This window comes from Cupressus sempervirens, chromosome 5, assembly GCF_028749045.1.
Source record: "Cupressus sempervirens isolate cs-2001-9-10 chromosome 5, ASM2874904v1, whole genome shotgun sequence".
Classification (NCBI taxonomy): domain Eukaryota; kingdom Viridiplantae; phylum Streptophyta; class Pinopsida; order Cupressales; family Cupressaceae; genus Cupressus; species Cupressus sempervirens.
The window spans coordinates 613,185,147-613,257,235 of record NC_143122.1 but is presented as its reverse complement, the minus strand read 5'-3'; positions in this window follow the sequence as shown (position 1 = coordinate 613,257,235).

Here is a 72,089-nt window from a genome sequence, read left to right as displayed (position 1 = left end):
TAAAGTGGCACATCTAGGCATAAAGTCATAGACTACACAAAAATTCAATTGTGCTAGTCCCAAAGTTTAAACCTCAATAGATTAATTTTTCCATCCAAAGCAAGAAATTAATGATTGTGGACTTAGAAAAATCCTACCAGTTTTGAACCTTAATACCTAAAGATGCATAGGTGCGCAAGCTCCCAAGGTGTGCAGGTACAAAGATTCCTGAACACTTGCATTGACTTCATTAGTTTAGTGGCAGTTCAGTTTTTAGGTGTTTTCATCCACCAAAAGAGTGCATTCATCCACCAAAAAAATACTTGAAGTATTATTGGTTGAAACAAGAAGATTTAATCACTGGAAATAAAATAAACTAGCAGTTGCATGTTTTTGTACATGCAACGAGTGCACCAATAAGAGATGAGATTTAAGAGAAAAATGTAGAATGAACATTAAATAATGTAAATATAAGTTTTAAAAAAATAAAAATTAAAAAAATGAAAAAGTTAGAGATTAAAAATAGATATAAAATTTACAATATTTAGGAAATTTGAATATTATTTAACAAACGTGTTCAATAATTTCAATATTTTACAATTTAATTCAATTTTATCAAATATGAAAAAAATTATTAAGAAAAATTAATAAGAGAAATACCAAAAAAAATAAAAAATGAAAAATGGCGAGATCTCTAACAAATATTGCATTGACAAAATAAATTATAGAAACTGAAAGAACAATATTTAAAGAAAAAATTAAACTAATATAAAATATAATTTAAAGTTTTTTAAAAACTAAAATCTAAATCAATTTAAAAAATCAAAAGTTTAACAAATAGAGATCACAACATAATCTAATGTGGAGATCAGAAGTAATTATTTTTTTAATAAATAAGAAAAGAAAAACAAAAGTGAAAAGTGAATATTTAAATTATAATCTTATGTGAACAAATTGGATTATTAATAATTTTAATTTAAATAACATAATATTTACTAAAATATTTTAAATAGATTAATAAATACAAAATACCTCAAACTCATTTGATAAAAAATCTCCTCCTTTGTCAGATCTCAAACATTTTAGGCATTTAACTGTGTCTTTCTCAACTCTTGCTAAGTACCACTTAAAAATTTAGAAAGCATCATATTTCTGTTTCAGAAACATAACAATCATCATTCTAGAATAATCATCTACAAGCAGCATAACATACTTATATCATTTGTAGCTTTGCACTTCAATTGGTCCACACAAATCATTATGAATAATATCTAATATTCTTTTATAGATATGAGTCTTACTCTTAAAACTTGACTTTGTCATTTTGCGTAACTGACATTGTTTGCAAATTATATTGTCAGGCTTCTTCAACTTAGGAAAACCTCTTACTCTTTTCATATTACTGATACTTAATAAATATTATTTATTTAAATTAAATTTATCAAATATAGAAAAAATAATCTTTTAAAAAAATCATCAAAAATTCTATTATGAAAAATTAATCAGAGAAAAAAAAAGTTCTAATAAATATTTTATTGATTAAATAAATTATAGAAACTAAAAAAAAACATTTAAGAAAAAAAACTAATATAAAAATAAATTAAAATAATATAAAAACTAAAATCTAAATCAATTTTAAAAATCAAAAGTTAACTGAATAGATCACAACATGAGCTAATTTGGAGATCACAACTAATAAATAGAAAAAGTAAATCAATAGTTAAAAGTAGAGATAACAACTATAAATATCAAAACAAGAGTTAAAATTGGAGGGAGATAAAAATTGGTTGATAAATAATTAACGGCAAAAATTTTCAATTTTTTGGCCAAACTCTTGCAAATTTTCCGTTAAAAATTTAATTTTCAAGAACAAAGTTCCCACAAATAGCCTATCGGCTAAATAAATAAAAAATAGAATATTGCAACAAAAAAATAAAATACTTATTATTGTAAGCTAATAACTATTATTTTATTTTATCAAATTAATTTCTTTTTATAAATGAAAAATAACTTTAAACAATTCAAAATAATTTTTAACAAATGTAAGCCAATAACTATTATTTTTATTTGATCAAATTATTTTTAAAAAAAAATAGCTTTTTACAATTTTAGATTTTTTAAATCTTTTTCTAATTGTCAAAAAAAAGCTTTATTGATTTTGTTAGAAGTATTATTATTTATTTTTCCTAATTGTCAAAAAAAGTTTATCGCAGGCTATTTTTTTCAAGTATCTTTTTTATTTTTATTTTTTCTAATACAAGCTATCGGTATCACCTACTTAAACTTGGTCTTTGTTGGGATTTCATATGTAAGAGCAAACCAACAATATGGTGAGAGAAATTGATGAGAAGAATTATCCAACTATTAAAGAGGGATGAGAAAAGAACAATACCAGTCATATGTGTTGCCTTCCTCTTTCAAGATTGTTCTCGTCAATTTCCCATAAAAAAGGTTGCTCCCCACAAAGAGATTGTTTTGATTTGAACAATGACATGATTGAGGAGATTTTGGGAAGGCTTCCATTGCCATCATTGTTGAGAGCCAAGACCATTTGCAAAGCCTAGAATACCACAATATCATCCCCCAATTTCAATGCTCATGTGGATCCCGGTATAAATAATCACTATTTTGTGGCCCAGGTGGATGCTAGAAACGTAGCCTTGTTCAGCATCGCCCTCAACCACTATTTTCAAATGCCTCTTTTCACGACTACAGATGATTTTGATCTTCACATGTGTGCAGCAGAAGTAGCAGGGCTTTACCTCTTTGTTGTATGTTAGAATTATAATTATAGCATGATCATAGTTAACATTGTGACTTTCTCTGGTACTCATCTTGCTTGGTATGACATTAAATCCCAAGAGTTTCAATTGAGGTAGATTGTGGGATGCTTTCCAAAGAGGTATTTTCATTGTTATGCCATGCCTTCGATAGTTTTGTGTGGTGGAAAGCTTCTTTTGGTGGCGCCTATAAAGCAAGAGGATGTGGGAATATGGGAGCTGAATTCAGATGATAATACAACATGGTCTGATGTCACGAATCAAATTTTGACATTTTTTTATTCGGACTTATTATGTTGATTGATCTTTTGACTAGGACTATGTATGACTCAACTTGACTGGAATACCTTTATATATATATATATATATATATATATTTTAAAGACTTTAATATTTGATGATATTAGATGGATAAATTTTATTTGTTGTAAAAAAAATGATTTTGTTACATGATTGATCATACGATATTTTGATATGATGGATAAATTATCATTGTTTTTATCCGTTTATATTTGATGATGTATGAATAATGTTAAAAATTTGTATTTAAGAAGTTATTTATTTGCCATGACGATGACGTTACTGACTCAATGGATGATTTCAAGTTTGTGAGTGTGCAAGTACTAAAGGCGGAAGGGTGGTTGAGGTAGAGGAGTTTAGCTCCTTGGCAGGGTTGGTTCAGAATTTGTATGGTATAGTCACGCGTGTGCACACACACACACACAGTTGTTTTTATTTGAATTTAAATCATTTTCTTTGAATTTTAATTGATCTAGATGGATTAAATGTTTTGTTTATGATAAGGTAGCGTAAATGAAAATAAAAATTAAAAAAATGAATGATTAAATATTATTTTCCTTAGAAATATTATAAGTTAGATTATTATTTCTGGATAAAAGGGGTAAAAACTTTATTAAAGAACAGAAAGAACCATTACAGAGAAAGCACGGACCTAGGGTCCCAAGAAAGCCAAAGCACCTCCCCACACATAACTAGAACAACCCTCACCATTATCTATCACCATTCTCAATGCCATCCACGTCCAGAATATTCATTAGGTCCAAACAGTACTCCTGAGGGATTAACTCCCACTCCTCAATTCTCCATCCCTCAGCATACTCAGAAGCCCACTTTGCTAAACAATCACCAACCCTATTCCATTCCCTTGGGATATGGACAAAAGTCACCATTTCCATCAGAGAACAAATCCTTAAAATTTGTTGGACAATCCTAGCCAATTGCCAGTTAACATCAGCCACTTCCTACTCAATAAGCAGATTGATCAACACTTGAGAATCAGACTCACAAACTATCCTTTTCCACCCCAAAGCATGAGCTCTCTCAAGAGCAACAAAAATAGCCAGGCTTTCAGCCCAGTTGATGGTCTGAACCCCTTCATAGATCAAAAAGATAAAGATCACAGTGCCCTAAGAGTCTCTACCAATCCCGCCAATATCGGCTGGACCAGGATTACCCCTTGAAGAACCATCAATATTGATCTTCAACACACCAAGGGGAGGGGCCTACCACTTTCCAACTCTGTCAACTTTTTGCCTCTCACGATGCCATCTCTTATCCCTGGCCAAGGCTAAGAGGATCCCAGAAACCCCAATCTTTCAACCAGCTTCGCATCACTCTTCTTCAAAGGGAATTCCACATCACACTTAGCTGCAATTGTCTCTTGAACCATGCCTAGAACCCTTAGCCAAAATTGCTGCACTAATCTCTGCTCCCCACAAAATATCCTCTGATTACACTCCAGCCAAATCTACCACAACAAGAATATAGGCCCCACAAGCCACACCTCCTGCAGAAAGGGGGCCATAGAAGGGGGTTGAACCATTCCTTGCCAAAACTCAATCAAGGAAGAAGCATGAACACATGGAGTATTCCAAACACCCCACCAAAGGTGCCAAAGATGCATGGCAAAAGGGAAAAAAAAGAATAGGTGGGTTGAATCCTCCTCATTAGCCCCACACATAACACAAATAGATGGGCCAAGAAATCCTCTCTTTCGAATATTATCCCAGGTCAAACACTTATTCCAAGCCAACATCTAAACAAAACAGCTACATTTTGGCCACGAAAGCTTATTCCAAACCTTTTTCCACCATTGCATTTCAGGCCCAACCAACTTATGAGACATCAACCTACTATAACCATAAGCAACAGTATAGATCCCCTTAGGATTGGGAGACCAAGCAAGTACGTCATCTTCCTGGAGAGAGTAGCATCTTTGACTAGATATAATATTATGTAGCACATCACACCCCTCCTATAACCCATTAACTGGCCATTCCTCTGAGGGCTTCCATCTTGCCATCTCTAACTAATCACAGAGATAAAAGGATTTGAAATCCCTCACCCAAATCCAGCCAGCCTCTTGAAACTACTGACAAATAAGCCCCAAATTGGGGAACTGAGAACTGATGGGAGGATACCCATCCCAATAATCTGACCACAACTGGGCTGCCTCCCCTCCCTTGCAGATCCAAAACAATCTGTCCTTGATAAGCTTTGCACCTTTCTTAAGGGTTTCCCAAATCGAAGATCCCTTTCCCATAAGGGGGTATCTAGAGATGTCAAGAGGGAAAATTCTTGGAAGGTACTTATGAGAAATAATTCTGGCCCAGCTCTTATCCTGCTCATTACACCACCACCAATACAATTTAGCCACCAAAGCTTCCCCAGTCAAAGCCGATTGCCTGAGGCCCAATCCACCATACTGTTTTGGGCTACATACCACTTCCCATCTAACCAAACTCCATTTAGAGGACTGCAAGCAACCAACCCATAAAAATTGGTGCACCACAGAATCAAGATCCTTCAGAAAGCCCATAGGAGCAACTTGGAGCATAGATCTATAAATGGGTAGAGCTTGCACTATAGACTTAATCAACTGGACCTGACTAGCAAAAGATAGCTAGCTATGAGTCCAATGATTAACCCTCACCCAAAATTTATCCAAAATAATCTGCCAGGACTCTCTAGGGAGTTTACTCACTGAGATGGGAATACCGAGATACATCAATGGAAGACTCTCAATCTGGAATCTTAATGTTTGGGCAATCCTTTGCTGAATAGGGCCCAGAGTATTGAAGAAGAAGATAGAAGACTTTCCTTCATTAATTTGCTGACCAAAGGCAATCATATACACATCCAAGATCCTTCAAAGATTAGAGGCCTCTCTCATAGTGTCCAACCCCATCATAGCAGTGTCATCCACAAATTGCAGGTGAGTTTGTGGAGGTAATGCACCCCCCCACTTCCAACCCTGGATAAGGCCCAATTCCACATTTTGTTTAATCCATCTCCCCAAACCTTCAGCCAAAAGAATGAACAAATAAGGAGAGAGAAAATCCCCCTGACGAAGACCCCTCGAGGCTCTAAAAAGATAAAAATGACTACCATTGATAAGCATTGAAAAGGATACTGAGGTAACATAGCTTCTGACCCATTGAATCCAATCTTCTGCAAATCCAAACATGCTAAGAACCCGCCAAAGGAAGGACCATCTGACTCTATCATATTCCTTAGCCATGTCCAGTTTAATAAACATTGCCTTTTCCTTTGACCTGGCCATAGGGTGGATAACCTCAGTTGCAATGAAAATTCCATCAAAAATTTGCTTACCGACAATAAAACCACTTTGCTCTTCAGAGATCAAATCAACAATCCCCTTCTTCAATCTGTCAGCTATAAGTTTAGAAATAATTTTATAGATAACATTGCATAATGAAATGGACCTGAATTGGCTCAACCTATCCACCTCCTCCATTTTGGTGATAAGAGCAAGAAAAGTAGCATTGAGAGCCCTTGACATCTACTTGTTCTGTTGAGATTCATGAACCACCGCGAGGAGGTCAAATTTGACGATTTCCCAGAATTCCTGGAAAAACTCAATCGAGAAACCATCCAGACCAGGAGCTTTCCCCTTCTTCATATTAAACACAGTCCCTTCAAGCTCTTCTAATGAAATCTCCCTCATGAGTTGCTGATTCATATTTTCAGAAACAAGAGAAGGGATACAAGAAAAAATTTGCTCCTCCTCAGGAGAACCCCCTTGCAGGTCCTCACGAAATAGAGACTCAAAATACTCCACTGCCTCACTAGAGATATCCAGGGAGGAAGACGATCACCCCTGTCATTAACCAATCCAGTAATATAATTACCTTGTCGTCTAGCTTTCACAGAGTTGAAGAAGAAAGCAGTATTTTTATCCCCTTCCTATAGCCACTCAATCTGAGCCTTTTGTTTCTAGTACAATTCCTCCCACAACTTCCATTCTTCTAGAAATTTCACAGCCCGAGCCTCATCTTGAAGTAGATCAACTGTAAGCCCCTTCTCCCTAATTCTCCTTGTAATATCATCATGATCTACTTGGGCCAACACCTTAGCTTGGAAGACATTCCCAAAATATAGACGATTCCACCGTTTAAGCTCAAATTTAACATATTGAAGGAGTTTAGCAAAGACATACATTGATGTGCCAAAAGCTGGTCTCCCCCTCCTCCACCATTTAGAAACCAAATCATTCAGTGAAGGAAAATTAATTGATTGCTAATAATTTTAAAATTTATGATCATGATGGAAATCGCATTAGAAGATGGAAGTGATCTTGAGTTGGTTTAAAATTTTGTTTAATAGAAGTGTAAATTTATTTATATTCTAAAGCCAAGTGTAATTTTTTTAAAATTATGAATCATCTTGTTTGTTGCTGGGTGCAATAATGAGGGGAAGAATGATTTTTTTTAAAAAAGAACTGCACAAAAAAATTTGATAACTACGAGTATCATCAGGAAGAAGAAAATGATTTTATGGGGGGAAAGCGATGTTAAAAAGGGAGGCTGAATTGAAGAGGGGCACATTTTTCTTTTTAAAAGAAAGAGGGAAGACATTTTTGTAGGGAGAGGGGGAGAAAACGTGTGGGAAAAGAGGAAAAGGATTAATCCTTCCCAAATTCTACAAGGTGAATTGGACATATGAAAAGGGAGGACAAATTTGCTGATAAAAAAAGGAAGAGAGTTAGTGGGGAAAAGATGAGAGGAGGACACAACAAGAACAAATATAATTTGATTTTGAGAAGCTTTAAGGGTCCCATGCTTTCCTCAAATAGTTCAGGTTCCCTTTTACTTTTTCTTTCCATTATTATGCTGTCAGTATGTGGTTAAATTATCTATTATTAGCAATGAAATTGTAAAGGAAGAAAGTTTTAGTTGCTGTTTGACATGGTAAATTATTCATAGATAGCAAAGATGTAGTCGGCTTTCAAATCTATTCTGATATAAACCAGCAATATGCCCAATTTTAATTTTTTTTATAGATGTACACTTGTACAATTCTAATAGGGTGAAGGAACAAAACTTAAACAATGAAATACAATTTTTTTTTCTATCATTTAAAACATCTTGCAAGTTATGTAAAACTTTTAGATTGGAAAGAAGTATTATAATATTTGAGCCTAAAATCGATGCCACTCCATCAATCTTTAGAGAGCTATGTGCAAAACGAATTTTCTTGCATAAATCGATACACATCAATAGATTGTGGGTTTATGACTGCTATTGTTGATCATCTAACAACTCACATTCTCACCACACAACAGCTAGTAAAGGCACCCAACTTCATAATTCCTTTATAAATTTTGTTTTATTTTTCGATTCCTAACCCTTTACATAATATAGAAGAAAATCTTACACTTATAATTCCTCCTTGTTCACATCATATTTTTCCCTAGTCTGGGTACAATTTCTCCACACTTGTGGCTTTGTATATATATGTTTTAATTTATTTCTGTTATCTTGGTTATTAAACATAGGGACTGGGTAAACTAAATTGTTTCCTAAACTATAAATGTAATGAGATCTAAAATGAGTTTTTAAAAAGTTCTATATATAAAAGATTTTAAAATTTCCTTTGGAATTGGATAGACATTTAAGATGTAAACTTCCATGACAATTAGAAGGAAGTGTAAGAAGCTGGTCAAAAGTTAGATCTTTTATATTTAATTATTATTTCTTGCTTTGTAGATATGATAAGTATGGAGATTTTTATTTTATTGTTTTTAATATGATATGATTAAGTTATTCATTTGACTTATCTCTGCTTCTTGAGGAAGAAATTTTAGTATGGAAGGGTGTTGAATGTGGGCAAAAACGGGAGGGTAGATTTCTGAAAGTCTTATTATCCTTTCATTACTACCTGCCAATACTTTTACATTACATAGGTTATTTGCTTGGCCAAGCTTTAAAATAGTTATGCATATGATTGAGATGCATTGGTTATTTATATTTATTTTCCCTCTTCCACATCCTTGTGTATGTTTCTATTAGACATATGTGTAAGTAGATTAGGCACAAAGGCTACACCAGATCTTTTCGATCCAATTATGCTAAGTTGCTAGCTTTCTTGTGCTATGGTCGGGTAGTTCTCCTTAACCGGAGAACCTCAGGGAGCTAACCACTCCATGGTTGGGAGGTAAAAGAGCCTGGACCACTCCTCTATCTCACGATAGCAGATGGACATAGTTCTAATGGCTCGAAGACTAGATCACATGCAGATGGACACTAAGGTTCGATGGCATGTTATTTTTATATGATTATGTTATATATGTTTTATATCATATGATGTGCTGATGTTATAATCATAGTCAACCATGTAGGATTTACATAGTCTTGACAAAGGACGTCATGTTCACCTGATTCATTTCCAACATTTATACTTTTCTTTGTATATGGTATCGATATGTAGTCAACCTTGTATTATCAAGTGTATTTAGAGAAATTGGTGATATGTAATAATGATTGTGGTTTCAGTTATTCTCGACAATTTGTCGATATGTATAGATTTCCATCTGGAAATGGACATTGATTTATATAGTTTTGTGAATTAAATTGAGTTTTGAATTTTCAAATTCTATTTATTTCCCATATATTTTTGCATCTTGAGGTTGTTTGCATATGTGGAAAATGTTGTGGATTTTGGTTCTTACATGTGGTATCAGAGCTATGTTAAACACTAGGACCTAAGGTCTTACTGATGCTAATGTTGCGTAGTTTACTCTTGGTACAGGGGTGACCTATCATCATGTATTCTTGCAGAGGCAATAGGGCTGGAAGCAACAATGGTCCTCAGGATGAGCCTTGAAACCAAAGGCTTGACTAGATTTTGGCACTCCTCACTCAGCAAGGACAACACATGGATGACATGGAAAATGCCATAAGAGGATGACAGGCTGAGGAGGAAGAGTGTAGAGAAGCTTTGTGTCAGTAGGAAGAAGCATAGAAGAAAAGAGAGGAGGACCAATTGATTGAGGTTTAGAGGAAGCAGGAGGAAGATCAAAGGGTTGAAGACCAACAGAAGGAAGAAGCTTACCATAGGATGGTTGGGCTAGTTCATGATAGGGTCCAAATTGCAGAAGATCTCAGCAAAGACCTAAAAAAGGTTACACCTCCTACCTTTAATGGTAAGACTATAGGTGAAGAAGCAAAAGCTTGGATAGCCACCATGGAAAAGTACTTTCATGTTTGTAATTTCACTAGGAAGTCCAGAGTAGTATGGGCTACCTTTTAGTTGGTTGATGAAGCAGCAACATGGTGGGAAAATGTAATGGCTGCGAAGAAATTGCAGCATGGTGAGATATCATGGGATGAATTATTGCAACAATTCCATAAGCGATGGTTACCTCAACTATTTTATGACAAGAAGGCATCAAAGTTCTATAAGCTGATTCAAAGAGTCATGTCAATCACACAGTATCATGAATAATTTTGCCATCTAGTTCATACTTACCTCAGTACCAGAATGATGACTTGTTTAAGACTCACAAGTTTGTCATGGGGTTGCGCCCAGAAATCTATAATGAGGCAGAGATGCACAAGCCAGAGTCTATGGACTATGCACTGAGAAAGGCACTAAAACATGAACAATGGTTGAAAGATATAGCTCCAATAAAAGCCTACAATAACCAATATTTCAAGAGAAAATTATAGGCTAATAACAAGCAATAGGGTGGTTGACAGTAGATGAATAAAATGAAAAGCAAGGGACAAGAAGAATCACAAAAGGGTAATAACAGGAATTTCTAAGATCAGAACAAGGGTAGACGAGGTAACAACAACAAGAATAACAATGCTGGCAATAACAGGAACAAGAATAGGAATGATAAATCAACAACTCAAATAGGACCTCATGATGGTTGCTTTGTATGTGGAGGTAATTACTATGTGGCTAGATGCCCTCAGAGGAGTGCACCTAGCAATGGACTGAAGGTTCAACACCAGATCCATGCAGCTATGGACCATAGGCAAGCAGAGTTTCAAGTAGCTCCTTTACAGTTGACTGGTAAGCTCTATAGTTGTGAAGTCTCTATTTTGATTGATACTGGTGCTACAGAGTCTTTTGTAGATCCTAGTGTAGTAGCTAAACTTCCAATTAGAGCTGGTTACATAGAAAACCCCTAGTTACTTGAGTATGGAAATTAGACAGAGCGTCAAGTAGAGCAATGTCTATCCTATAGTGAGTTAGAACTTCCAACTTTTCACATGCAAGTAAATTTATATGTAGCTCCACTTGGGTCATATGATGTCATACTTGGCATAAATTGGTTTACTAAGCATAAGGCTATAGTAAATTGTGAGGATAAGCTAGTTGAATGCTTGGATGACTTTGGAAATCTAGTAGTAGTGAATGGGATTAAGAGGCCGATAGTGCTTAGACATATTTCAGCTATGTAGTTTAAGAAGGCTAAGAGGAAGGGTTGTCAGCTTTTTTTTTCACATATTAATGATCTTGAAGATCCTATATCTTCCATAGAGGATTATCCAATATTTTAGGAGTTTTAGGATGTCTTTCCTGAAGATTTACCCGAGTTACCACCTAAGAGAGAGTTATGAGATGGTTAAAATTGCATTGTACACTAATCCATCTGATCGCCATTTTGATAGATACAATTTTGACATAGAGGGTCTTCTAAGATATCAGGGTTGTATGTATATTCCCACTTGTGCAGGGTTGAGGAAAATTGTAATGGAGGAAATACATAGTACTCCTTATTCAGGTCACCCTGGAGTGACTAAGATGGTTGCAGATATGAGGCCACTTTATTTTTGGCCAGGGTTAAAGGATGATGTGACTGCTTTTGTTGCCCAGTGTTTAGAATACTAGTGAGTTAAGGCTGAGCATATTCATCCAGCTAGATTTTTGTACCCTCATGACATACTAGAGTACAAATGGCAAGTGATTTCTATAAATTTTATATAGGGTCTACCTATGACTAGGTGGGGGCATGATGTTATATTAGTTGTGGTTGATAAGTTGACCAAGGTAGCACATTTTATACCAAGGAGTTTGAAGGATGGATCATTAGCGTTGGCTAAGAAGTTTGTGTAAGAGGTATTCAGGCTACATGGTGTACCTGAGACTATCATCTCTGATAGGGACATGAGAATGACATCAAGGTTCTGGATGACCTTGAATGCTTCACTAGGGACTTAGTTAAATTACTTATCATCCATAGGTTGATGGCCAGATAGAAAGGGTGAATTAGGTTTTAGAAGATTTACTTCGTATATATTGCATGGATCATTAGTATAAGTGGGAAGAATACCTACCTTTGGTTGAGTTTTTATATAATAATTCTTACCATGTATCTCTAGGAATAGCTCCTTTTGAGGCACTTTATGGGCATAAATGTCGCATGCCTATCAGTTAGGATAGGATGGAGGATCGAATTGTGATTGGTCCTAAGATGCTCAGGGAGATGGAAGAACAGATGGTTATGATTCGTGCTCGTCTAAAGGAAGCTGTAGATAGGAAAAAGAGTTATGCAAATAGGAAGCATACTTTTAGACAGTTTCAGGTTGGGGACAAGGTTTTCCTGCGTGTGCATCCACATAAGAGTTCAATCTCTTTTGGCAAGTCTTCTAAGCTTATGTTGAGATATGTTGGAACTTTTGATGTTTTGGAGGTCATAATTCCTATGGCTTATCAACTTTCTCTACCACCAGCTTTGGCCCATATCCATAATGTTTTTCATGTTTCATTGTTGAAGCCATATCATCCTGATGTGTCTCATATTCTTGATTGACGTGCCTTGCAGGTTTAGGATCAGGGGGTGGTGCAGGTGTTACCTACTTGCCTCATGGATGAGCACACTATTTGAGTGCATGACTAAGACATCTTGTAGTATAAGGTCCAATGGGACCAGTTCTCTGTTGATAGTGCTACATGACAGGATGTTGATGATATGCATCAGTGTTTTCCACATCTTTTTACTTAGATCAATAGTTTTTATTGCTATTTTAGTTACTTTATGTTATGTTGAACAATGGATGTTGATGGACATTGGGTTGATGTCTCTTCCTAGTGGGGAGGGATGTCACGACTCAAATTTTGACATACTTTTTATTCAGACTTATTATATTGATTGACGTTTTGACTAAGACTATGTATGATTCAACTTGAGTCGAATACCTTTATATATATATTTTAATGACTTTACTATTTGATGATATTAGATGGATACATTTCATTTGTTGTAGAAAAAGTGATTTTGTTACATGATTGATCATACGAGATTTTGATATGATAGATAAATTATCATTGTTTTTATACATTTATATTTGATGATGTATGAATAATGTTTTAAAATTTGTATTTAAGATGTTATTTATTTTCCATGAAAATGACATTACTGAATCAATGGATGATGTCGATTTTGTGAGTGTGTAGGTACTGAAGGCAGAAGTGTGGTTGAGGTAGAGGAGTTTAGCTTCTTGGTAGGGTTGGTCTAGAATTTGTATGGTGTAGTCGCACACACACACTTAGTTTTTTTTAATTTGAATTTAAATCGTTTGGTTTGAATTTTAATTAATCTAGATGGATTAAATGTTTTGTTTATGATAAGGTGGCGTAAATGAAAATAATTTTTAAAAAAATGAATGATTAAATATTATTTTCTTTAGAAATATTATAAGTTTGATTATAAAATAAATATTAAACTCTCAATTTATTTTTCCTTAGTAATTACAAGCATGAATTTGAAATGGTAGTAGTTAGTCAAAAAAATTAAATGGTAATTAATAGTTTTTCTATTTTGAAAATGGTGGATTTGAATTAGATGTGGAATCTTTAATAGAACTTAAAGTTTATTTAAAGTTCTTGAGCCAAGTGGTGGCCGTAGATCCAAACAAGAAAAATTAATTGATTGCTAAAAATTTTAAAATTTATGATCATGATGGCAATCACATAAGAAGATGGAAGTTATCTTGAGTTGGTTTAAAATTTTGTTTAATAGAAGTGTAAGTTTATTTATATTCTAAAGCCAAGTGTAATTTGTTTAAAATTATGAATCATCCTGTTTGTTGTCGGCTGCAATAATGAGGGGAAGAACAATCTGTTAAATTAAAGAACTGCACAAAAAAATTTGATAACTATGAGTATCATTAGGAAGAAGAAAAAAATTTTATGTGGGGAAGGCAGCATTAAAAAGGGAGGCCAAATTGAAGAGGGGCACATTTTTCTTTTTAAAAGAAAGAGGGAAGACATTTTTGTAGGGAGAGGGGGAGAAAACGTGTGGAAAAAGAGGAGAAGGATTAATCCTTCCCAAATTCTATAGGGTGAATTGGACGTATGCAAAGGGAGGACATATTTGCTGATAAAAAAGGAAGAGAGTCAATGGGAAAAAGAGGAGAGGAGGACAAAGGAGCAGTAGATATAATTTGATTTTGAGAAGCTTTAAGGGTCTTGCACTTTCCTCAAACAGTTCAGGTTCCCTTTTACTTTTTCTTTCCATTATTATGCTATTAGTATGTGGTTAGATTATCTATTATTGGCAATGAAATTATAAAGGAAGAAAGTTTTAGTTGCTGTTTGACATGGTAAATTATTCATAGATAGCAAAGATGTAGTCGACTTTCAAATTTATTCTGATATAAACCTACAATATGCCCAATTTTTTTTTTTTAAAGATGTACACTTGTATAGTTCTAATATAGTGAAGGAACAAAATTTAAACAATGAAATAAATTTTTTTTTTCCATCATTCAAAACATCTTGCAAGTTATGTGAAACTTTTAGATTGGAAAGAAGTATTATAAGATTTGAGCCTAAAATCGATGCCACTCCATCAAACTTTAGAGAGCCGTGTGCAAAATGATTTTTTCTGCATAAATCGATGCACAACAATAGATTGTGGGTTTATGACCATTGTTGTTGATCATCTAACAACTCACAATCTCACCACACAACAACCAGTAAAGGTGCCCAACTTCATAATTCCTTTATAAATTTTGTTTTATTTTTTGGTTCCTAACCCTTTACATAATATAGAAAAAAATCTTACACTTATAATTCCTCCTTGTTCAAATCATATTTTTCCCCAGACTGGGTACGATTTCTCAACACTTATCTTAGATATGATAAGTATGCAGATTTTTATTTTATTTATTTTAATATGATATGATTAAGTTGTTCATTTGACTTATATGTACTTCTTGGGGAAGAAATTTTAGTATGGAAGGGTGTTGAATGTGGGCATAAAGGGGAGGGTAGAAATCTGAAAGTCTTATTATTCTTTCATTACCACCTACCAGTACTTTTACATTACACTAGTTATTTGCTTGGCCAATTTTAAATATAGTTATGCATATGATTGAGATGGATTGGTTATTTATATTTGTTTTCCCTCTTCCACATTGTTGTGTATGTTTCTACTAGACATATGTGTAAGTAGATTAGGCACAAAGGCTAAACTAGATCTTTCCGATCCAATTGTGCCGAGTTGTTAGCCTTCTTGTGCTAGGGTAGGGTAGTTCTCCTTGACCAGAGAACCTTGGGGAGCTAACCACTCCATGGTTGGGCGGTAAAAGTTCCTGGACCACTCTTTCGTCTCACGATAACGGATGGACATAGTTATGATGGCTCAAAGATGAGATTACATGCAGATGGACACTAAGGTTTGATGGCATGTCATTTTTAAATGATTATGTTATATATGTTTTATATCATACAATGTGCTAATGTTATAATCATGTTCAACCATGCAGGATTTACATAGTCTTGATAAAAGACATCATGTTCACATGATTCATTTCCTGTATTTATACTTTGCTTTGTATATGGTATCGATATGTGGTCAATCTTGTATTATCAAGTGTATTTAGAGAAATTGGTGATATGTAATAATGATTGTGATTCTAGTTATTCTCGACTATTTGTTGATATGTATAGATTTCCATTTGGAAATGAACATTGATTTATATAGTTTTTTGAATTAAATCGACTTTTGAATTTTCAAATTTTATTTGTTTCAACATATATTGCTGCATCTTGAAGTTGTTTGCATATATGACAAATGTTGTGGATTTTGGTTCTTAGATCTTGTTCTCTTATTTCTCTTACTCCCCATGATTTGATACAGAGACCATTTCGTGCAATGGAATTGGCAGTTGCATCAGATAAAATTTGGCTTAGAATTAGGGGATGTAAAAATTTGATTACCTTTAATATGCGCTCCCTGAAATGGAATAATGTGTTGCTGGGCTACGAGATGAATTGGGGACTTGACAAGGCAGCTTGTGGGACATTGTCCATTCACAACAAGCATCCTTTGTTCTAGTAGAAATCACATTTTCTTTATCATACATTTATCATACATGTAACCCTGCATTTATGTATATCTTAGATTTTGGGCTAATTTATGTATGCCTGTGTGCATATGATATTTCTTTTCATTATTATCTAATGACTATTGGAATTTAATGTAGTGGTTGTCTTGCCCCTGGAACCAAATGTTCACCTACCACCTGACAGACTCCAGAACAGATAGAAATAATAACTGTAGTGGGTGAGATTTTGAAATCTGAAAAGAGGGGGAGAAAAAAAATATGACAAAAGGAATGCTTTTACATTCATTTTCATGAGGGTTCAACGATATTCAGCAGATTAGAAGTTTAGCAGAGCAAGGTAGAGCAGAGAAGGAAGAAGAAAAGAAGTTTGTGCTTGCAGTTGCATGTGTTTCTTCCTCTGTTCATTATGTAAGTTTGTTATTGTTGGATTTGTCATGTTGAAGCATTGATTGCTCCAGGCACCATTGTATGCAGCCATTAGAGCTGCAAGTTTAAAATTTTGATGTATTGAAGTTGTTCAAGTTTTAGGGTTATTTTAGGGTTTTTTGGTCGAAGTTGAATGCTCCCAGATTTTGTAATATTTTTAATCAAAGTTGAATAGAAAGCAAGAAGGCATACTTGAATCCATTGTTCTTCTTCTATTCATTGCATTTGAGAAGTTTGTTTAGAAGCTTCAAGCTTTGGCTCTCTGGTTTTAATGGTAGAAACATTCACGTTGAAATTTCTCTAAGTTATAATTTTTCCAATTTTAGCCGAGCTTACTCAGCATCCATTGTTGTCGAGCATTGCCCTTTGTGTGCCAAGATTAGTTGGATTCTTCTTGTGCCGAGCTAACTTGGCACCTACTGTCTATCACTTGGCACCTTCACGTGCCGAGAAAATTGCCACTCGACTCCTTAAGGTGCCAAGCAAACTGGCACTCGGCAATTGTTAGTGCTGAGAAAAGTTTTTCAAAGTTGTGATTTATTTCTCACATGGTATCAGAGCTTTGAGGCCCCACATCCACAGTGAGTTAGGGCAAAGTTTTTTCTGGGATTTTTGACATGGCAAGAGATGTAGGAAAGATATGGCGGCAGCCACCACCATTCAATGGACAAAACTATGATACATGGGCAAAGAAGATGAAGACCATAATGGTTGCAAATGATTTATGAGAATTTGTGATTAATGTGTTCAATGATGTGATAGACCCAACTCAGTATTCTTCTCTCACAAATGCACATAAGACTCAACTAAAAGAGTCAAGGAGAAGGGATGCTAAAGCATTAAGTTTGATTGAGGCAGCTATGAAAGAGATAGCTTTTCCAAAGATTGTAGTAGCAAATTATGCAAAGGAACCTTGGGATATCCTTGAGACGAACTTCAAGGGGACTAATAAAGTCCGTATAGTAAAGCTACAGAATATAAGGAGGGAGTTTGAGAAGCTTCAAATGAAGGAAAATGAATCAATTGCAGATTTTAGTTCAAGGACCTCCAATGTGATTAATCAACTAAAATCAAATGGAGAAGACTATCAAGAGTAGAGAATAGTGGAGAAGATATTGAAGAGTTTAAATCATAAATATGGAAATTTTGTAATGACCATAGAAGAGGCAAAAGACCTCACTATTTTGACAATGGATGAGTTGATGGGTACTCTTCAAACCCATGAGCATAGGATCAATAGATCTACATATTCTTCTTCCCAAGAGAAAGAATTCAAGGCTTAATCAAATCCAAGAGGAAGGGGGAGAGGAAGAAATGGCTTAGGCAGAAACTCTAGAGGCAGAGGCCGAGGTAATGGAGGACAAAGAAATGTTGTAGCAGAAAGCTTAGGAAGAGCAGATGGAGAAAGTAGCTCACAAAATACTTCAAGAGGAGGTAAGAAAAACTACAACTCAAATAGGAGTAATTTAGAATGCTACTACTATCATAAATATAAGCATTATGCAAGTGAATGCTGGCAGAAGCAAAATGACCAGTCATGACAAGCAAATGTGGCTGATGTGAACATGGGAAGTGGAAACAATGCCACTGCCTTCATCATGTGTAATGTTGGTGAAGAAGGAAGCCCTGAGGTTTGGTACCTTGACAGTGGATGTAGCAACGTCATGAGTGGTAATGAAACCTTGTTTTCATTCATTGACAAGAGTTTCAAATCTGAGATTAAAATGGGTAACAATGGAACCCTACCAATAGTGGGCAAAGGATCTATTATGGTCCGCACCAAGCAAGGTGAGAAGAAGGAAATAAAAAATGTGTATTTTGCCCCTAGTATGAAGCAAAATTTGATGAGCATTGGTCAGCTCATTCAAAATGGATACAAAGTGTTGATGGAGAATGACATGTGTGTCATTCATAAAAAGGATGGGAGCAAGAACTTCCTTGCAGTAGTTCAAATGACAAAGAACATAATGTTTCCCTTGAGGATAGAGACATGTTTCTCATCTCAAGTTGGTGTTGCACCTCACACACAATCAGCTCTAAGGAATGTGATTGAAGACCCTTCATGGCTATGGCACCTCAGGTATGGTCATCTTGGCTATGCTGGTTTAATTTTTTTTTCAAATAAAAAAATGGTAGAAGGTTTGCCACGAATAGGAGATTCATCTGACAAGTGTGAGGCTTGTATGTTGGGTAAGAAACATAGGCTTCCCTTTAATTTTGGAAATTCTAAGAGGGCTAGATATCCATTAGTGTTAGTGCATACTGACCTAGTCGGTCCTATGCAAGTTACTTCCATTGGGGGGAGTACTTATTTCATGACATTTATTGATGATTTCAGTCGTAGGACATGGGTTTATTTTTTGAAGTCTAAATTTGAAGCATTTGATAAGTTTCTTGAGTTTAAAGCCCAGGCTAAAAGAGAATGTGGACAATATATCAAGGTCCTAAAATTAGATAGAGGAGGGGAGTATACCTCCAATTCTTTCATAAATTTTTGTAGGAAACATGGTATAAAGAAAGAGCTCACAATGAGCTATACACCACAGTAGAATGGAGTGGCTGAAAGAAAGAACATGACCATTGTTGAAATGGCAAGGAGCATGATGAAAGAGAAAGGTCTCCCAACTAAATTTTGGGGAGAGGCTATGACAATAGTAATTTACCTAATTAATAGGTGTCCTACAAAGGCAGCCCGTGATAGAATTCCAATGGAAGCATGGTCACGAGGAAGATGGATAGTTGAAAACCTAATGGTGTTTGGATGTGTTGCATATGCACATGTGCCTAAAGAGAAAAGGCAAAAATTGGATGACAAAGATGTGAAGTGCATATTCATAAGGTATAACTCAAAATCAAAGGCATACAGATTGTATGACCCATTGAACAACAAGATGATTCTCTCAAAAGACGTAGAATTTCTTGAAAATTAGTCTTGGTACGGACAAACTAACGAGTCACCCAACACCTCAAGTAAAGTTCCAATTATGAATGAAGAGGATGCTAATGAATAGCAAGAAGAAGGAGCAAATAGAAGAAAAGCCAAGCAACCTCAGTCATTGCCGAGCTCCTCTAGCTATGACCAAGTGTCAGTCTTGAGTAATCGTGAAGACTAGGCTAGCCGACAAAGCAGGAACAGTGAAGATTCTGATCCCACACTCTCCTCCCTTTTACCAAGAAAGACTAAGAGTCTTAGGGGGATATACCAAAATGAAAGGTATGAAGATTATGATGAGAGTGTTAATTTTGCATTATTTTCTCATAGTGATCTAATTTATTTTGAAGAAGCTGTTAAGGAGAAGAAATGGTGTAAGGCCATGGATGAGGAAATAGATGCTATAGAAAGGAATGAGACATGGGAGCTAACTAATTTGCCTCCCAAGAAGCAAGTGATTGGAGTGAAATGGGTCTACAAGACCAAACTCAATTCTAAAGGCAAGATTGATAGGCATAAGGCAAGGCTTGTAGTTAAGGGCTACAAACAACAGTATGGCAAAGATTATGATGAGACATATGCCTTGGCTGCAAGAATGAAAATCGTGCATGCTATCATAGGAATTGTAGCTCAGCACAAATGGAAAGTATATCAAATGGATGTGAAGTCCGCCTTCCTAAATGGTGTATTGAAGGAAGAAGTATATGTGGAGCAGGCACTTGGTTATGAAGTAGCATGTGAAGAGAACAATGTATATAGATTGAAGAGAGCTATTTATGGGCTCAAGCAAGCTCCAAGGTCATGGTATAGTAGGATTGACTCATATTTGATGAGCAATGATTTTAACAAAAGCAATGGTGAGCATACTCTCTACATGGTGTATTGAAGGAAGAAGTAAATGTGGAGCAGCCACTTGGTTATGAAGTAGCATGTGAAGAGAAAAAAGTATATAGATTGAAGAGAGCTATTTATGGGCTCAAGCAAGCTCCAAGGGCATGGTACAGTAGGATTGACTCATATTTGATGAGCATTTATTTTAACAAAAGTAATGGTGAGCAATGATTATTGTCTTATATGTAGATGATTTGATTTTTACTAGTAATGACAAGGCTCTAATTGGTGAGTTTAAAGAGGGCATGAAAAATGAATTTGAAATGATAGACCTAGGTCTCTTGAAGTACTTTCTAGGCATATAAGTAAAACAAATGCATGATGGCATCTTCATCTCTCAAGAAAAATATGTAGGGTAGATCTTGGAGAGATTCAAAATGTAGAACAGTAAGCTAGCCCCCACACCAACAACAATAGGTCTAAAGTTGAGCAAGGAAGACTCTAGCAAGAGAGTGGATCTGACACTAGAAAAGAGTATGGTTGAAAGTTTAATGTATTTTACTACAACTTGGCCAGACTTGATGCATGCAATAAGTTTAATTTCTAGATTCATGGAAACACCAAAGGATTCCCATTGGCAAGAAGGAAAAAGGATCCTAAGTTATGTGAAAGGTACCAAGGGATTTGGGATTTTGTATACTGCAGTAAATGGATTTAAGTTGATAGGTTATAATAATAGTGATTGGGCTGGAAGTATAGATGATAGGAAGAGCACTTTTGGATATGTATTTCATATGGGATCGGGTGCAATTTCATGGGCATCCAAGAAGCAACCTATTGTTGCTCAATCTACAACAGAGGCTGAATATATAGCAGCAAATGCAGTAGCATGTCAGGCCATTTGGTTAAGGAGGATCTTGACATATTTAAATGAAAGGCAAGAGGATGGAACCACAATTTATTATGACAACATCTCATCAATTGCATTGTCCAAGAATCCATTCTTCCATGGTAGAAGCAAGCATATTGAGATCAGATATCACTTCATCACAGAGTTGGTGGAGAATGGAGATATCAAAATAGAATTTTGTAAGTCTAAGAAGCAACTAGTAGACATTTTCACAAAGCCATTAGGCATTGAAACTTTTGTACACCTAAGAGAGTGTCTTGGTGTAGTTGATGTGGATCAATAGTGATCCTTGTTTTGTTTGGCTCAGGACAAAGGGGGAGTGTTGGAATTTAATGCGGTGGTTGTCTTGCCTCTAGAGCCAAATGCCCACCTACCACCTAACAGACTCCAGAATAGATAGAAACAATAACTACAGTGGGTGAGATTTTGAAATCTAAAAAGAGGGGGAAAAAATATGACAAAATGAATGTTTCTACATTCATTTTCATGGGGGTTCAGTGATATTCAATAGATCAAAAGTTTAGCAGAGCAGGGTAGAGTAGAGAAGGAAGAAGGAAAGAAGTTTGTGCCTGTAGTTGCACGTGTTTCTTCCTCTGTTCATTTTGTAAGTTCATTATTGTTGGATTTGTCCTGTTGAAGTAGTGATTGCTCCAAGCACCATTGTATGCAGCCATTAGAGCTACAAGTTTAAAGTTTTGACATATTGAAGTTGTTCAAGTTTTAGGGTTATTTTAGGGTTTTCTGGTTGAAGCCGAATGCTCCCAGATTTTGTAATATTTTTAATCAAAGTTGAATAGAAAGCAGGCAGGCATACTTGAATCCATTTTTCTTCTTCTATTCATTGCATTTGAGAAGTTTTTTTAGAAGCTTCAAGCTTTGGCTCTTTGGTTTTAATGGTGGAAACATTCACGTTGAAATTTCTCTAAGTTATAATTTTTTGAGTTGGAGCCGAGCTCACTTGACATCCATTGTTGCCAAGCATTGCCCTTTGTGTGCCGAGCTTACTTGACTTCTTCTTGTGCCAAGCTAATCGACACCTACTGCTTGTCACTCAACACCTTCACGTGCCAAGAAAACTACCACTCGGCTCCTTAAGGTGTTGAGAAAACTGGCACTCGGCAATAGTTAGTGCCGAGCAAAGTTTTTTGAAGTTGTGATTTATTTCTCGCAATGACTATGTTCTTGGCTTTTTTTAGACTAATTTATGTATGGTGTTTGCATATGATCTTTCTTTCAGTTCAATGAATATATTTTGGATTTAAGGACTGATTTATGTATGCACGTATGAACATGATTTTATATTTTTAGATATAGTTATAAAAAAGTTATTTTAGAAATTTTCTTTCATCACAAGATATGTTTTAAATATAATTGTTGAAAAGACTTAAAAAAATTTCAAGCATATAAAATACTATGTGTAAGACCAAATTCCATTCTCTTGCAGAGAATAAATTTATTGAAAGAATAACCTTTGAACACTATTTATAGCACATGGAATTCCAAGAATAAAGAAAAATTCTACAACCATTGCGAATAACCTCTTTATTTATGTTGCCAAGAGAACTTTGAACCAATGTTTGAGCTTACCTCATGGAGTTCTAGTCACGTTATCAATAATTTATTCACATTGTCAATGAATTATTGAACATTGATATGAAATAGCAAATATATAAAATTTTACTTAAATATATCTTTTATTTTTCAATAATTTTAGGGTTGACTTATGGTCATTTGTATACACATTTTGCAAAACTCAAACAAAGACACCAATATTCTATGGTCTTTATTTGGTAGAATTGTACATCAAATTAAATTACCAAATAAATCTTAGCATATTAACAATTATAGTTGTCTGAAATATAATAAATTAATATAACAAATTAAATGTACCCACAAATAACTCTTGTCAAATTAGGCATGCCCATATTGAACATTGTACCTTTTGTAATTAAAACTTCCAAGCCCTAAAATTTTGTAAAGAATCACTTAGTTTCTTATTGTTGTTACAAAGAACTATTATGAGTTGGACAAAAGAAACTTGCATAGACCACCCTAAACTGCACAGCTTACATGTATTACTTTGTGTAGATTAAATCAGAAATTGAAAAACACAGCCTTAAGCTCAAAACAATGTACTCAAATACAAAAATGGCTACTCAATTTGAAATACAAACTCAACCCACAAGATGTCCAAATTTGATAAAGTGTTTAACCATTTGTTAAAAATTAGTGCGAAAATAAATTTAACAACAGCCATGGTCCTCACTAGCAATGGATGTCCAAACACTGTCTACAACTAGATTTAGTTTCAAGACATTTTTACTTGCAATTACATTTATTAGACTACTACAATAGCCTTAAAGATAATTAGTGTGTATTTTACTAGTGCAGGTTTATTGTGTGCACTCAGATAAGTTTTCATCGTATTTAGTGTTATATATTTAATCATACATCTGTAACACTTGAGTTATCATTTTGTAAATATGTTCTTTGGACATTCCAATTTGAATAGCTACTGCAACAACAATGACGTTGAGTGCCTATGTTAACACAAATATCATGTGTTATCAAGTGACATCTATTGAGTGAAGAAGGTTGGAACTGTCTAACAAGTTGACTGCAATGCATTCATCTTCTCATTTATGTTAACTGTTGCTTGAATGCATCTTAAATAATGCTTTCAAATGTATTGATTACTTTGATATTCACAAGAATGTGAATCTATTGATCTATTTTATCAAAGTTTTTATAGGCCCCATTATGGTGAAATTGTTTTGGACAATTATTGAATTGTCTTATTGTTACTAACAGTTTCTTTTATGAATATGTTATACAAAATTGGTAGAGATTTGCCAAGAAAGATAGATAAATTACATTGTATGTAATTGATTCTCAAAATAAATTCTTGTTGCTTGAGGCATCTTAGACAATGCTTCTGAATGCATTAGTCACTTTTTTGCTGGCTTGTATTATGAAGGCATAATACAAAGAATACAAGTCTATGCAGATATTGAAATATTTGTAAAAGCAACCTTACATTACGAATATAGTAAATGATTAACTTGTATGTTAGACTCACTATGCAATTTTCTAACCTTGTAATTCATATGTCATCAGTAAACTACACGTTTTAATAATTTCATGTAGATTAATTAATCCTTTGCACATTCTCCTACTCTTTTATATTAGACAGGGACTCATACCACACACAATCCTTACTATTCATATTCTTTTCATTTTTCTTATATTCAACCTTCAAAAGAAAACTAATAAGAAAAGAATTTTAATATACCTTTTATCACGTTAACTTTCTTTCAATCCTTGATTTTTGTCGCTGATTTTAATAATTGAATGGTATTTCTTTGCAATGGAATAAGAAGTTGAACTCTTCCCTTCCATACCAAACCAATGTCTCATTTTAATTCTCAATAATAGATAAAAGGGAAAAAGCAAAGTCAAAAGCCACACTATAGAAATATCAAATGCTAACTCCTTTTATGATTCATATCTCCCAATAATGAATAAATACGTTGAATAGTTAGTTTGATTTGTCATTTAGTGAGGTTATAGCATCTGTATAAAGTCAAATAAAGTATTGAAAAGAAACAAAAACTTTCAAGCAATTATAACAATGACTCAATATTTTGTTTTGAGAAAAGGAAGCAGTCCATATGTCGTGAAGGATTTATTCCTTCCAGACATCAAGAATCAAGATAATGAGTTTTAATTTCTGGATTAGATTGTGTATAATTTTTTACCATCAACATTTCGGATCATACTAAAATGATCCTAAACGTTGATGGTAAAAAATTATACACAATCTAATCTAGAAATTAAAACTCATTGTCATGGATTGTGGAAATCTTATAGATCTAATCAAGATAATATTAAATGCTTTATATAGGCATTAGCTTTAAAATCATACAGAGCAGTTGTCATTGCGCGTATAACTCCCAAATGTGATTATACAGGGCAACTGAGCAAGCTGCAAGTTCAAATTTACCATACGATAATACATATAAACCAACATGAAACCCATTCACCTCAAATCACCATATTCAAACCCAGGAAATTGACCAAAGACCTAGTTTAAAACCGTCATTCCGCATAAAAAAACCCATAGGAAAAGGCTTGTTATGATCCTTTCTTTGAAGAAATATGACAGAATTAATCCTAAGATTTGTGTGATATAATGCAATCTCTTCAATATCAGGTGCCTTACAATGTTGCAGAAGTTTTGTACTTTTGTCAATCTAAAAACCCCATTTGAGTTACAGTCCTGAATAATATTCTTATAACATGCGAACACACTTACATCACAACAATTTATATCCTCATGAAATACAGAATTTGTTTAATGTTATTTTGGCTAAGAACAATGAGAAATTCACGTCACTAGGCCAGAAGTCCTTTCTGGCAGTTATCTGTATTGAATTTGGTAAAAGTATTATAGAACTACCTGGTGAGTTTTTCTATTTATGAATGTGATTATTTCTTCCTTGATATATTTTTACGAAATATTATTCTCACCGTATATAAACCCCAAAACAAATGGTTGCTATTATGAACTATAAAATGGTTGGTATTATAAACTATAAAAGAAACTTATTTGTTGCATTTATGACCAGAGCAACCTATAGAAACAATTATCATGCTAAAAAAAAATTAAAAATCAATGTCAATATATGAATGCCCGTGCATGACCTGGGTCAGAACAATGTTGGTAGAATAAAATATCAGAACCAAGTTCATAAAATAAAATGTGAAAATGGATTATTGGGAATTGAATAAAATTGAACTCAGAAATACACCGTTCCTCCCAATTGTTTGCAGCAATCCATCTACCTAAAACTGTGCAGATGCATAAAATAACAAACTCTTACATATTTTCTCAACATTGAATTAAGGGTCCGTTTGGCTGCGGGCATAGGAATGGAGAATAGGCATGTAATATTGGGAATAGGAATGGCTATTCCAATAACAGCTATTTTTTGGATTGGGTATAAGCTCATTTTAGAGGCAAAATGAGAATACAAAAATTGTATTCCAAATTTTTATATTCCTATTCTATCAACCAAATGTAAAATAAAAGTCATATTCCAATTTTTCTATTCCTATTCCATCAACCAAACAGGCCAAGTAGTATGTCCAATAGATTGGAGTATTACTAGCCAAAGAAGAATTGAAGCGCTGATTCGCAGCTTTGCAATACCCATATCGAGCAATGCAGAAAATGATTGAAATGAAGTATATTTCTTACAATTAACAGATTGTAAGAAATGCTAAGGGAGAATTGAAGTTTTTTCAATAACTAAATTTGTACATTATTAGATCTGGTAGTAATTTTATGATTAAATTGTACTTTAATAGATTTTTGAAACGGCACTCCCAGTTAACTTTTTGTTTTTCACGTTATTTATAATTTTAAGTTTTTAAAATATTAATTTATGTTAGACTTACATTTAAAAAAAAATTAGCATATCTTTAAATAGCCATCTACTAATCATTTGTTTTCCTACCTTCTTTTGTTTTATTGATTTTATAATTTTAGATTTTCGTATTTGTAAAATTATTCTGAACGGCTCATCTCATAAAAAACAATTCTGATCACAAAACGGTAAGCACCTTAAATGAAATCTGACAAACCGTGCACATGCATAATGACTTTAATTTCAATTAAAAAATGGAAAAACAGTATCCTATATATAGTTCTAAATTATCAATTACATTAATGACATCTTCTCATCCAAGTTAAAAAAAGGAAAAGCAAAGCAGCACGATTTTTGACCAACTCTCTTTACATGCATAGTCAAATCTAAAAATAGAGTCATCATCTCTAATTATAAACTTAAAACGCGGTACATAAAAAGATTGAAATTTTAAAGTTTATATATAAAGTTACCTCTCCTTCAATGTTTGACAGACTGGTGAACTTCAGAATATTAGAGCTATAGTAAACCGGGAACAACACTTGTGTTTTGAGTGTAGTTCTGTTCATTGGGGTTTATACAACAAGTGTATAGTCCTTGTGTGGAATTGAATCTACAATAATATGGATCACTTTCAAAGGTTACCAGAAGACTTGGTGAGGGAAGTTGTAATCAGGGTGCCATACATATTTCACAATAAGCTGAGGTATGTATCAAAATTGTTGAAAGAGATTGTAGGATATCATGGTGAACTTTACAAGGAAAGAAACAGATTAGGAGTGTGTGAAAAACTTGTATGTTTTCTTGACCAATCTGGTGAGTGCAACAGAATAGCATTCTATGATCCACTCTACAACTCAGTGGCCAAAAGCCCATCTATGCCCACTGAATTTCACTTCACAGACTATTCTCATTGCTTGTGTGTGGGTAAAAAATTGATTGTTATTGGTCTGCAATATGAAAATAAACCTACGAGTACTATCATGGTATTTGATTTTATGTCTCACACATGGAAAAAAGGAGCAGATGTTCCTGTTCATGAATTTGGGCATCAAATTGCTTGTTGTGCATCCCCTGAAGGACTTGTTTACATTGCTGGAGAAAATCAAGAAGCGGCAGTTTATGATGTTTTTGAGGACAGATGGGAGCTTCTTCCAGAGATGCAAGAAAAGATTGGTTGGGTGAGAGGTTATTATATTGATGGGATGTTTCATGTGGTGAGTGTTTATGCAAAGTGATTTTACAGGACAGATAGATTCAATCCAGTGAGTCGGCATTGGGATGTGTTGCATGATTTTGAGCTACTGAGATGTTATTCTCCATTGTCTTTTGTAGCTGATCAATCTGGACAATATTTGTATTCATTTCAAGGGGATAAAGTGATGGTATTTGATTGCTCAAAGAAAGAGTGGAAAGAGGAGGAATGCCATGTTCCACCACATCTAGAGTGGGTTGGGAGCAGAGAATATGATGATCAAGTATTCGTGACAGGAACAAGAGAGGGTTCTCCAAAGTTTGAGCTCTGTGATGATGAGCATGATTTGAGTGTATTTAGATGGAGGTGGGTGTTCAGAGAGAGGTCGAGAATCACAGCATGGAGTTACTACAATTCTCTTGTGATCCTTGAAATTTGATATGTAATTTTGAATTTCTGTGCCTTCATTGAATTCACTCTGTTGTTCTAATTGATGTCTATAGTGAAAATCTTGGTTTTCAAAAATTTGAATGGGAATAATTTGAGCTTCTCCCTCTCAACTGGTTTTTTTTGAAATTTTTTTTTTATTAACTCAATGGAAATAATTATTTTGTAAATAAATTAAACTGATTTATGTTTTTCTCAAATTTTATTTTTTTCATATTAAACAATTTTATAAATTTCTATCAAGCCCTATGGACCCAATTGTTTCATCAAGCCCTATGGACCCAAGCTCTCCCCTAGGGTATTCAAATTTGGAATAATATGATGCACACCCATAAAATTCTGGAGATGGGTTGCCATTGGACTGTTAGGATTGGTGACACCATTGTATTTTGGAAAGATCAATGGATCCAAGATTACCCACTCAAGCACACTAAATTCCTCCCATTGCATGAGTTATGCACCAAAGCTTATGGATCCATGATCTGAAACTATATCACCTCGCATCGCGAATGGATTGGGATCCAATACTAGGATCCTGTAGGGATGGGTCTTACTCTAGAACTTCAAAACCTACTAAACAATTATAGTATCCCCCTCATTTTGGTTGAGGACTCCATAATTTGGAAGCTTACTCCCTTGTGGGACTTCATGGTGAAGTTGGCTTATCTTTATTTCCTTGAGGGTGGGGTGGCCCATGAATATTGGAGAAAGGTCTGGCACCCATGGATCCTTCCAAAGATTTTTTTTTTTTAGTGGATGACTTTACATGGGTCTATCCTTACTGTGGGCAATCATCAAAGGGGAGGATGTTAGCTTGCAAACTCCTATGTCCTTTATCTTTAGGATGCAGAATATACCACACCTTCTTATTCACTGCCCTTTTTCCATGAAAGTGTGGAGGGAGGTACTTTTCTTATGGGGAATCCAATGGTGTGTTAATGAAGGTCTACAACAATTTGTTCACTAGAATGGCCCGTCTTCCCACCCATATTTAAATAACTTATGGTTAATAACTCCTTATGTTTCATGGGAAATCTAGAAGGAACAAAATAACAAAATATTAAGGGATAAAGCTGCTACTAGTTTGGGGGTGGCTCAATAGGTTATCAGACTTCTAAATGAATGTAGTGGAATTTGGTAGCGGAATCCCCCCAGTAGACTTGATATGCAATGGGCTTCTACCTAGGGAGTGGGCCAAAAGGTGGCATAGTTTGATAACTCCAAAGCCTTGTCTAGGGTGTGGAACTTGCCTCCTAAGACATGGTTTAAGCTTAATTTTGATGGCTCGACCATGATGGAAAGTTCCACTGCAAGGGTGTTTTACACAATTCTATGGGAAAAATGGTTATAGTTTATTGTGGAAACTGTGGAGGTGGCTCAAATAATGAAGCTGAAGCGATTAAATCCTTGCCTAGGTCAGCCATTCCATAGTAATTTATTGCATGAACATCCCACAAATATGTAATCACCACATTCAAAAGTTTGACCCCACCAAGGGTTGTAATGCTTTCATCTGAATTTTTCACAGGCACAAACTGGGCAAAAACCCCATCTTGCTGGGAGGAAAGCATAAGATTTTCATGAATGCCCTTCTCCGCATCAAGTTTGGCAATGAGAAGGCGCGCCTGGCTCAAGTCCTTCAAAATGTCTCACATCATTTCCAGGTGGGTTCAAAGGCAAGAGAATCAAAGTACCATTTTGGAGATCTTTAAAGAAGCTTCTTGCTATTTCATTTTCATATTCATTTCGCTTGTTAATGGCGAACTCTATGTGGGAGGGATGGTACAGACGTTTTAAGCCCGGGTCATTTTTATGCCCAGCAAAAAAGCCCTTTTTAAGGTGGTGTAGGTAGGGTTCGTACATGTGGTATGCTTCATCTGGTAGAATGTTATTAGCGAGGCCATTAATAAAATGTCTGTAGAGTAACAATGGAGATTGCCGTGCAATTGGGCTTTCATTCCTTCTCTCCAGAGGGTTATTTCTAATATACCTCGAAGGCCTTGAAAGGTAATCACGGCGGTGCCTGCTGTGTCTGTCACGGCTCAGATGGGATTCTACGAGATTGTTTCGAATTGGGATTCGATCCCGTGACCACTTTTCATATTAAGATGATGTGGATTTGTGCCTCCTATGGTAATGGCGGTGCCATTTTCGGGGAGCAGAATGAGAATGAGAAGATCTGTACTTGCTCTGGTAAACTCTTGAAGGTCTTGAAGCGTACTTATGGTGATGGCTGTTGTCTCTTTCACAGCTTCTGCTACGGCTCAAATGGGTTTCTCTGGATCGTTGTCATAGTAGGAATCGATCTCGTGACCTCTCAGTTGAACATGATTGGGACCTGTGCCTGGAATGGTAATGGCGGCGCCATTTCCACCAGTTAGAAGCAGAAAGGGAATGAGAACGGTAATGTTGCTAAAGAGAAGGAGAAGGGGAAGGAGAATGGTAATATTGTGGAGATGAAGGAGAAAAGCCTTGTTTTCTTTGGGAAGAAGAAATGGAAGTCATGTTGCTCTTGATTATCAGCTTGAGGCGGCTTGGAACTCTTTGGTATTCACCTTTTCTGGAGTATACGAAGATTTTGAGAGACTTTTGATCTACAGGATGGTAAACGAGGGGGTTGAAGGTCTTATTTATGCACTTCAAGACATATGATCCAACAATAGAGATTAAGAGGCAAAATCAATGGTGGAGAAATTTTAAGAAAGTGTGTGAGCTATAATGCACGTGAATTGATAATTTGGATGGATGAGCTGAGTTGTAAATGTAATAAATAAATAAATAAATTTGTTTTTTTTAATCTCTACCGTATGAAAAATAGATTAATTTACTTCATTTTTTAATTTGAGAGAAAAATCTTGAATTATATGGAAGATGAATCTAAGATGGACAAGAATTGACAAGCTTCATGAATAAGATGGATATACATTTTTATTTATTAAGGATAGTAATCTAATTAATATATAATTATTTAATTAATATTAGAACCAATGGTCAAACTACTTATTTAAATATTTGAATAATTTTTAAATTATTTAATCTAGAGAGAAAAGATTTGTAACAGGAAATGATTCAAATAATCACTACGATGGTAAAGGAGATCTTTTTTATTACAACATACTTTGTAATGACAGCAAAATGGTTTCCTCTTTCACATGATAACCACATTAATCATCTAATTTTACCTTAGCCCTAAATGAAAAATAAAACAAGATACTAATTTCATTTATTTGGAATGAAAAATTTAATAAATCAATTTATTAATTTAATAAGAAAATATAAAATTTTATATTCACCTTTCATCTATCTAGACTTCTTGAATGACTTTCCACAATTCAGAAGATTTTTTACTTCCTACTATGTTATATGCATATATGTATTCCAAGACATAGACTGGATTGGGGCATGGAAGGATGATTCTGAGGAAACTTTGGATAGCAATAATGAGGAGATTATGGAGGAGGAACAACCCCAACCCCCACTTTATGTTAGTGAATTAAATCACACTGCTTGATTTTTTACCTCAAGGTTTTGGATCTTAAACTACAAGATAGGAACCCACGTAATCTTTTTTTTTGAGGCGACATAAATATTTACAATATTTTTAAGGTGTTCCCAAAAGGGACTATAAGTCTTTAATAGATGTAATTTCTTATGTATCAATTCAATCGATCATAAAGTATTTAATTTGTAATTGATCACTTGGATATTTCAATAATGGTGTGAGTAAATTGATGGTTTGGTTTACATGCTTAGATTCAATTGAAAATGTATTTTTGCATTTAAAAGTTTTCTCCAAACTCTAAATATGGTTTAGTAGGTGTTAAGATATTCCCCCACATTGTTGGTATTATTAATTAGATTAACCAATTGGCAACAAAACATATCTCAATTAATATAGGAAATGACATAATGTTATGTTAAACTTGGAATTATCAATAAAATGTTCCCATAGAGAGAAATTAATACTAAGGAACAAACACTAATCACCCAGTTCAAACAAAGCATACCTATAAACTAAATAATCATAATTCAAACCAGACAAACACAGTCATATAGCTCAAACTTCGATATTCATCAAGGAGGATCCCAACAAAGTTGATTCCAGAACTAGCATCTAAAAATGGAAAATGAACATTATCCCTGAATTAATCCAAGGTATAGTAGACATTTAAGATTACTTGAATATAAGGGGTATATATATAATAAGATGTTTCTAATGAAACTATAAATATTTTGTTGGAAATATTTTTATTTTTGGCTACAACAAATAGTTCTACATATTTTATAACTCCTCCTTGTTTGGAAGAAATGAGAAATATCGCATCAGGCATAAAACCTATAAATTTACATCAAACAAACATACATTAACGTGCCTACAATATTTTTTTTAATGTTATAGTAAGTGAAATGTAAGAAAATAATTTTAAACAAGATGCTAGATTCAATAATCCAAAATATATTTTTTAGAAATTAAAACTCTCAAAATACAATTAACCCTTAATTGGTCATTGGCCTATGCAACCCATTGTACAAAATAAAGACACTAATAGGAAAATACTGATAGATAAGGATTTTAATATTGACGAAAAAAATTTGGAGTGTGGTCTACAAACAATACCACCATTACAGAGGATATTGTCCCTTATGTGGGGGGCCTACCTCTGTCAAACATACCCCAAGCATTTATTGCATGCATCTATCCTCATCATATATGGCATCAAAAAAAGGGCATATTTCTTGATCATTTTCTCGAACAATAGGGACATAAGTCCTAAAACTAGCATTCATCATTCTAGCCCAAAACCTTCAAGAAAGCTCTTGCTAATGGATACAAACTGTCACAAGTAGCCAAGTTCATCAAGAACAATGGAGATTCAACAAAAATCTCAATAGATTACAGATATAGAGGCTTGACTGCCTCTAACCATGCTATTGTTGTTAAAATGAACTTCAAGATGGCTATAGAAATAGAGGCTTAAAATAATAGATTGAGAGACTCAATTATATTTTTGGTATAACTTACATCTAAAAGATGTGCAATGAATAAATTATTGGCCATGACTTTAACCAAAAGACATAAAGGTAAACTAAAATTTTCCCATCAACATGACATAAATGTGATTACGAACTTCAATAACTTAAAGGAAAATAAATATATGGCACAAAGACCATCTAAATAATCTTTTCTTTCCTAGAGAAATGAAGGGGAGATTTGATATTTAATTTTTTCCATGTGTGACTAAATAAAACCAATGGATTGTATTACATGTAATCACACTTGACAAGAAATAATTAGATAGTATCTAAAACATGAGTGAAGTAACCACCAAATATATTTCAATTAGAGGAATACACATTTAAACCAAAAGATTTCAAAAAAAATCATTTAAAATATATGATAGCTCTAGAAGATCAAGAAAAAAACTACTTCTGCTAGTGCATGAGGTACTTTCTGTGGAATGTCATGCCATTTGGTCTAAAGAATATCAAAGAGCTATGACAACTATTTTCCATGAGATGATGCATACGAACATGGAAGACTATGTAGATGACAATTTGGCTAAATCTAAGAAAAGGAACACACGCCTAGATGACTTGTGCTTGATATTGGATTGTATGGTACAATTTAGTTAAATCCTAAGAAATGTGCCTTTGTTGTCACTCCTAGTAAATTGCTGGGCTATATCATATCTTCTAAGGGAATCGAGTTAGATCCTAAAAGCTCCTAGCAATCATGGAGATACCATATCCTTGTAGTATTAGTCAACTAGGGACTCTTCAAGGATACCTTTAATCAATAAGGAGGTTTATTTCTCAGCTAGCTAATAGATCACAACCTTTCAATAATAACTTACATAAGGGATCCACATGTGTGTGGAATGAATAATTTGAGAAGAACCTTAATTAGATCAAAGAATACTAGGCTAAGCCTCCTATTCACATGCATCTTATCTTGGGAAAACCTTTGATTTTGTATATCTTAGCTACATCTTCTTCCTTCGAGGAATTATTAGCACAAAATGATGAAAATGAGAAGGAATGATCTATTTATTATATCAACATAAATCAACTCAAGTATGAGGTTAACTATAAAAATATTGAGAAGGCTTGTCTTGTGGTAGTGTTTGCATCTCAAAACCTTTGACACTCAAAACACTAGTGTTGTTCCCGGTTTAGTACAACTCTAATATTCTAAAGTTCACCAGTCTATCAAACATTGAACGAGAGGTAACTCTATATATCAACTTTAAAATTTCAATCTTTGTATGTACTGATTTTTAAGTCTATAATTAGAGAACATGACTCTATTTTTAGATTTTGCTATGCATGTAAATAGAGTTGGTCAGAAATCGTGCTTCTTTGCTTTTCTTTTTTTTGACTTGGGTGAGAAGATGTCATTAATGTAATTGATAATTTAGAACTATATATAGGATAGTGTTTTCCCATTTTTTAATTGAAATTAAATTCATTATGCATGTACACGGTTTGTCAGATTTCATTTTAAGGTGCTTACCATTTTGTGATCAGAATTATTTTTTATTAGATGAGTTGTTCAAAATAATTTTACAAATACAAAAACCTAAATTATAAAATCAATAAAACAAAAGAAGGTAGGAAAACAAATGATTAGTAGTAGATGGCTATTTAAAGATATGCTAATTTTTTTAAAAATGTAAGTCTAACATAAATGAATATTTTAAAAACTTAAAATTATAAATAACGTGACAAACAGAAAGTTAACTGGGAGTGCCGTTTCAAAAATCTGTTGAAGTACAATTTAATCATAAAATTACTACCAGATCTAATGATGTACGAATTTAGTTATTGAAAAAACTTCAATTCTCCCTTACCATTTCTTACAATCTGTTAATTGTAAGAAATATACTTCATTTGAATCATTTTCTGCATTGCTCGATATGGGTATTGCAAAGCTGCGAATCAGCACTTCAATTCTTCTTTTTCTAGTAAAACTCCAATCTATTGGACATTCTACTTTAGTTCAATGTTGAGAAAATATGTAAGAGTTTATTATTTTATGCATCTTCACAGTTTTAGGTAGATGGATTGCTGCAAACAATTGGGAGCAACGGTGTATTTCTGAGTTCAATTTTATTCAATTCCCAATAATCCATTTTCAAATTTTATTTTATGAACTTGATTCTAATATTTTATTCTACCAACATCGTTCTGACCCAGGTCATGCATGGGTATTCTTATATTGACATTGATTTTTAATTTTTTTTGAGCATGCTAATTGTTTCTATAGGTTGCTCTGGTCATAAATGCAACAAATAAGTTTCTTTTATAGTTTATAATACCAGTCGTTTTATAGTTCATAATACCAGCCATTTGTTTTGGGGTTTATATACGGTGATGACAATATTTCGTAAAAATATATCAAGGAATAAATAATCACATTCATAAATAGAAAAACCCGCCAGGTAATTCTATAATACTTTTACTAAATTCAATACAGACAACTGCCAGAAAGGACTTCTGGCCTAGTGACATGAATTTCTCATTGTTTTCAGCTAGAATAACATTAAACAAATTCTGTATTTCATGAGGATATAAATTTTTGTGATGTAAGTGTGTTCACATGTTATAAGAATATTATTCAGGAGTTTTTTCATCATCAATAAAAAGCTGATAAACTGTACAAAACTATTATAAAGGAGTTTCAGATTGACAAAAGTATAAAACTTCTACAACATTGTAAGGCACCTGATATTGAAGAGATTGCATTATATCACAGAAATCTTAGGATTAATTCTATCATATTTATTCAAAGAAAGGATCATAACAAGCCTTTTGCTATGGGTGTTCTTATGCGGAATGACAGTTTTAAACTAGGTCTTTGGTCAATTGCTAGGGTTTGAATATGGTGATTTGAGGTGAATGGGTTTCATGTTGGTTTATATGTATTATCGTATGGTAAATTTGAACTTGCAGCTTGCTTACTTGCCCTGTATAATCTTATTTAGGAGTTATACTCGCAATGACAACTGCTCTGTGTGATTTTAAAGCTAATGTCTATATAAAGCATTTAGCATTATCTTGATTAGATCTATAAGATTTCCATAATCCATGACAATGAGTTTTAATTTTTGGATTAGATTGTGTATAATGTTTTACCATCAACATTTAGGATCATTGTAGTATGATCCGAAACATTGATGGTAAAAAATTATACACAATCTAATCCAGAAATTAAAACTCATTATCTTGATTCTTGATGTCTGGAAGGAATAAATCCTTCACGACATATGGACTGCTTCCTTCTCTCAAAAAAAAATATTGAATCATTGTGAGTAATGGAAAACATGTGTAATGGTCAATTAATTATTTCAAATTTTAATTTGTCACTTAGGCTCAAGCAAGTGGGTGTTTGAAAATGTTACCCGTTTCCAATTACCCTGATGAGAACAAAACATATCTAGGGGCAGCTAACTCCCATTATCAACACATCCATTCAGACACCAGGCCAACTATAAGGCATGACCCTACTTCTTCTTCAGGCTCTGCAAAACCTAGGCAGGTGGACCTATAGATTCTTTATATGGTACCAGTTATCAAAGCATACACTGAATCTAATACAAAGCAGATAGAAACCCTTATTTCTCCTAATAACTTATGAAATAACATATATCTGCAGTAGCTAGATGCAAAACAATGAAATTCATAAGTTGAGTGAGGGCATTCTGTTTATAGCTCTTCAACATGAAAGGGAAATTCATTTGATTAAAGATGTTGATTCAACAAAACCTCAAAAGTGCAACAGTATAACCAGTGATCCTATAACTGATCAGTGCCTGATCCACTGGGCAATTCCATGAATGCAAAACATACATCTGTGACATCAGGACGTATCTCATATACCCAAACATCAGATCTATCCAACCACCTTGTGATTCAGACATCAGTGTTCATTCAGGTCTAATTCTCACAAAATATCCTTCTCAAATAACCAATAACCTTGTTTAAACATATCGAGCATTTACTTGGCCCTTTGGTCCAACAGAAAAATACATCAAAGATACAACCTGAAAGGGATGCAAATGGGTCTCAAATCTTTGTTCCAAAACCACATAAGACTTACAAATTATTGAGACACAAGACAAGAACCATAACAAAACTAGTGAAATTGTTGCTCATATGTATTCATTTCCTTGAAACTATACATTCAGATGCATAAAATTTAAACATGAAACAACCTAATATCTCAGAACTATCTATATTATCTCTACAATGCTGTTCATATGAGAGTTCTGCTGAAGAAAGTGGTGTCACAGTCATGGAAACATGTCAAAATACTAGAACCAATGGTCTCACAGTGCAAAAACTGGAACCCCTAATGGTATCACAGCAATGAACTTTTTCTTCCTAGAAACTAGAACCCCTAAATGATAGAAATAAAGAGTGATATAGAAGAGAAAGAATTCTTGGATCTGTTCTGAAGACGACAAGTGCCCACTTGAAATTCAATCCTGTGCAACTGAGTAACCTCTTTCTTCTTTCATCCCATATGATTTGATTTTCTGTTTCATCATTACATTGCAACTGCTTTGAAATATCTCTGCCTAATGATGAAATCCTTTTGCATCTAAAATATCTGAAACCTTATGCAATTCTGGTGAAATTATGAGTTTTTACTAATTTTAATGTAACCAATTCAACCCCAACTACATTATTACCATCTTTAATGCATATCCAGGTCATTATCTTGACAAAAAATCAAAACTAAGCTTCCTGGTCTGAATATAGATGCGATTCAGGTACCTGATGGAAAACCTCGTGTAGCTCAGACTAACTGATACCTGTGCAAAAACTAATCTCAGAATCAAAAAATTCAGACTTTCATGATTCCAACGGTATATGATAAGGCATACTTTGCCTTCCAGAAATGCCTAGAATCTTGATTTGAAAAACACTCCTCTGGTTAAGATTGTTTAGGTCTGTATTTAAAATAATTTCAAAAAGTTTAAACTTTAAACTTTAGGAAATACAAATTTCAATTTAAAAGACCCTGCATGTCACGTCAGTTTGTTGGCAAAATAATTTTAAAATCATTTTATTTTTCCTAGCCCTTCCAACTTTGAGTCAACTCTAGGTTTGACCAATGCCACATGGCGCACTCTGATTGGACACCTGATCTACATCATCCACCATGTGTCGTCTCCTCGCTACTTTGCCATGCTAATTGTCATGCATCTTCTGCTTGACAAGTAAGCGAGGACCGGTGGATGTGCCATGTGGCACGATCTCGTTCAACTTCTCTGAACTTGACACATCCCCTCTTGCTTGCTGCCACTTGTCATGACCTGATTCACTGACGACACTAACATGGAACCCACGCAGCATTTTGGATCTTACCGATTTTTTTATGTTTTTTCGGTGACCTTGCTACTTCGCTAGTTGGAGTTGCCAAGATTTTTCGGCTAGCAAGGTAGCGACCATCGGATTCTTGGGTTTTTTGATTTGCCTTCTAGCTCGCTGACATCATCCTGCTTGGACTGCGTTTTCATTTAAAATTGTGTCTTTGACTGCGCAGCTGATGTCATCCTACAACTACCTCGGACCCATCACAGAGCGCTGCTTTTCCAAAAGGCACCTTTCTTTACACACTCAAAAGATGCAAGCAATAGTATTTAAAAAACAATTTTACTGCTCCACAACGGATGTGGGATAAATAACTTCCATGGTTTCCCATACTCCTGCGTGTGGGTAGCTCTTTTCTTGCATGGGATTGCTCGAGCATAAACACTAGTGAGTTTTTCATGGGCCTACGCCTTCTCCTCCAGCGTGATCACTTTTCATGATGCCCTTTGTTGTTGTTTCTTAATGTGCTTCTTTGGCGTGTGTTCTCCCTGTTTGGCTACAACTTCTACTTAGCAAGGCGTTGGGTTCACGTTTTTGACTGCTGATTCTCCACATTTACATGGGTCCCCCTTTTTTAACGTGGTCCTTTTACTACCTTGTCTTGGCGTCTGTTCTGCAGTGTTGGAGGTGGACCTTTTCCAAGTATCTCTCTTCATTTGATGTTTCTGCTGTTAGACATGGAGTGGCTTTCTATGCGTGGAGGCTTTTGTCTGCTGGATTTGCTAACTGCCTCCAAACGTGGGCTTCTCCTCCGTGAATGATCCTTCTTTGGCATGTTCTATCGTAAAACTGCGTGGGTCTGCTTGGGAATCGACTACTTTCAAGGTAGATCCCTTGCCTCCTCCCATGCATGGATTGCCCTGCATCCTACTCGTGAACGTTTCCTCTCTTTAATGTATGTCCCCTACCAACATTCTACATTTGACTAGTGGTCTGCCTTTTTAAGATTTCTTGCGTGCATTTACTTTTCTTATCTTGTTTACGAGTTCTTTTCCTTTCTCAATTTCTCCACACAGAGCTTTGTAAGGGTATTTCTTTCCCCTGTGCAATGGCAGCAGCTTCCTCTATTAAAACTTTGGCTTCCCTTTGTTTTGTATCTCTTTTTAAGTGCAATGATAATTATTAACTATAATAGCAAGTTTCTTCTCACTTGTAATTGTCTATAGAGGCAAGCCAATAAAATTTGTAATTTACATCTCCCTTACGTGCAAACATAGTAGTAATGATGAATTAGAAATCCCCTTTTTGCTATGGCCATTACACATATATCCCATTTCGCTTTGCAATGATATGTGTACATGCCAAGACATCAACATGAAAATAATTGTTATAATATCCTTTTGAAACACCTTCATTCCTTGACATCTCATCAATTTGAAGTAATAAGTCGGGCCCAGAAAGTGGGTCCGGCTAAAATTTTTTTTGTTTTCAAACGACTAAAGTCTCAAACTGATACACTGAACATCTGATACCGATTTGAATCAAAATCCATCATTGAGACATCAGTTTAGCTCATTTTATCACTTATCTGCAACTTTTGACTTTTTGCTAACAGGGCATCTCGGTTGGCTTTAAAAACTGACTCAGACAGATAACTAAGCTCCGAGATCAACAGTACTGAATCTCTGTTCCTCATATTCCTACCTTGTCAAATCTCATCTCATGAAGAATTTGGGATCAAAAGATATTGATCGTCAAAGTTGCTTACTCAGAATTATCTGCAAGAAAACATGTCAGAAAACAATAAACTAGGTTTGGATTCAACTCAAAAAACTAGGAAAATGAGCATTTGGGGAAATGAAAACTGGGACACTGGTTCTCTGTCATGAGGACATTATGGATCTGCAATTTGGGCTCATGAAAAATAACAGGATGCGTTTCGCAAGTGGTCAAACTGGGCTACTTGGAATTGCAGACTGGAAACATTGACAAGATATGATTTTCACGAATGGAAATGACCTGGTAAAGTGTGAAGACAGACTTGTCAAGTTCTAAAAAATGGCACACTTGTAGTATTTTTAGTATAGAACATAGGGAAACAAACCATTTGATCTCACCTATCATGGATCAGGAGATATGACATCATAAACAGGGGTTTCAATCAATCTGCAAATGCTGACACCAATAAAAGGTTAGAAATTCCATTTGGAATCGCATTTGAAGACTGATCAAACGGATTCGTCAAGGGCTAAAACTTGAAACATGACAATTCTCTGACGTCTACAATGCAATGTAAAAGGAATTTCAACATTTGGGTCAACTAGTCAAAAGTTACAATATGTGAAACAGGCTTCCCAGAATTATAAACATTTTGCAATTGTGTGAAAACAGTAACTTACCAACTTTGAGGGATTCAAAACCTAGTCATACGAACTCGAAACAACTCAAAATCTAAAACGTAGGTTCTTCGGTATGGACACTAGATACTCTCAAAGTAGAAAGTCACAAAACCTTTCTGGGTATGAGATATTCGGGTGCAAACACAGCCTTCTGTCACTATTTGACACTAAGGTGAAAATTGCAGATTTGGCAATTACTTAAAACAGGAATTCGCCAAACAGCTCAGAATGATGTTTTAACTTCATGGAACAAGTAGACAGGCTGAATGGAAGGTGTTAGGAAAATTAAACACCATTTATGCATTAACTCAACAACGGGGCACAAACAGACAACCATGTACAAAGTCGTTTTAAAGCATGTATAGGACTCAAAATTTCAATGGTGCTCAAAATTGACCATGCAATTTTTAGCACCAACAAAGCACATCATGTTTTAACCCTTATTTTCCTAGCTCTAACCTTAGCCTTTCATGATTTTCATGTTATATGTTATGAACTATTTGAGTTGTGACCGTACGATTGTTGTTTTATCGCCCAGTATCAAGTTGTTGGTACTTAACACTTAGGTAGGCCACAATGGGGTGAAACAACTAAGTCTACAGTCATCACATCTTTGAAGCATTTCATGGTAGCTTGCAATTCCTAGTTGTGAAGATGCGAAGTTAACTCTAGCAGACATATTTAATGTGAATCGTAAGGTCGTTGGTGGTTAGGCTTAACCGTGATCAAGGCCACAATGCTACATTTTCTTTTTCTCCACATGTTCACACATTTATAATAGTTAATCAAGGTTTAAGTGGTGATGGAGCAAATCTTTTTTGTTTGCATGGTCACATGAGTTTGAGGTTAACCCTAGATTAAGTTTGTGAAGTGGCAAAGCATTATGAGTCACATTGTCACTGAGGTCAATGGCTAATCATGGGATAAGGTCACACAGTTATGACATAGCATTGTATGGATAAAATTTGATGATGTGGTAGTACTTGATTGGTCAGAGGTACTAATGAGGATGGTAACTATGGTTTTCCCTTGGTTGTCTGATCTTCTAAGATGAATGCATGACCCTATATCGCTAAGAAAAAGTGTACGATGAAAATACATAGCGAGATAGTGATGATGTGACGTGTCTAAGCAAGCCCAGGTGACAAGTAAGCAGTTAGCAATAACAGTTAAGTTCATTTTTGCAAATTCATGGGATTTCATGTTAGTCAAGGTCCAAGCCATGATAGTGTGAATGGTTTATTGGTGGTTAGGTCCCCATGGTTCACAAGATCGCTAACATTTGAAGTTAGCCAAGAAAACTACGATGACTATGCAAAGGGTTAGAATCATGCAGTCATCGGGTGACAATAGTTAGTTGAAAATGTTGAAGACAAGTTGTGAAGCAATGATAGATTGTTGGTCATGGTTTCACAAGAAATAATAGTTAATGAAGATAGGTGATTACTGGTACTCAAGGTCAAACATGAAAGATACAAGAGTGTTCGGGTAGTTAAATGATAAACTATGATTGGTCCATGTGGTGAAACCTAGAGATTGACTCCAATTGACCAATGACATCACTAACTTGGTGTGTTGATAGTAAGAAAGAAATTTCTCTTTAATGGAAAATCTGTTCTTCTTGATTGTCCACAACCACTCTTCAATGTTCCCTATGACTGATAAATTTAAAAGGGGAAATCCATCACTACTTGGTTATCCATCTACTCAGTTAAAACATTAATGACTATGAAATATGTCTTCTCAAGGTTTTGTTTGGTGAGTGATATGATTTTCCTACATCTAAATGTGTACTAGGATTAGGTCTTTCGCAGATTTGCAGTGATTTTTTTCTGCAATCTTAAATGCAGTTGTTTAGGACTAGATAGAGCACTAAGAAAGATGACCTCCAAATTCCTCTGAAGAATGTTCATGATTCTCTTAAGGAGGTTATTGTCTTAGGTACTACCATTTTCGGTGCTATAAAAGAATTGTATAAGTTTTTTTTGGATTCTTTCTGAACTTTTGGTTACTACTATTTTATTTACTTTTATTGGTTTCTGGTCCATGTAAAACCAACTTGATTTGGTTGTTGGTCCCTGTAAAACCAACTGCTTACTTTGGTTCCTTTTTGTTTGGGTTTTCAGGTCCCCTTTAAACCTTCTTTTAATTTAACCAAAAGTATTTTAGTTAATACCTTTAACTTATTATTTATAATGAAACTAAAAATTATAACAATACGAGACTAAATATACTCTTCTCTAAGACATCACTTTTCATAAATACTTATGTCATTAAACTTTTACATCAATTTTTGACATCTTGGACTATGGATTATCAAGGCTATCTAAAAGATCTTAGTATTGTTGACAATATGCACCATTTAGATTCTAATTTTTTTAATGAGATGGCATAAAATCATAATCTTAATTGTATATATCCTCAACAATAGTTATATCAATCAATTTTTTTGCCAACAACAAAATAAAAATAGCTTTGACCATGGTATATGATCAAAGCACTATATTTGAATATTTTTGAAATACCTAACTAATGTACTTGGTAAATATATTAGAAATTATACATGCATACTAGCTTTCTTTTATCACATGATTCCTTATTCTTAAATTTTTCTATAATTTGAATACACTTATGTGTTTATCCCTATCTTTTTATCATATATAAATTCCTATTAATATCATGCTTTTTAAATGGGCAATGTTTCTTTTATGTGTTTTTTAGATGACAAGTTTGAACGTGCATTCTTATTGGATAACTATCACTGAACATATTACATATAACATTCAATCATCCCTAGAACATAAATTTGTAATACTAAAATTATAAACGTGTCATGAAAATATTTCATTGTTGTATCTTAAGAGAATTAACTTGTGAATGAATAGAAAATTTACTATTTTATTGAAGTTCTATGTTTTCTACTATACATTTTTGTTTGTGTAAAAATTGTGTATTATCTAATTGGTTGATTTTGAAGTAACTCTTACATTAGCTTAATCAAGCTTACTTGAACAACATATTTTTCATGTCTCATGTGATACAATAAAGACATGTGTCACAATCTTGTTTAATTTTAGAATTCCATTCATATTGTTATAAAAATGATTTACTTATGTATATTATATTATTATTCATCTGTACCTAGTAAATTTTTTTTTTTCCATGAAAAACCAATTTCTTACTTCTTGTGTAAAAAGGTGTTTTGATTCTCCCTTATATTAGACTACAATAAAGTTAAATCACCAATTTGCACAATTACAATATATTTATAAGAATACAAAAAATCCAAGATAAATGCACCATTATAAATAATAACAAAAATATGCCACTAGATAAAAATATGCAATCATTCAATGAAAATATTATACACTATATAAAAATTATAAATAATTAAAAAAAAAAAAAAAAAACACCTACACACTATATGGAATTGGCCTTTTATCGATATAAAAAACACTAAATAAAATAAGGCATTGGGCAATCCCTCATTAAAAGACTATACTAAGACTACTCTTAAAACATTACATAACTTAACAATTATTATTATTTTCTAAATTTTTAAGCTGATAGGCTTTATTCCTTGAGAATCATTGACGCAGATGCTTGGAATTTTTGGCAGTCATACATTGCTAAATGTAAAAATGATGCCGCAAAAAATGGTTGGGAAAGGAAAAACTGTGTTAGAAAATACTATGTGAATCAAAGCACCAACATGGACACTGGAATGATAGTGCATTGGCTTAGTAGGACATCGACTCCCATCAATGTAGAGGGGATTCAATAATTGTTATCGATAAACTTTAGGTCATTTGGGAGCTTTCAAGATGATGAAATCTGAAGTTTGAGGAAGGGATTCAAGAATCAATTTCTAGTATCCACCTAATTGCATGTTTTCAGAATCTAAGTTGTTCTTGTAACTGCTTCAAGTCAATGCAACCTATAATTGTGTACATTGCAGGTTGTGTAGGAGGAATTTAAGGAAGGGCTGGAAGATTTGACATGTCTTCTGCAAGAAACTTTGTCAACACTTGTCGGCTATCAAATGAGTGTGGAGATTCATGAGGCATAGTAAGGTTTCACAGATGACAACATGGTATGTAGAAAATGTTTTATTAATAGGTCTTTAGAAACTTTGAATCCACCTCTATTGTTAGTGTTCTATTTATCTATGTAGTGGAAGTTATAAAACCAAACTTATCAGTAATCTTACTCCCAAAACTACCAAATGGTGTCAAAAAATCATCAGAAGAAGATAAGGCATGTTTACTGATTTTGCATTTGTTTTTTCTAACTGATGTATGCAAGACAATGTTTGTTGATAATGTTTGACAAAGGTCTGATCCTACCAATCTTGTTTTATGAACTCAACTTGAATGAAAACAAGTATATGATGATGTATATTGTTTAAATCGGTCTATTTGGGAAGAGCAACATGCCAACATTTCACATATGAATGCTTTTTAAATACTTTTAAAAATTATTTACATAATATTAATTAAAGAGTGCCTAATACAACATACTCTACATTTCAATACTATTGTTATCAAATACAAAGAAAGTCTATAAAATCATAACCATGTGATTGGGAGATACGTTTTCCACCATAATTTACGTTTGATTTTCAAACAGGATGTAGCTTTACAAGGATTGGAACAATTATCCATATGCCAAAAAGAATTTTTTTGGAATATTCTAAGCCACTTTAATGGCTGAAATATAAAAAAAATGTTCCACTTTCCTTATATACAAATTAGGGTTATAAAAAAAATTGTATTCATTTGTGCCCTAACATTCATCCTTTTATAAAGTTTGATAACTCTTTCCAAAAAAAATGTTGCTCGTCTTTTAGACATAGTATGTTAAAAGAATGATTAAGATATGCACTATAAAGATTTGTTATTGTTTATGTTTTCTTATACATTTGGAATCAAATCTTTAATATGTTTTTAAATATTTTTAATTTTCTATCTTGTAATTATTAATTATATGATTGTCTACTTTCAAGTCTAATATTATTTATAAAAGCAAGAAATTTTGTATTGTTTCATTATTATAGTTTTAAGACAAAGACAAAACAAATATGATATGATTATAAAGTAATGGATAATAATGTAGGTGGGGGAAAAAATAGATAAGAAGGTAAACAAGGAAAAGGAGAAAACTTTAATCTTAAACATGTTATTAATTTATATATTTTAATAATGAAAATAATCTCATCAAAAAATAATATTATGAATTTTATACAACTCGAAATATTAAGTTTTTCTTATACTATTTAATTGATTGTTTATAAGTTTTTAAAAATAAAATGTTCAAAATAAAATGAAAGAATTGGACTTAGTATTAGTAATCCAAAATGAATGACAAGGCAATAAATGAGCCCGTGCAAGCGAACGTTAATGTGAAATCCTAAAATGTCTTTCATTCTCAGTCATATATCACAATTGAAGGAGAATTCTAAAATGCAAGTATAGGCATTGTATATGGTAAATTATCATGACAAGGAAATGAATCCGACAATGTCTTAGTTTACCGAACATGCATGTGAACACAATAGAGCTAAAAAATTGTATCTATCACTGCCTCAAGTAGAATCATGCATTCTCCTCACAATATATCAAGGACATCTAAATGGTTTCTATATATATAAGACATATTAGTATTGGATTCTCACATCTTACAAAAGATGTATTAGCTTCACATTTGGCTCTCCCATCACTTCTGATTGTAACTACTTGTCTCCTACACCTTGAGAGGTATTGTCTTATGTATACATTCATAGAATTGAATTTATTTAATTTTTATTATTCAAGGTTACGTTTAATAGAATCTACAATTGTTTGTCTTCATATTTTCTAGAATCACACATGAATACATTCAATAATTTAGGCAAAGGTTGAGACCATTACAAAATAGTTGAACATAGCATTATTCACTTTTGAAATAAGATTCTTAAGACTTATATGTAAGGTTGAATTATACATTTCAATTTCTATTTGAATTATATGTTAAAGAAATATTTAACCAGAACTACCTCTTCCTCAATTAGACATGCCCATCAAAGAAGAAGACAAACAATGTCAATTAAGCATAATTCTGGATGAAGCAGAAAGTGAGGAGGAGAACCAAGAAGAAATAAAGGCTCAACATAATGGATTGCAGTTAAGAGTGGTGCAAATGCTACTAGATGGAAATTGTTTTTTCAGAGCCCTAGTAGATCAACTTGAAGGTGACCAAAAGCAACACTCAAAGTATCATAATATGGTGGTGGAGTACATTATGGAGAATCATTCATACTTTGAGTCTTTCTTTTCTCAAAAAGATGGCATGAATTTTGAAGAATACTATGAAAAAATGGTAGAAGATAGAGCTTGAATAGACCATTTTGAGATTTGTGCAACCTCCATGATGATTCAAATCAACATTCATGTACACTATTTGAAGAGCCAAGAATCCCAAATCTACAATATTGATAGCTCAGAAACATCCACACTTCATGTCTCATATCATGATGGAAATCACTACAATAGTTTGTACTTCATTAATAACAATGCCAATGCTCATGTCGTAGGTATGCTTTTGGAGGATGATAATCAAAGTATATAATATAATGACTAAGATCCTATCAAGTTCATTATAGATGAAAAAGGGTGCAAAGATACCAACAAAAGTTGCATATAAGATAAATTATTGAAAAGAAAGGACAAACGTCGATGAAAGAAAGGTTTAATAGGGTGTATTCCATGGTTAGAAAGGAAGAGAAAATGATAAAGATTTTAAAATTATCTTTCTAATGTTGTATCGAAAATATTATTAGAAAACTTTTTGTGACATTATTTGATATATATAAAACTATCAGGGTAACCCTTGCACCCTTAAAATGTGCAAGTGCTAGTAATAAGAATAACGTAAATAAACTAGCAATCACAAGCTTTTGTGCTTGCAATGATGAGTCGATAGGTGTTTACTTCAAGGAAAATAAAATTTAATTTTGTAATAAATTATCATTAAAAAAAAATTCCCATAAAAATCTATTAGGAAACACTAATAAGAAAATACTATGAAAATAATAACACTTATAAAGTGCAGCAAACAATATAAATTGAAATTATTATAAAAACTAAACTAAACTAAAATAATAGTTATAAAGTGGAGCATCACCTAGATCCAATGACTACTAAGTGTTCTATATAATATCATGAGAGATGGATTCTTGTAAATCACTACTCATTAAACATGAGTCAATGAGTTTGACTCAAAAACTTCATAGTTAAACCCTTGTTTTGACTTTTTTTAATTCAAAAACAATATCACAATCTCCTTAAAAAAACTATCATGAAAAATTAATATGAGAAATATTAAAAATATATATTAAGAAATATCAACTTCCACAAATATTATATTGGCTAAACTAAAAATCAATATTTAAATGAAAAACCATACTAATTTAAAAAATAAATTTAAACAATTTAAAAACTAAAACTTCAATCATACAAATATCCTAATCACTAATCATACAAATATCACTAATCACTAATCCTAAACTGAAAATTAATATTTAAAGTTAAAAATTAAACTAATTTAAAAAATAAATTAAAAACTAAAATTTTAAAAAATAATTATAAAAAAAGCTTAACTAATTCAAAGTCTATTGGCATAAATATATGAACAAAATATTTATTTTTAAAAATTTACAAAAGTTAATATATAAAATTAATATGAGAAAAAAATTTAAAAAGATAGCAACTCCTCCCACAAATATCCTATTGGCTAAACTAAAAAATAATATTTAAAGTTAAAAAAACTAAACTAATTTAAATAATTTAAAAACTAAAACTTCAATCAATTTTAAAAATCAAGAATTAAATAAAAAGAAAGAAAAACATGATTTTTTTATAAAGAAAAATATAAGTTAAAAGTGAAGATAACACCAAATTAATTTTCTAAATAAATAAATAAATAAAAAGTTAAAAGTATGGATAAATTAATTTATAAATTAAATACAAGAGTTAAAAATTGAGATAAATAAATAGTGTAGATAATAGCTTATTAAATTTTAAAAATAGAAAAAAAAAAAAAAAAACTAAGAGTTAAAGTTAGGGCTGACAGTTTTCCGGTCAAAGATTAATTTTGCGATAAAAAATAATTTTCATGTGAAAAAATAATTTAGAAAATAATTTTTAGGTAAAATAATAATTTTACCACATATAGGAATAAAACATTAAGTTACCATTTACAATTTAAAATTTGGAAGAACACATTAACAAAATATTAAATTACTGCACACTATTTAACTGTTAGAAAACACATGATTCATGTCGAGGAATTATTCTTTTATTCAGTTACATCTTGACCTACTATTCCAATTACAGCAAAAACAATGGCGCCACAATTCCCTGGTTCAAAAAGTTGTTTTTGTTATAAATTCATCGAAATCTACCATCGCAATCTTCTATACATTGAGATAATCTCCATCTCATATCAGGCAAGTGTTGAATTGTGAAGGCCAACAAACACTTGTGTTTTTCCCTCCATTTATTTTGTCTCTTCAGCTGATCATTTGTGATCTATAAATGCTGATCACATGTATTGTAAACTCAATTGGTTTTCTCATTAATATAATTCCTCTGCTCTCAATGTGGACGTAGCCACGATTTGTGGTGAACCACGATAAACTCTGTGTTTATGCGTTTTTGTTGTTCTGTATTTTTCTTTCGCATTCTTGGTTGATTTACAATTGGTACCAGAGTCGTAATCGATTTCGGTGACCAAATTCCGAAGTCATGGAGGAAACAAGAGTGCAAAAATTCTCAGGGAAGAATTTCAATTTGTGGAAGGTACAGATGAGATCACTTTTGGTCACGCACAATCTTGCAATAGCAATTGAAGGTAAAGCAAATAAGCCTACCGCTTTGTCAAATGAAGACTGGACTAAAACTAATGAGAAGGCAATGACAGAGATTTTTCTTTCGCTATCTCCGAATGTATTGTTCAATGTGAACAATGAAACATCAACAAAGGACGTGTGGGACAAACTTCATAGTATGTATCAAACGGCATCTGCTGCAAACAAAAAGTTTATCATGAAGAAGCTTTACAAATTTAAGATGAAGGAAGGAACAGCGATGTCGAATCACATAAATGAGTTAAATACTCTTTTATGTCAAGCAAACTCCATTGGTATGCCTCAAGATGACGAAAATAAGGTGGTCAACTTGTTATATTCCTTACCGGATAGCTGGGATGGTGTGGTATCAGCAATTAGCACTTCTATAACCGGCAAAAACAAGCTGGTCTATGATGAGGTAGTCTCTGTGATAAATCAACTATTGCAGTCACTGATTATTAATCTCCTATCATAAATGATTATTAAATTGCTGAAAAAAATTCCCAGCTAATGTTGAAAAATAACACAACTACAATTTCACTTATAATACGGAAAGAAATGAACAACACAATGAACACAATATTTTCGGACAAATTGTCCCTGGAAAAACCCCTAAGGGAAAACCAATTCTACAGATGAGGAATTATATTAAACTTCAGCAAAAGAAGAGATACAAAATTCCTTGCCTCTCATTGGCAGAACTCCGACAACCTCCTAATTTTTCCCGCTGATATTCCCCACTGTTATCTCCATGCTAACACTGCACCCTTGCTAAAACTGCAAGACTGTTTTCTAACATTGCAAACGTTTCTTCGAAACTTCTTCTCCAAATAACTCAATGACCCCTTTTTATACTACTCCTGTTGGTAAACCAACGACGGAGATTAAATCAAACCAACCGTTGAGATTAAGACAACTCGATAGCCAATAATAGAATTGGTTGCAAGGTGTCCAAAAGGGAATCTCTAAAATTAGTAAATAACAACCATTTACTAATTCTTGGCAAGTGGACAAACAACTTTCCAAATCACCCATAAATACAACTGCTATTCATAGATAAGGACGAACAGTTGTCCAAGCTACCCATAAATACTACTGCTATTTCCGGGTCAGAAATAACAGTTGTCCAACTAACAATAATTAACACTCCCTCTTAGCAAAGAAGCTATTCTGCATGACACCCATCTTATCTCTGAAGAAAATAAATTTGGCCTTTCCAAAAGCCTTCATCAAAATGTCTGCTACCTGCTCATCTGTAGGTATGTATTGTAGTCGAACAACTCCCCTTTGTACACAATCTCTGATGAAGTGATATCTGATATCTATATGTTTAGACCTATCATGAAACACTGGATTCTCAGACAACTTGATGCAACTCTGATTGTCACAATGTATCACAGTAGTCTCAACCTTCTGACCAAACAAGGCTACTAACAACTTCCAAATTCATATAGCTTCACATGTCGCCATGCTAGCTGCTATGTATTCTGTTTCTGCTGAACTTAGAGCCACAAACTTCTGCTTCCTGTTGAACAAGGATACAACTCTTGATCCCAAGCTAAAACAACACCCTGAATTGCTCCTTTTGTTTGTTGTACTTCTTGCCCAATCTGCATCAGTATAGCCTATCAACCTGATACCTTCACCTCAAACATATCTGATCCCATACTCGACTGTACTACACAAGTAACGTAGCACATTCTTAGCCGCTATCCAATGCATTCTCTTTTGTTCAACCATGAACTGACTAAGAGAGTTAACCGCAAATGCTATATCTAGTCTAGTGTTGACCAAATACATAAGCGAACCAATCAACTGTCTATATAAAGTGGGATCTACATCTTTCTCCTTAGATGTATCTACCTTCCTCCAATTCGTGATCTAACTTTGTACGTGTATCTCCAAGAATATGACAATATGCCAAACTCTCGAATATCCTGAAGTGACTAACATCTGGCTTCTTCCCTGTAAAAGCCTCCTCTGGTGTCATCTTCCCTAGCACCTTGTGTGGAACTCTATTCTGAATGTAGACTGTTGTATTACATGCCTCTGCCCATAAGTAACAGGGCATGTCCTGGTCATGTAGCATAGCTCTTGCTGCCTCCGATATAGAATGGTTCTTCCTCTCAGCAACTCCATTCTGCTGTGGATTGTAAGGAACAATCCATTCTCTCTTGATTCCTTCTCTGGTGCAGAACTCTTGGAAGACATTTCCTTTGTACTCGCCTCCATTGTCTGACCGAAGAACCTTTATCTTCTTTCCTGTCGAGTTCTCCACAAGAGCCTTGAACTCTTGGAATCGACTGAAAACCTCATCCTTAGTCTTCAAGAAGTATATCCAGGTCTTTCTAGAGAAATCATCAATAAAAGTAACATAGTACTCATATCCTTTGAGAGATTTCATAGACATTGGTCCACAAACATCTGAATGTACTAGATCAAGAACACCCTTAGATCTGGTGTCACTCCTTGGAAAAGATGCTTTCGCAAACTTCCCCAACACACATCCCTTACATACATCGTCATGCTCTGTGCTCACCTCTGGAACACCTGTCATGGTCTCACGAAGCAATCTAAGTGCTCCATGATGAATATGGCCCATCCTCCTATGCCATAGCTCTCCAAGATCTCTAGGATTACTGTTGCTCATAAGTGCCTTAGGAGCATCAAACTACAATCTATAAAGGCGACCACTCCTAACTCCAATAGTTATGGGTGATTTCCAATCCTTGTGCTTAATCAACACGTGTCCCTCTAAAGAGTACATTATACCCCCTATCCTGAAGAACACATGCAAAAATAAAATTCATACCTAAGCCTGGTACATATAACACATCATGAATTGGAATTATCTTTCCATTCTCCCTCTGAAACTGAACAGTCCTTTTCCCAACAGGGTTGAGTTTGGACAAGTTTCCCATAGAAATTTGGATGTTGGTGTCCTCCTCCTTGTAACTCGAGAAGTACTCTCTAACTCCTGTCATATGAAATGACACTCCACTATCTATATACCAAACACACTGTGAGGTTGAGCTAACCATACAAGCTATGAGTGCAAGCTCATTTTCCATTCTACTGGAGAGTTCTTTTGCACTTGTTGAAGCTGCCACCTACTTCTTACCCTTCTTCCTCTCTAGGAAATCACATACATAGTGGCCAAACTCGTGACATCCAAAGCACTTGACCTTAGAAAGGTCCTTCTTCTTCTTTTCACTTTGTGAATTTGATCCTTTGCTAGATCCCTTCTTTGCTTTCCCTTTACCCGCTAGGGCAACGTTCTCTTGTTCCACCTCATTTTTCTGACTCTTGTTGGCCCCATTGACAAGACTTAGTCTAAACTCCTCCTGAGTGAAATCAGTTCATAGTCGATCCCAACTCGGTAAAGTATCTCGTTCACTGACAACTTGAACAAAGACACTCCATTGTTTAGTAAACCCATTTAGGGCTATTCTCACTAGCTCATCATCACTAGGGCTATCTCCAACAGCTACTAACTCATCCTTGACAAGTCTGAGCCTGGTAAGGTAACTTGTCACGTCTTCTCCCTGATTCATCCGAGTATTCTTTAGCTTCTCTTTGAGAATCAACTTCCTATTGGTGGTAGCATTTTGGTATAGATTTAGAATGGCGTCCCACATCTTCTTTGCTATATCTAGCTCCGAGATATGTGGAACAATATGATCCTTGACACCATCAAGGATAATCCTCCTCACTTTGGCATCATCCTTCCTATACGCTGCAAGCTGTGTTGCATCCGTTGGTACAGGTACACCACTGGTAGCATAATCCTTGATACCATTCTCTTCCAACAATAAAGAAATTTTGGCCTTCCAGACACCAAAATTTGAGGCACCATCCAATCTATCCTGATCTCTCAAACCAGCTGAAGCCATCTCAAGGGTTTAAAGCAATAATAAATCTAAAGAGATCAAAATTTCTTTCCTAGGGAAAAACTCTTCTACCCTTAACAATGCTCTGATACCATGTGATAAATCAACTATTGTAGTCACTGCTTATTAATCTCCTATCATAAATGATTATTAAACTGCTGAAAACAAATTCCCAGCTAATATTGAAAAATAACACAACTGCAATTTCACTTATAATATGGAAAGAAATGAACAACACAATGAACACAATATTTTTGGACAAATTGTCCATGGAAAAACCCCTAAGGGAAAACCAGTTCTACAGATGAGGAATAATATTAAACTTCAGCAAAAAAAGAGATACAAAATTCCTTGCCTCTCACTGGTAGAACTCTGACAACCTCCTAATTTCTCCTGCTGATATTTCCCACTGCTATCTCCACGCTAACACTGCACCCTTGTTAACACTGCAAGACTGTTTGCTAACACTGCAAATGTTTCTCCAAAACTTCTTCTCCAAATGTCCCAATGATCCCTTTTTATACTACTCCTGTTGGTAAACCAATGACTGAGATTAAATCAAACCAACGACTGAGATTAAGACAACTCGACAGCCAATAATAGAATTGGTTGCAAGGTGTCCAAAAGGGAATCTCTAAAATTAGTAAATAATAACCATTTACTAATTCTTGGCAAGTGGACAAACAGCTGTCCAAACCACCCATAAATACAACTGCTATTCATAGATAAGGACGAACAGCTGTCCAAGCTACCCATAAATACTATTGCTATTTCCGGGTCAGAAATAACAGCTGTCCAACTAATAATAATTAACAGTCTCTATGTTGCTTTGTGAAGACATGAGGAGAACTAATAAAGAGTCTTCATCCGGTGATGCACTAACAACCTTTGTCAACATGTCCGCCAGATTGATCTTGGTATCAATTTTGGTAACCTTCAGTTTTCCTTCTGCTACCACATAACGAACATAGTGAGCATGCTTGTCAATATGTTTGGAGTGTCGCTGAGTGCAATTTTTATGGTTCACAATCACTGTAGTTATATCTAGTCTTGACATTTCCTATCATCCATTTGTACAGTGTTAAGTTGAGCATTTCAACTTTCTCAGGTTAAATTTTGTTATAAATTGGAAGCACTTCACACAGTTTTTTCCTGAAGCATTTTAATAGATCAAGAAAAGAGCTAATCAGACCAGTAATCCTACAGTGAGGCCACATAATGCTTAAATGGTTTGCTTTATGGTATCAGACCAAGTTCTCCGACTAAATATATTTTGAGCCAGCAGGACACAGGTGATTCTTCTTTTGTTTGGGTGTAGGCTTAGAGTCACCTGGATCATCAGGCCCTCAACAACAGTATTTACTACCATCTTAGACATCCTCCTGTGGCTGAGTTTTTTCCCACATTATAATGGCGTGGGTTAGTCTTGTAGTCCTATGCCTCAGTAAAAAACAATTAAAATCAATATCAGCTATATAAACACCAATTTAGGCTCCACGATGAAAGAGATATTCCATGTCAATGCACAAGCCACAAACTGTTCCATACCAGGAAACTGTATAATTAGGCCATGAAATCCCCTAGAGAGGCTTCATTTAAGACTAGTTTTTTACAGCCAGCAATAACATGTTTTGGTCCAGTGGGGCTGTGGGGGCTATTCCCCCTTCAATAAGTTATATCTCTCAATACAAATTTCTCTGCAGCAATGCTATAAAGAAAGGTATCAAAAATAGTATATTCTAATATAGATGGATTAGCACTTGACTCTTGAAAATAAACAGCTTAAAATAGAAATATAGTTATAAAATTTCAATTTCCTTATAAATTTGATTAAATTGTAATTTGACTCACCCTTAGAAAAGCTTCAAAACCAATATCCTCTTCAGCATCTGGATGGTCTTTAGCCACAATATCTCCCGCTTCCTCCTTGCTAAACAACTCCTTAAATGCCTTCATATTGGTCAACTCAGTTTTCAATACATTGCGAGTCACTCTGCCAGTTTCCTTTTTCATGGACCAAAACTGTTAAAAACAAGACATTATTTCCAAACAGTCAGAATTCCCATAGATAGCAGGCAACTCTGTTAAAAACAAAATTATGTCCACCTATTTAACAGAAATTTCTTTTATACAATCCTATTCATATGTGCTTGAAAACTTTTGTAATATTTCTTTTTTTCTGAACACAATATTTTTCATCTCTGATTTGTATTTTTTCTTAAATATAAATTTATCTCAGTTATGTGGAATAAGCATTTCTCTCACGTGATTAATTTCTTCTTTCCATTTCAAGTTTTTTAAATGCAACTTTTTTCAATCTCTTGAATAAAAGCCTTCAAAGCAACTTTCTTACATAGTTTCTAAATTTTAAACTTCTCCCAATATAGTGAATAAAATTTTTTTTCATGCACTAGCAGAGGCAAGCACATTGTTATGTTGAGCTGCATTCCAAATCGCACTTACAAAAACTTAGCTTACAGTTATACAAGTAACTAGACTTGTAAAATATGCTTTTAGCCACCATCTGCAAGGTACAAAATAAGTTTCCATGTGGCAGTCTGCATCACTTTGCTTTCTTTAATCTTAGTTATTAACCAGGCATGGCGTTTTTTGCCCCATTCACTATTCTGATTGGTATAATTGAATCTACTTCAGGGTATCACAAGCCAAAGACCTTGAGAAACCCTCTTTTGATAACAAAAGAATGCCCTTACATGAAACCATTTTCTTATGTGCCCATGAAAATTTTAAAGCAATTAATTTCTCTAGATAGAAAATTTCTCCAAAAATAAATCTTTCCACATGCTTCCTAATTTTATTATATATTGAGTTAACGTTTCCATCCAACAGTTCTATCTGTACTTTTGGAGTTTCTAAATATACTAAATTTGTTTCATTCCAGCAATCTTTCTAACTGCTATTTTGAAATTTCTAATTATTATAAAAAAAATCGAAACTTATGAGCATAAATTTTATTTAAAAGTCATTTTTTGCTTTGCCTTTGATTCAACATTTTTCTTAAGCTGCTCTAAAAATTCCTTTCAAGTTGCCTTTCTCTTTTTCGAAACCTACTGAAAAAAAAAACAGCAAATCGAATAAAAAGTTATTTCCAATCATACTTTTCTTCTTTGTTCTTGATCTTTTAAGCTCTAGGTTTCTCTCAGAGTATTGAACATTAAATTTCTCTCAAACAATCCTTTAATTCATATAGAAGCTTCTGACTAACAAAAAAACAATATATTGAATAGATGGAACACAGAACAGGAGTAAGGGAGTGTGGAAACACAGAACCAGAAAAGGGTGTACAGGCAGGTGAGAGGGATGGCACAAAAGCAGGGAACAAAGGCAGCATTTTTTCTCCTGGTATGAAAAAGGAGGAAAGATTGATTACAGATTAAAGTAGGAACAAAGACGTGCATAAGTAGATAAATAGCTTCTTTTGCAGAAGTGATCACTGGGACTCTAACAAACTCATGTGCAGAATTGGAAAGAATTTTGTTTAAACCGAAAAAGATCGGTAAACAATGTCCAGACACTTCAGTTTCCTGCCTGGTAAAGTTGGGGCTTCTTTAGGGGAGCTGGGAGCAGTAATTTACAGTGTTCCAGTGGGATGCATCTGGCCCTCAAATCAACTTCCCTGTCCCCAGTGGTGTTCCAGGTACAGTGGGACAGCAGGGATGATGATGCCCAAAACTCTCAAATTTTTGAAATGTGTTTGAAGTAATAAGAAACATGGAGGTGACCTCTGGCCATCCCCAAGATGGCTGGCAATTTGGGAATGTCTGAGATGTCCCTTGATCATCCGAGTGATAGCCAGTCCCTGAAATGCCCAGAAATATTTGAGATGTCTCTCAACTGGCCTGGTGACAGCCAGAAACCCCGACAGCATGGCAAGCTTTTATAATGTTTGAAAAAAAAAAAAAAATTGTAACATTAATTAAAATACAGTTAAATATATTATGAGGGCATCATAACAGCAGAAATCAAAAATCATGACAGTAGCATAACAGCAATAAAATTAATCCTAACAACAGTGCCCGTAGTGTAAAGGCAATAATTATATGATGATTCAGATTCATACCCAATGACATAAATAACAGTTAACATTAAAATTTAACATTCATATTGAATATGCAATTTCACTGTTTATGATTCAGACTTCTAAATTTTCAACATGGTATTGGAGTCTCTGTCTCTCTCTCAGGAAATACTAACAACAATAATTCAGATTTCTGATTTCATTGCTCAAATTGAAACTCAATGTCTCAATCTTCTGAATTTTTTGCTATTAGCCATGGATACTATTGTAAAATAATAGATATTTAAAGGCCGCACTTTGGAGAGCATGTTTCCATCTACTCTTGTCATGTAGATAGGGTGTAGTTGATTACTGAGCAGCCAAAGACAGAGTTAGACTATCCATGGACATGTAATAGAAAATGATTGTTTGGGATGGGTTTCTCTTCAGCTACTTGCAGTCTCATTTTTGAAGTTATCAAGTCCTTTGAAATAAGATGCTCCTGTTAAGGGACTATGTGTCATTGTGTTACCTTAATGTATACAGATCATTCTCAAAAGGGGAAAAAGAAAGGTGATCAATAATCATCTATATGAATGAGCTTTGATCTCTAGTGAAGTGTTTGGTCATTAATTGGGAAATGTAGGGTGTGAAGAAATCAATGAAGTCGGCATAATTTTGATTGTTGACTCTGCTGTAGAACTCTTGTAATCACGTCATCTTATTCCAATGAAATCACATGAAAAGGAACAAAGAGTCGGTTTAAGATGTTCACAACAAGGAGCGACTAGTCATCCTGGTAGCAGACAATTTGTCTTCCATATTTACAGAATCAATCAATGAAGCGACTGTAAGAAGCCCATAAAGCAGACATATAAGTGTCTGATGGTTCAAAATTTCCAATATATACAGAACGTAAAAATTGGGAGTGGTTTATTTGAGGGTTTGGTAATAAACTTTTTGTATTGATGCCAAATTTTTGTGGTTCGTGGGTGCACAACCCGGGTTGTTTACTAGAAAGAAAAAAGGAAAAAAATTCTTTCTTTAGTTGTCAATGTTTTAAAACCAGAACTTGTCTCAGTCTCTTTAATAATTTATCTTTTGTGCACTACCTTAGCCAGCAATCATTATGTTGAGTAATACATTATGGACGCACTAAAACTAAATTGGGTTTTTTTCTGAAAACTGTATTTAACCACTTTCAGTATAGTCTGTCCTGGTTCACCTTCAATAATTATTTTAACATTCACCAGAACTAGGCCTGGTGTCATCTCGCCTGGTTTGGTTAATCAATTTTCATTGTTTAAAAAACCCATTTTTGGACCCTTCTAACTGTGCTGTTGAATTTTTAAAAGAGTTTTTACTCATTGGACTTTTGAATAAAAGTTTATTTCAAGCAATTCTTTCTATCTGTGATTTTTAAGCCTCTCATATCTTTTTTTTCCCGCAATCTACCATATAAATTCATCTTCCTAAAATCCTCCTCTTCTTTGCTTCTCTGGTTTAAAATCTGTTTTTTTCCTCAATCCAAAGATAAAATTGTCTTTCAAGAATCACTCCACCCTTAGCTTTTGAAGTTTTCGAAATCTGACTATTTACTTCACTCAAGTGAATTTCAAAATGTATTTATTTCCCGGATTGCTATTAATGTTTCTTAACTCGAAATATCTTGTCAATCAAGTATCAACTGAATAAAAATTCTTGTGAAAAGATCGGTTTCTAATTTGATTTTAGAGTTTTTAGAAACCTAAATTATTTTCAATCTTCAAGTCAAACCTTTAAAATCTCAAAAATGAAAATAGCATGAATAAAAGATTCCTTCAAGCAATCCTATCTTCATTGTTAATAGTTTTCTTACAAATCTATTTAGGTGAATAATTTCTTCTTTACTTCTAGAGCTCCCAATGTCAATAAGATTTTCCGCCATCCAATAAATCATTCTTCTCTTCAATATATTTGAAGTTTTTATCACGTAAATTTCGCATCTTACACAGAGCAACAATTTCATATCAAAATGCATTTGAACTGATAGAAAATGGGCTCATACTAAACAGTTTTAAGGTCGGATTCATCACACAGGGCATTAAAATTAACAGGGAAAAGTTTGCATACTTGTGTTCTCAGAGAGCGAAGCTCCACTTGGGTGAATTGGCTTTGCAACCAAGGATCCGAAACCAAAACACCCACATATCCTGTCCAATATTGTATGAACTTACTGAAAAAATAAAAACTTACGTTTCAAGCTTCGAATGTATTGAAAACAACTGCTCTCTCTTCAAAGAAAGGGCAAAGAACTGATAGAAGAAATGTGAATCGCACAAAAATGCTCGCTAAAACGCGGAGATTTGTAATAGAAATATATGGATATGATGCGCTGTAAATGATCAACTCACGGCGGGTTTTACGGTGGCTACGGGACAACAATCTGTTATGATAACTAGGATTTCTATTTTTAAGTTTTAAATTGCCTGGCTGTAGGTTACCCTTAGTTCTGTCTTGTAATAGAAGTTTTACAAAAAAAATCTTCTAGTTATCTTTCAAGTTTAAAAGATGTTATTACTATACTTCTGATCCACCATAAGATGCGACCATTTTCGTTCACCCAGACTCTTACCATGCTTAGAGCGATCGGCTCTGATACCAACTATCACGGGGCTGGATTTTATGCTTATGCCCAGGTTAAGCCTTCTCCTTGAGAATCTCCAAACCACACGCGGCACTGGCGATCCCTACTTCTGATCCACCATAAGATGCGACCATTTTCGTTCACCCAGACTACGCCTCCCTGTCTTCATCAAATGCCCACGCATCTGACTGCCTAAACATACACTCCCGCGGAATAGAAGCGCATGCCGAACCATCCTACTGGTTCTTTTCCTTAGGTGCTCCACGCACGCATCCTCGAGCCTCTGGCTCTACCCCTGTTCAACCTCAACGCTGAACCCCTACTTAGCCCTTTTGATATCTTTGCCTCGGCGACTCCCATAAGCCCACCTTACTCCGACATCGGCCACATAGGTGATCTCAACTCCCACGAGTCTCTTGACCACATCATGATCCTCTATGATCATCTTGCCACTTCTTGGGAATGCACCGAGCTCCCAGAGCTCCTCATGTTCAACTCACTTGACTCCCTGAGCCCAACGCTGCACCACTACAACCTTGCATCGAGAACCTCCTAGGTTCCCTTGCTGAACACTGCATCCACACTGGCTGACTTGGACCCCCAAGAGTTCTCCCTAGCTCATGCATATGCTTCCAAAGCATACTCAACACCATCTTGACATCTCTCTGAACCTTCTAGCTCAACACGCATACACCCAGTGCATACTCGATACCTCCACGGTACCTCTCTGAACTTCCTGGTTCATACGCACACCCGCATGGTATACTCGGCATCCTTATGGCACCTCTCTGAACTTCATAGAGTCCTCCAGTCCAATCCTTAACATGAACATGCCTCCACGGCACTCCATCACTTGTTGGTCTCCCTAGCTCCCCACAGAGCCCACGGAAGCCCAACCCTTGCTCCCCACGGAACAACCGTCAACCTTAGCCAACTCTAGATCCCCACCATGAGCCCCAACTGCTTCGACACCCCAGTCTATGTCTACATGCCTTTGTTGGTGACCCTCAAGTCCTCGTACACCCGGTGCACTCAAACCAACCTCCTCCATGCATCCACGCCGTCTCATGCTCAATCCACGGATCCCTTTGCGTTGCACAACCTACTTGAGTTCCACACCCTAGCTCCATGATCCGCCCACCCTGTGGGACGCTGGCCGGTTGGACCAACTCGGTGAACACTCCATAGCTTCACCTCTGAACCACTTCCACCCATCTGCTTCACTCGTTTCACTCATGCAGCACAAGCCTTGGTTCCTAGCCTTCCATCATGACTCACCTCCTTGAGTCATGTCCACCGACTACCTCTTCGGATACTTGACACGATCTGCCCACTTGACTCGGCATCTCCTTAGCATCATTCCGAGACACTACATCCCGCTTGCCATACTTGACCACCACGGTCTCTGAGATCCTACCTCAATGCAAACCCATGCAACCAAGCACCCAGGATGTGCACCCAAGGCCACACCCAACCGATACCGCACCACTTAGCCATCCAGCGCAATGACACCATTCCCACACAGCTAACCTCAAGCCCACAATGCTCCTACTCGGACAAACCATAAGATGTTATTACTATGTATAGTTAACTAATAATTTTATAGATTTTTTTACTTTTTCTATTTATATTATTAAAATTTAAAATTTATTTATTACATAAGATTATTATAGAAAGACTCTTTATTTAGATACATATAAATAAAATGTAAACATAATTAGTGAACAAATATATTTATTTAATATTTTGAATAATATTTTTATTAAATCTAATACTATTTAGCTACTTATAAAATAGACTTTAGGATGGAATTAAGTGTCTTTTAGCAATGTCATGTAATATTATAGTAAGTTGAAATGATACATTACTTTTCAGTAGAATAGTTTAATATATGTATACAAGTGTTTTTATTTTTTAATATGATTTTGTAGAAAGTTAGGTTCATTTATCTAATTATATATCTCTCTAAATGATTTGATTTACTAAATATAATATATTGATTTCTAAATAGTCTCTATATGATCCAATTTAATCTCTCAATCTTAGCTTAAGCCTTAATTAATGAAGAAGTCTACAAGAATCCCAACTCTACCTTCTTGAAATCAAACTCGAAATTAAAATTTAATATATGAATCTTCTTTTCTTTATGTCATAATACTAAACACATTTTCAAAAAAAAAGAAAAAGATAGTCAAATTTAAATTTAAAAATAGAATAAATTTATACAATCTAATATATTTTAAATGGCCATTTAATATTACATAGCCATTAACTTTTTTTCAAATTAAAAAAAAAAAAAATTTTAATTGAAAGAAATCAACAAGACTTTATATTTAGTAAAGGGTAGATCCCTTGTTTTAGCTGCTTCTATATTAAAAACAATACTTCATCTTTAATTAAGATATGATGAACCACTTTATTCAATTAAATTAATTCCATTGGAAAATAACAATATTCTTTGGAAATATATGAGGAGAAGGAAACAATGCTTTTGTAATGTGGGCTTAACATTCTCTATCGTTTCCATTGGTCGGTGAAAGAAGAATGAATTTTGTTACAATACAAAAGTATAAAATAATAAAAATAAAACTTAAAAGAGAGATGGTGTGGTCGAAGATGAGGGGCGGTTAGGACAATGTGGTCGGTTTCAACGGTCCCCCTTTCTTTTATTTTCTTAATTCCAGATGGATTCCTTCTCAATCAAGAATCTCTTACTATGAATATGTACGTACATCATCATTAATTCCCTTTTCATTTTATCTTGTGAAGCTCGTATAGTTTTCTAATTAGGACTTCCTTCTTACACTTTTGAGACCCTTTTTTACCTAATTAGGGGACTTCCTTCTTACACACTCTTGGAGACCCTTTTCTATTCTTTCTAAAATTAATTACATACTATGTTTGATATTTATACTCTTTTGAAGTATAGAGCATACTTGTAAAGGTGAAAAATATTTGTATAATTATTTTGAGCTTTAGTGATTTGATAGGGGTATTTTGATTATGCAATTTTAATACATATTTTTGATTGATTTGATATCTTTATTAATTAGAGTTGGAGTAGTAATGTGATAGGATCGAAAAGCTTTGAGTGTTTCACCTTTATGAGTATCACCCGAATGCAATGAGTGCTAAGTGTTCCATTCATTTTCATAAGAAATGAGTTCTTATGAACCACTCTCATGAAACACATGTCAATGGGTTTGACTTAAAAACTAAATAGTTGAAACCTAATCAAGATCATAATCTCTAGTAATTTCAAATTTTAAATCCACTTTCTATTCGTTCTAAAATTTATAAATTTTGTGTACATATACTCACGCTAGATATTCATACTCTTTCAAAATATTGAGTAGAATTGTAAGGTGAAAAGTTTTTGTATTTTGTTTTTGTTTCTATAATTTTGGTGTGAGTTTCTTAATTATGCAATCTTAACGCATGATTTCGATTGATTTGATATCAGCATGATTTGTTTCTAGATTTGATTGAGTGTATAATTTTTAGCATCAACGTTTCGGATCACACTTTGTGATCCATCATCAGGATGAGAGAAAGGCAAGAATAGAATGGTAAAAATTATACACACAATTGAATCCATAAACAAATCATGTTGTTAAAATGGATTGTGGAAACCTGATAAAATTCATTGATTTGATATCTTTATTAATTTTAAATTTTAAGTAATTTTTAGAAGTGGAATATAATCCTCTATTCAAATAAATTTAATTATTTAATTATAAATTTGTGTAGTCAAGTCATGATATGCCCCTTGTTATTCCATATCTTTACCCTGTACTCTCAACTCATTATTGCAATAGGAAAAATTGTAATAACTTTGTTTGTACTATCTGTACAACCCCACGTTCTTAGATGTAGAATCATCATACTCTGTTCTATTTGTACCTCAGTGTGCCCATGCCATAAATATCACTATGAACTACACTAGTCAAAATAATGTATGTGTTGACAGATAAACTTTGCACTACTTAGACAATTTTCTAAGTACTTCTATTAAATCTCCATCTTCATGAATTGCACACTTAATCTTGATTGTATGTTACGACAAATGAAAATCTTATAGCATCTATCCTAGCCAAATTGCCAACAATCTCCCCCTTTGGCATTGATGCCAATATGTGAGAAAATTGGTTGAGTCCCAAAAACTTCAAATTTTCAAAACTTGTAACAACGGTTACATGGCCATTGCAAAAATTTTAAAAACTTGTGGATTATTGTTCTTTTTTATACCTGATGAGCCTCTAAAAGGCCATTATTTTGTGAACTTTTTATCTTGTTTTTAATAGTTATCTTGCAAGAAACAGTTTATGACTCTATGGTTTGAGCAAAAGAAACTTATGTTTTATGAATATGCTATCTATATGTCAAGACATGGAGATTGAAGAATAGATTGATCAGTCATGATGTGTTTGTTTGAATCTATGGCTTTTTATGGTTTAATGAAGGATATTACATGCTGATAAATATTTCCTCATCCATGCTATGTTTGGGTAGGTTCCTTCCTAGAGCCGAAGGATTTGCAAGTGTGGTAATTTGAACATTATACCTTTTCTAACATTGATGATGAAATAAATGCATATATGTAGAAGTTATTGTGTTTAATGCTTTGTAGGTATTTTTGTGCGTATTGAAGACAACTTCAGCATTGAGTCAAAGCCAACTAGATGATTGATGAATCATCGTAAAAGCATATCATGGTGTGAATTATGTTATGGCAGCGCATGAAGATAGCTTCCTCAACCTGCTATATTCCTGGGGGAGTTAAAACACAATGAATGTTGTTTATGTTATAAAATTTATGATTTATGATTGATCCTCATTGATGGAGTGATTGTAGGAGTAGGAAGTTGTTAAAACTTTCCTTTAAATAATTTTTGCTGTAACCTTGAAAGGAGATTTTTTTTTTTTTGATCTTTTCTTGGTTTGACCAGAAGGAAATAGAGTAGATTGTTCTATTCAGCAGAGTAGAATCTTGTTTTCAAATGTAATTTTTTATTATGAATGAATATAATATAGAGTTCAAGTTTCCACCTTCAGACTTGATTGTTTTTTGTTCACTCATCCAAGGGGGCCCACTTGGTGAGTAAACTACATTGTTAGAATAGATTTCCTTTCTTAGTTTGTTTCCTTGCAAAGTAGACTTCTATTGTTCCTGTAGCCACTGATAACAGAATCATTGGACTATTCCTACAACATAAGTGTTTAAATATATTTACTATTTGCAACATTACTCTAAGAAAAAAGGCAAATGTTGTTTTAGTTCCTAGCTTAGTTTCCTTCAACATTTCTTTCATGTTATAGTTGTAATGACTTAAAGAGGAATCAAAGCATATAATTTGCAGCCACCCTCTCAAGCTTATGCTCCTAGGTTGAAAAATAAAATGAAGTCAATATGTTATACTTAAGAAAATGCTTGATTCTATCTAGTTATGAAGTCAATGTAGAAGGATGTCCAATCCTTTATTACAAAATTCTTCTTCAAAATAGAGAATTATTTTTCAAATCTTTCCTTGACTACTTCAAATATGTTGAGTAATGCACATAGCCCATAAGATGCAATCTCCACTACATTTAAATATGAATATACAAATTTTTCATATGTTTCTTTATCAGAAAGACATTCATTCAATTGCATCTGTACATAGTTGATTCTATCTAGTCATGAAGTCAATGTAGAAGGATGTCCAATCCTTTATTACAAAATTCTTCTTCAAAATAGAGAATTATTTTTCAAATCTTTCCTTGACTACTTCAAATATGTTGAGTAATGCACATAGCCCATAAGATGCAATCTCCACTACATTTAAATATGAATATACAAATTTTTCATATGTTTCTTTATCAGAAAGGCATTCATTCAATTGCATCTGTACATAGTTGATTTATAAAGTAAGGTGCTCTCTTTGTAGTGAGAATCTCTTCAATGTCCTTTCTTTCTCATCTCTAATAGTCCAAAGTCCTCATGAGTTGTGTTAACTCTTCTCTCCAAGTCATGATCTGTAAATTAGGACTTTGCACTTCAGCAACAAGAATCTTCAACTTTGTCAATTTGACTGATATCTCACTTGAGATATCTTTGACAAAATAATGTGATAAAATACATTTTTCATAAAATGTTTTTTCTTCAGTCAAACATCTCCTTAGTTCTTTGATGCATTCATCAAGGCTCTTCAATTCTTTTTTAATGTTCTCACAGACTTTTCTAAACATCTCAACATCATGAAGCGTCTGGGCCTTTGTGGTTGTAATCATTGATAACTGTGTGAACTCATTATCAAAGGCTTTGATTACTTATTTTGCTCTTATCTAAGGGTCAGAATTAGTAACTCTAACTGATATAGTACTTTGCAATTTGCTAGTGACTTCCATTAATGAACTTTGCAAATTCTTTACCCTTTTATTCTTCTCAATTAATTTTCTCAATGATGATATCAACTCAATTTGATCATCATCCTCTCCTCATAGAGTTGACAAGTCTTATTCATGTTGTGATCTTGAAAAATTTAGTTCAATTACCTTTTGAGGGGTCTGTTGAATAGGTGTGTTGATTTTTTATCTTACATTTCTTCCTATGTTGTATCTTTCTTATCTTTTTCTACCTCATCCTTTGTTTCCTTTGCCTCATCTTTCTTTTCATGTTCTTTCTTCTTCCTTTCATCTTCTCTTTTCTTCCTTTCTTCTTCTCTTTTCTTCTTTTCTTCTTCTCCTTTTCTTCTTATCTCTTCTTTTTCATTTTCTTCTTTTGCAGAGCTTGTGTAATCTACCAAATTTTCAACAATGGAGGGTCCAAAATCCTTTAAATCATCTTATATTGTGTGCAGGTAATTATGAGTTGTGGCATCTCTGATGTCTCTATTTTGTCTCTTTCATTTATGTATCTTTTGTGGTTGCTGGTGAAGATACTGGTCTATCTTATTGCTTTGTTTGTACCTCTACTGCAAGGATTGCTCCCCTATCACTTTTCTCTCCTCTCTTGTGACTGGTTCCATAGACATCATAACTTTCACAATAACATATTTTGTTGATTTGTTAACCTCTTCATAGTTTCCTCCAATTATTAGTATGTCTCTTTTCTTATTTCTCAATAAAGGTTCAATGATCTTCATTATTTTTGTAATGTTCTCATCATCCTTTACTTCGCATAATTTTCTTATTCGTCTTTCTCTTATACTTTTGTCCTCTTCTGCAACTTTCTTTTTCCCACATACTAGTATTTCATATAGATCTTTTGGGATATGTCCTTATATATCTTCAAATTTCCTATTAGATAATAGTACATGTCTAATGGTTGCATTCTCTAGCTCAAATCTTTCACAATTATTTTAAGAGTCATAAAATTTGTTCAATTGTAGAAAAACTTGATTATCAATTATCATACAATTCAATCTCTTAATTTTTGGTTTCTACTTCTTCCTCTCTCTAGTAGAAACTTTTTATTTTCCTTGCTTTGTTACTTTCTTTGGTACTTCTGATTCTACCATATCTTTTTCTTTTACTTTTGGTGTCTCTTTTTTTATTGATTTTGTTTCCTCCTTTTCAGATTCTTCAAACTTTTACTCAACTACTTGTGCTTTCCTTTCCTACTTTGCCTTATAAGTAATAAGTGTCTTTCTCTTCCTACCTATACCACTAGCTATTTCTTTTACTCTCTTATGATTGGGTGGTTCAACTAGTTCTTGTTTAACTTCTATAAATCTTGCAAACCTTCTGGTACTAGGTGGATTAGCTGATTGGACTTTGATTATGCTAACATTTTCCTCATCTTTTTCTCTAAATTGGTGGAACAAATGGTGGTTGCATAGATGAAAATGCTACTTTGGGTGCAATAGGAGTCTACACAGATGGTACTATGACTGATAATCCTTCAAATCTAGTATCAATAGCTAATGGTTTGGAAACGAGAATATATGATTTCCACTTGCTTTTATCTCACTTGTTATTCACATAGCTTCTCATCATTATTCTTTGTTCATTCATGTTTCCTCTAGTACGATGTCTATCTTTTTGTCAACTCTCTTCTTTATGTCCTTTCTATATAGCCCACTGTCAACTTCTTTGACTTTTTCCTCATAAGTGCCCCATCTAGGACACTCCTTATCCTTCTCTAACTCTAGAATAATCTTCTCATTCCCTTCAATCAACTCCTTTTTCATCTCATATCTCATAGGATCAATGAATTTTACTCTTGGTTTGACTGCTTCCATGCAAGTAACATCAGTTTCAACCATAAAATAAATTTCACCCTTGTACTTCTCAACTATTGATTATGGTATTCTAAACCTTTGCTTCATTTTAGTTTGGAAAATTTTCATTGTATTGGTGATATCTTATGTTATTTTGTCCTTAGGTTGCTTCTATAGTAATGTGTAATCAAGTCCATTGTGCATTTGTTGGAGTTTCATTCATAACTTGGCATTCCAAGGAAATTTATGATTACTTGGAAAAAATGTGTTATGAAAGATTCAAACCTAAATGTTGCATTCTTAGTCTTCTTGATGTTGTCTATGTTGTCAAGTATATGTTGCTTCAGAATATCACACATATTGATTTTCTCCTTCTCAACTATCATTAAGTATATTACATGGATAATTTATATTGGAACAGAGTTCAATCCAGAACCATAATTCATCTTATATCCAATTATTTTTCTTACAAGTTTGACAATAGTTTCTTTGATCAAGTCCAATTTCATGTTTCTTCCATCTAATACAATTTTTAAGTTTGTTTCCACTAAATTCTTAACATTCTTGACATGTAAAGGGTCAATGTCATCATTTCTTAATCTAGTTAGTTTTTTAATAATATCATTGTCAATTATGACTAGTATGTCTCCTACCTAGAACATGTCCTCATGTACACGACTGATTATCCGTGTCCATTCATGGTTGTCAAATTCCATAAAGAACATTTTCCTAGTGATGTTTAATTTCTCCAAATGTTCAAATCCTTGTTTAAATGTTAGGTCATTGTTGTATACTAGGTTAATGTCTTCATGAATATGATTGTCTCCTATCGACTCAAAATTGTATCTATGTCTCTCACGTACAGCACACGGTTGGTTTTTCCATTCTTTTTCAAATTAAGCTTCAAATTATGATTGTGCAAGCAATAAAATACCTCAAATTCATGAAAGTAAGGCTTGCTGAATTTTTTTTCAAATCTACTTCAAAGCACTTTAACTTTTCTCTCAAATTCACTCCAAAGGATCCTTAACTTCTTTCATGATCAAATGGTACTTAAAAACCTAATTTTGATCCTTAAATCACTTTCACTTAACTTTTGCATTAATTGTGCAAGTACACACTTGACAAAAAGTTGTTTATGTTTTACTAGTAAACTTCTTTTACTTCACTCAGTCACATATAAGTTCAAAATATTATGCACTCTTAACCATAGCTTCCTTACATCCTACTTTATCACATACTAACTTCGCAAGTCTCAATTCCTATCCTAATGTATTATATATTGATCTGATTTGTTAATTTAGTTATATTAATTGATGAAATGAACTGCTAAAGATTATGATTGGTTGGTGACTATAACTAACTTTAATATGTTTTTAGATGCTTTAGTTGACTAACTTTCCAGCACCACATATGAACTTGTTGGTTCCTTAGCTTTAACAAATGATTCATCAAGGTTTCCTATAATATAATTCACATTCTCTTTCTGATTATTACTATTATTCTCACTCCTATTGTTGTTCATATTCCATCTAGGATTTAGATTTATCATGTTATTCCACATTCTCATATTACTCATCCTACAAAATCTTGATGTATGTCCCATGTTGTTGTAAATATGACAATCTACAACATTGTTTCTATATCTAGGTCCTGATTGATTGATTTGTGTTATGAAAACTCTAGCTATATGCCAAAGTTGTTACACTTATAACACATAATGACATTCCTTATATGACTGGTTCCTCTAATACGTCTATTAGCTGCAGGGTTAGTACCTCTAAACATTCTACTATTATCATTACTGAATTTAGGTTTCTTACATTCAATGGCTCTATGACCAAAACCATGGCAATTATAGCAATAACTAGAAAGGGGTTTAAATAAATTACATGTACAGTCCTTCTTAATGTGAATAGACTCATTGCATGCATATCATCTTCTAGTAAATTGGTTTCTTATTTCTTTAGGTGATTCAACTTGCTCAGATTATTAGGTACATCTTCAGCTTGATTTGACTCAACTTTGTTCAGATCTTATTTTTCTTGCCAAGGTTGTTGGATCACAATATTTGATTCCTTTGTAACCTCATTTTTCTTAGATGATTCTCCTTCAAAATATCCATGACTAGTCTTATCATAAGAATGTCTCTGTATACAGATCTTCTCATCATGCTTTTCACTACTAGAGTACAACTTCTCAAGATGTTTCTTAGATTGCATTAATTCTCTTTTCACAATTGCATTATACTTCTCAAGTTATGTATATTGTAACTTTGATGATTCAAGCTCAAATGTCACCTTCACAAGTTTAGATCTCTAATCTGCATTTTCATATCTCAAATCTGATTCAATCTTTTTATCATCATCCTTCAATCTCAACTTTAAATTTGTAATCTCTAACTCATGCTTCAGGATCTCATTCTCTTTCTTAAGGCTTGAAACTTCTTTGCAATCCTTGGTTTGATATTTCAAATCTTTCTTAGATGTAAGCATTAACCTTAGACAAAAATAACAAGGAAGTGGAGGCCAATGTTCTTGAAATGATTTATAATAACCATTGTCAAGGTCAATCATGTAAGAAGGTAGAAGTAAGATATAATAATGTTCAGCACATTGTTGAATCTATGCAAGAACAATTACTAATGATTAAACAAAGTACAACTACAGGTAACATGAAGACATTTAGGTTCACAAGTTACTTATGCTACCTTCTTTTAGCAAAGCATCACCCAATATTTGAGACAAAGACCAACAAGCTTGATATTGAGCTCTATAAGTTTGATGAGAAAACCCAGAAGAAATCAGAGACTCCAAGTCTAGTATACAAGTGGACACATAAGATGAGGATGACTAGTAACAATAATAACTACAACCATTTTGTAGACTTCTTTTTGGCACCTATTTACCAAAAACTTATAGGCATTTTGATGCCTAGACTGCTTGTGTCTTGTAAAGATTGCATTCAACCAGGAAGTCAAATTCAATTAGCTGACTAGTTCTTCATGGAAGACTGCATTGTGTTAAGGTTTTATGGTTCAATGGTTGAATCATGAAAGCTTCCAATGCTTATTACAGAAAGAATTTTTGCGCTAGAATATGTACAACATATGGAGAGCGTAGATGAACTTTTTTCTAGATAGTAAAAGAAAATGATATTTCTCTCCTTGCCTTTCTCAGTTGGAGGCCTCA